Consider the following 60,948-nt stretch of genomic DNA (forward strand, 5'->3'; position numbering starts at 1 on the left):
GACAACAAAGTCAAATGATAAAATAATATTATCAAACTTTTCATGCCATTGTTTAGGGGCTTGTTTTAGTCCATATAATGACTTAACAAGTCTACAAACCTTATTTTCATTTCCAGGAGCCACATAACCCTCAGGTTGATCCATATAGATCTCTTCTTCAAGATCGCCATGTAAGAAAGCGGTCTTCACATCCATTTGATGAACCGAGAGATCATAAATGGAAGCCAGTGCAATAAGCACTCTAATAGTGGTCATCCGGGTAACCGGAGAATAGGTATTAAAATAGTTTATTCCCTCCTTTTGTTTGAACCCCTTGGCAACCAGTCTCGCCTTGTACTTGTCAATGAATCCATCTGGTTTCAACTTCTTCTTAAAGATCCATTTGCACCCAATTGTTGAACTACCACGAGGGAGGTCAACCAGTTCTCAAGTACCAGTAGAGATAATGGAGTCCATTTCACTCTTGATGGCATCTTTCCAATGCTTTGCTTCAGGTGAAGCCATTGCATCTCGGAAAGTGGGAGGATCATCTTCGATAAGGTAAGTGATAAAGTCACTTCTCAAATCCTTGGTAATCCTAGGTCTCTTGCTCCTTCTAGGTTCAACCACTTCCTCAGACTCAACAGGTCTAGGATGGGAACAAGATGGTTCTACCCCCATATCTGTCATCCTTTCCACATGTTCGGGAATGGAACCAGAAGTTGAAGGTATATCTAAAGAAGAAAGATTCTGAGGTACACCAACTTTCATGGGAAATACATCCTCAAAGAATGTAGCTTCTCGAAGCTCTACAATAGAGTTAACATCTATGCCAGATATCTCAGACTTAATTACTAAGAATTTGTAGGCATAGCTGTTCTCTACATAACCCAAAAAGACAACATCTACTGTTTTAGGTCTCAGCTTCTTCCTATTGTGCTATAAGACAAGTACCTTAGCAAGGCACCCCCACACTTTAAGGTATTTTAAGCTAGCTTTCCTATTTCTCCAGAGTTCAAAAGGGCTACTATCCTTATGCTTCTGAGGTACTCTATTCAGAATATGGCAAGCCGTATTCAGAGCATCCCCCCACATATAGGTAGGTAATCTAGAACTCCCAAGTAGAGTATTTATCATGTCAGTTAGGGTTCTATTCTTCCTTTCTGCAATCCCATTAGATTGAGGAGAATATGGAGCAGTAAACTCATGAATTATTCCAACAGACTTGCAATATTCATCGAGTTTATTAGAGGTATATTCTCCCCCTCTATCAGACCTCAATCTTTTAAGTTTTCTATCAGTTTGTGTTTCTGCTTCATTCTTAAAAATAAGAAACTTATCAAAGGCTTCATCTTTTGATTTTAGCAGATACACATAACAGTATTTAGTGCCATCATCTATAAAAGTGATAAAATACTTTTTATGATTTCTAGTTAACACTCCATTAAACTCACAGATATCTGTATGCACCAGATCCAATATTTCAGAATCTCTAACAATCGTATGGAATGGTTTCCTACATTGTTTTGCTTGCACACAAATTTCACATTTTTTTGGTTTTATCAATGGAATGCTCAGGAATCATTTTCAAGTTCATCATGTGTTTCACAGAGTTGAAATTCACAGGACCTAATCTATTATGCCATAAGTCAGATGATTCTATGTTATATGCAACATTAGACAATGAATCAAGAGAAACATCATTTTCTAATTTATCACTGCAAACATGTTCAACACGAAGTTTAAATAACCTATCATATAAATACCCCTTGCCAATAAAAGTTTCAGAATGTAAAATAACAACTTTATTACATTTAAAGTTAAATTCATAACCCTCTCTAACAAGACATGAACCACTTAGAATGTTCATTCTAACTATAGGCACATGGTGCACTCTGTGTAAAGATAGAACTCGTCCTGAAGGAAACTTCAGATCCACGCGTCCAATCCCTAACACCTTTGCAGCCGTTGAATTGCCCATAGTCACGGATCTGCCTGCAGTAGCCTGATATGAGACAAAGACAGACTTATCAGCACAAACGTGCACATTAGCCCCAGTGTCAACCAGCCACTCTGTTGGCTCATAGACGTGATAGATTTGCGGGTTAACAGAAACATACCCAGTACTGGTCCCAACGACCTCAGTCACCATGTTGACTTGAGGCGTTCCGTTTGTGGTCCCATGAGCTTTGGCCTTCTTTGAAGGACATTCCTTAGCCCAGTGCCCAACCTGCCCACAGTTCCAGCAAGGTTTGTTCTTTGCCTTTTTCTGGATTTTGGCCTTAGGTTTAAACTGGTTTTTCATTGCAGATTTTGATTTTTGTCCTTTGCCCTTAAAAGCTCTGGTCATCATGTTCACCTTAGGCGGTTCAGTTGGCATCACGATCTGTTTCTGGCTCCTATGCTCCTCTTCAATGACAATGGCTACCATAAGATCATCTAGGGAAATCTTCCCTCTACGGTGCTTGAGAGACATGCCGAAGTCTACCCAAGACGTAGGAAATTTCTCTACGATGGTCATAACTTGAAACTTCTCAGGAAGTTTCATTTCTGCCTCAGCCAAACTATGAAGCAGTAGCAGAAACTCGTGTGCCTGCTCAGTGACCGACTTGCCTTCTACCATCTGATATTTCAGAAACTTGGCAACAGAGTACTTTTCAAGACTTTGATCTTCGGTATTGTACTTCTTGTCAAGTTGATCCCATAGACCCTTAGCAGTGGTAGACGAAGAACAGTACACATCGAACAATGTGTTGGACAAAGCCAACAATATGCAGCCACGACATATACTGTCCTTTTCTTTCCACTCTACAACTGCAGTTACTGCAGCAGGGTCAGGGGTAGTATCAGACACCGAAGGGCAGTCGATTTCCAGAATATTCAACAGCCCTATCGTAGTGAACCAAATCTTCATGCGTTGCTGTCAACGCTTGAAGTTCTGACCGGCAAACTTTTCCGGCATACCGGACATGTCCACTTTTGGTACAAATGCGGAAGAGGTCGACATGCTTAGAATCTTCTCTAAGACTGTTGGATCATATTTCGGATCACACAGTTTCACAATTGTCATCATGATATAAAACATGAAATAAATCATGAAATACAATAGTGTAAATAGCATGATTAACAGACGACCGAAACAATAACAGGGAGCAGGCATATCGGTTTCCGCAAACAACCAAAATCCAGACGACAGCATACGAACAAACGAATGCAAAGAACATAAAGAAAACAAGAGGAACATGTTTAGTTTATGTAATAGGCTAAGGCGTACGAAAGTACTCTCCTTAGAAAAGATTCGCCCCCACATACAGTGCAAATCAGGGTCCGGCGTCCTACCCCCAGGATACAATAGCCACGACGAACCGAACGGTGCACTCCGGCGGATCGTCCTTCGAAAACAGCCTCTTCAAACCAAAGTTGCAGAACAACCCCTTTCGGGATAACTCACAGGAAAGAGAGAGAGAGAGTAACAGGGGAGATGGGAAATCGCAGAGCTTCAGAAATCGTCTGTCTCAGCATACTCGTAATCCCAGCCCTCACCACGCTTTTATAACCCACGAACGGTTATGAAACGTGGAAGGACCCGTTACGGATTCTGAGGAGACGTGATCCGTTAACGATCTTCGAAAGATCGAGACCCGTTACGGAATCCGAAGGGCCATAACGGGCACAGAATACGAGGAGTCGTGACCCGTTATCCATTCCCATAACCCGTTACCGAATCCAAAGAAACTTTGGGTAAAAAAGTACTTTGTCCTGATTGGATATGGCCCTACGAACCCGAGCCCGAGCCCGAGCCCGGCTCGGCACGACACAGCACGGCGGGCGGGCGCGCGCGCGTGTGTGTGGTATCCATCCCATCCTCTTGTTCTCAGGAACAAGTGTATGAGTTTACATGTGGCTTATAAAGCCCACAACAAACTCATGCACAATCAATATGGGACTATTCAAACTCATCAAGACCACTACCTCTAAACAACCCATTTTCTTCTTTGAATTTTCTCTCCCTTCCTTCTTACACCTAACATTATATGCATGGTTTTATAAAAATCTGCTCTTGAATCATCTGACTTTGATGCAAAGACGAGACTTGTTTAAGGATTTAAAATCAATGGCTCATAATCTTTATAATATTCAAGCATTAAAAATGCCATTTTTTCATCGAAAATACACGGTCCAATAGTTGATTCCTAGCAAATTCACCATGACAAGAACTTACACATGGTTGAATTTGCAAAAAAAATGTTGAAAATGTCCATATTTCTAGTTCTCATATTTTAGTGACCCTCTCTCTCTCTCTCTCTCTATATATATATATATATATATATATATATATATATATATATATATATAGATAGATAGAGAGAGAGAGAGAGAGAGAGAGAGAGATACATAAGATTTTATATTTAATTTTTGTTATTAAAGTCGGTCTCTTGGATGAACTATATTTTAAAAATAAGGTATAATGTGGTTTAAAGTTTAAACACATATAATTGTGTTTTTTTTATCTATTTATTTGGCATAGAATTATTAATTTAAACATAATTTGTCTAAGCCCGGCCATATGGACAAGCCCTAAATATCTAGTCATTAATAAAGGCAAGACTCTTCTTGTCACGGGCCTATTTCCTTCAATGGGCCAGCGCGGCGCGACGGTCCTTCCTTACCGCCGCAAGCCTACTCTTCAGCTCGCTTGCCGGTCGCGGAAGCTTGTATTCAGAGTGCAAGAGAGCAAGAGAGAATAGAGGGAGAGAAATTGCAATCACAAGAAGCAATCACAACGAGGGTGAACAAAAGAAAGCTCAACGCATTTACTTCATTCACAATTTTGCCCGCTGGCTATTACAGTTCAAGTATACGGGCTGCCCCTTCGGGGTATTGATTCACCTGAACCGGGCAGCTTACATCAGACTCAACAAAAGCAAAACAAACTCTAGCGCAACTGTACACTGTAAGTCGCAAGGGAACATGCTCCCCCCTTCAAATCATGCGCCGTCCTCGGTGCCATCTGTTTCGTGGTAAGCACTGACTTCAGCCGGGTAGCGGCTGTTCATTCGAAATGCAGGCTCCCACGTTGGTTCCGCTGTTTCCTCCCACTGCACCAAGTATTTCTTCGCTTGCCCCAAGTAGTTGACCTTGTGGCGAAGGATCTGACTGAGGTGCTTCTCGGCCCGTTGTGCTGTCGGGGCCCTCTGCATGATGGGAGCGCGTTGCGGCACATTGTGTTCCGGGTCTCCATCATCTGGATGGAACTGCTTGAGGTTGCACACGTGGAACACCGGGTGCACCTTGAAGTCTGGGGACAACTCCAGCTTATATGCCAGCTTTCCCACCTTCTTTGTGATGGTGAAGGGTCCCTCATACTTTCTGAGTAGTCCGCGGTGCCGCCCGCGGAAGATGCCTGTGCGACCAGGATATAACTTCACCAACACTTGGTCCCCAACTTGGAACCCTGCGGGCCGACGGTGTTTGTCCGCCCACTTCTTCATTCTCTTCGCCGCTTTGTGTAAGAATGCCTTCGCCAACTCATTCTGCTCGTGCCAGTCGCGAACAAACTGATAGGCGAAGGATGGCCTTCCCTTTTCTTGTGCAGCAAGAGTGTGCGGGGTCAGTGGCTGCTGCCCCGTGGCTATCTCAAACGGGCTGTGGCCTGAAGATTCGCTCTTCTGCAGATTATAACAAAATTGTGCCACATCAAGGAGCTTCACCCAATTTTTCTGATTGGCACTAACAAAGTGCCTAAGGTACTGCTCCAGTATCCCGTTGATGCGCTCTGTCTGCCCATCTGTCTGCGGATGGAAGCTTGTTGAAAACAGCAAATCAGAGCCAAGTAACCGAAATACTTCACACCAGAACTTGCCCGTGAAGCGAGCATCGCGATCGCTCACAATGCTCTTTGGTATGCCCCAGTGCTTCACCACATGCTTTACGAACAACTCTGCAGTCTTCTCTGCAAGGCACTCCTTGGAAGCTGAGATGAAGGTGACATACTTTGAGAAACGATCCACCACGACTAAAATAGAACTGAGGCCCTCTACCTTTGGCAGACTAACAATAAAGTCCATAGAGATGCTTTCCCAAGGACGTTCTGGAATTGGTAGAGGCTCAAGGAGACCGGCAACCTTCTGATTTGTCCCCTTATCTTGCTGGCAGATGAGGCATGTTCGCACATACCCCTCAACATCGTCTCTCATCTGCGGCCAATAGTAGCCGCGCTCAAGGAATGCTAAGGTCCGCTCCTGACCAGGATGGCCAGCCCATAGTGTATCATGGCACTCCTTGAGTAGCTCTCGGCGAAGGCTTCCCCACCGTGGTACAAAGATGCATCCCCCTTTTGTTACAAGGAGGCCATCCTGTAGCCAAAATCGCCGAGTCTTCCCTGCCTGCGCCAGAGAAACAAGGTGTTGTGCGGTCGGATCCTGCTGTGTACCCTCGCGCCAGAGAAACAAGGCAAGACTCTTCTTTGTATAAAGATTTTTGGTATATTTGTTTTTTTGGGCAATAAATAGAAACACATCCAAGCAGGGCGTAAATTTTCTTTTGTTTATTTTTAATAAACTAACTCAATCAAAGACCAAATTTTTGGGCTCAATGATTTTTCTTTCTTTTAAAATTAGGACAGATATGTCCTTCTTAAAGGGTGCTTTTTGGTTTGCAACTCAATTCTCAACACTAGAAAAATAGATGGATGTGTATTTGCTCTTTGTTGGTATTTGACTCAAAATTATGCTTATTTGAAACCAAAGTTTTTGACAAAATAACCTTTTCTTTTGCTAGCATTTTGAGAAAGCATTTTAGAGGAAAAAGCTCACTTTGTGAAATTGTTTAGTCTCATATCTATCGTATTTAGAAAACTCTTTGAGTTTATAACGAGGAGGTGCAAGGCTCTCAAGGGACATTTGATCTTAGGCTTGTCAAAATAACTTTAAATATTAATTATTAATGTAAATTGATTTTGGTTTTGGTCTAGTCCATTCTCAATCTCAGTTTTGCCAAACTCCTTTCAGACTTGAGAAATTCCTTGTATCTTGCAAAATTCTTTTGTGATTTGCAAATCTCCTTTATGACTTGAGAGATTTCTTTGAGAGTTGCTAATTTCCTTTTTGAGTTGTGAAACTCTTTTGTGCCTTGTGAATTTTCTTTATGACTTGCGAAATTCCGCTTAACTTGTGACTTGTGAATTTTCTTCTTTTGTGATTTGCAAAATTTCTCTTGACTTGCGAATTTTCCTTATGACTTATGAAATTTATTTTTGCTTTGCCACCTTTGGGTTAGCCTCAACGTGTCTCCAGGTTGAGAAGGTTGTGTACCTAGCGCCCAATTTTGTTGCAAATCTCCTTTGTGACTCACAGATTTTTTTTGTGCTTTGCAAAATTCTTTTGAGACTTGCGAATTTTTTTGCTTAGTGATTTGTGAAATTCCTTTAGACTTGTGATTTTTTTTTATGCCCTACAAAATTTCTCTTTGCCATACGGCCATCGGGTTAGCCTTAACGTGTCTACACGTTGGGAAGGTCTGTGCATGTGGCACCCTGTTTTGAGTGGTGTGATTTGCAAATCTCCTTTGTGACTTGCGGTTTTTCTTTGTGCCTTGCGAAATTCTTGTGACTTGCAAATTCTTTTTGTGACTTGCGAAACTTTTTTGTGCCTGGAGAATTTTTTTATGGCTTGCGGTAAGTTGCGAATTTTCTTCCTTTGTGATTTGCGAAATTCTTCCTGACTTGCACATTTTCTTCATGGCTTGCAAAAATTTTCTTTGCCTTGCCACCTTTGGGTTAGTCTTAACTAGTCTACACGTTCAAAATGTATGTCCACGTGGCACTCAGTTTTGGGCAGCAGCCACCTTTGGTGAGCCAGTTACGTTGCACTTGCTCTATAACCATCAGATGCTTTATAAGGTAAAAAAAAATCAGTTTTAATGAGATCAAAAAGAGAGTGAAAAAAAGGCTCTCTCCATTTTCCTGCGGTGGTTTCTTTTCTTCTTCTTCACTATGAAGTTATTCAGGGTGGTTGTGTTATTGAGGCTAACCTACCCAGTGTCAAGGGTGGCTAGTATAGCACGAGAATGTGCATACTTAATTGTATCCCAAAAGCAAAGTTGTACACAACTTTGCTGCACTCGGGTTCATTCTCAATGAAAAAATTGTCGCTTTTAAGAGAGTGCATTGCTGCACGCCTCCAAGCATCATTCTCATCGATCAGAGCAGAAAGCGTTCCAAATCTCCTACAACGATTGCTGTGCAGAAGAAACTTCAGAAATTTGCAACTCTTTTCCTGATGTAATTTTTGGCTTTACTATGCAATCATGCAATTTTGGACCTTGGATTGTAGATGGATTCATTAGAGGACTGCATATGAAGCTAAAATCCTTTTTTTTATTCCTCATCTATTGCCATAAGTATGCAAAGGTGCTGGTAGCATATGTACAAACCACAACGGGTTTTCCCTCGGCAAGGGTTCTTAGTCATAAAAAGAAAGTATCTGTAAGAATGTGATGTTAATTTCTGTTCTTTATTTCTTTCTTCATGATTGGTTTTAGGGTGACACCTCGTCCCCTATGTATGCGTTGTATCTGCTGATTTTATGCCAATTGAATGAATTTTTAAAAAAAAATCTGTACCAATATGAAGAAGTGGTTGAAGGCCTTCTGCAATGAAATTGCCAACAAAGTAAAAACAGGTGCAGAAGCTTTGGTTTGCTAATTGAGACAATTGAACTTCATGCAACAGGGTTCATTCTATTAAGGGCACATGATAACTTGTACATCGTGGATTTTAGACATTGGTTATGATTTGGAGTCTTCAACTTCTAGTCTCTCATTCCTTTATCGGTTGCTCTAGTTCAAATGTTGTGTTCTATCATAAAGAGGAATTGTTTTTTTTATGTTTTAAGCACTATCAAATACTTGCCCCAAAGGGGTTTGGCATGGTAGGATGGGTTCTAAGCCGCTACTCCGGCGGTCTAGGTTCAAATTCCATAGGCATCACCCCTGCAAGCTGAAACGTGGTCACTCCCCCCTGGGCAGAGAGGTAAACCCTCTGCATTTTAGGCTGTTAGGACAGTGATCGTAAGTACAGCAGGCAAAGCCAACACGGCTAGGTCTCTGATCCTGAGGACAGTTTCGGCGTGTAAATATAAAAAAAAAAAAACACTATCACATACTTAAAGGATAACTAAGGATCAGTTAACCTTTTTAGGTTTATTATTCATGCTAGATTAAGTGGTCCTCTAAGTATCTAATAGTTTTTACGCCAAATCATAATCTCTCCCATCTTTGTCTTTTCTCTACTTGTTTTTTGTTCATTTATCTTATCCTTTTCACATTAAGTTACTTTTATTCACTTTCATTAGTTGATTTCTTGGCCATGTTTTATTTCTTCCTGTGGTTTCCTCCAAGCACTATTAATGTTATATACATTCAAGGCTTTGTAACTTGATAATCATGACCCGATATTCCATTTGATTCGTATATTTCTGATGTATCATTTTGTCAGATTGGGGTTAAACCCTTTTTCTATAAATAAGAAACATTTCGTGAACTACATATTTATTTCTTAAATAGAGATCCGAATTCCAAATCTTAACTTGAATTGAAAATACAAACCTGGATCTTAGTCTGAGTCTGGGTCTAAATCATATCCAAGAATCCGGTTTTGAAACATACGTGGTAATTCTTGATCTAGAAAGCAAGATTAAAAACAAGCTCTTTACATATAAAAATGCAATTAGATTGGATTTAGATCCAAACTCGAACACTGACCTAAATTACTGTTCCGAATCTGAATTCAATTTGAATCCGCATCCTCATCTATTTTAAGAATCCAATTCTACAATAACATGTCGGATTCGGTTTGGATATTGGTTCTCCCACTTCAGTTTGGCTGTTGAATAAACTAATAAAAGATCAAATGGATCCCATGTCAGCCATTCCGTGTGACACGAGTCGGACATGCTATGTTGTCGTGACTCTGACACGCATCGAGATCATTTTAATGATTTTGAATATAATTTCAATAAAAAAAAATTATGCAATAATATGTCAAAATAATTTTATTTACCAAAAAAGTAAAAAAAAAAACACTTGCTCGTATCCTACTTTTTAATAAAAGTTTTCAAACTTGCATGTGAAACTTGAGTCCGGGTCCTTGTCGCGCCATACCCGTGTCTTTGTGACGTACCATAAATCATAAAACCTTATCAAAACCAGTCATGCTCTTCTCCTCGCTCTCATCTTCTCCTCCTCCACAGCATTCTCTTTCTAGAGAGAGAGAGAGAGAGAGAGAGAGAGAGAGAGAGAGAGAGAGGTGTATTTTCTCTGATGTCTTCCTCGAACGCTCTTTCTTCTACGCTCAATCTGCGTTCCCTTCGACAGGTAAGCTGAGGCGATGCAAGCAGATGCCAAAAATGGGGAGCACCCATCACTCCTATTCTCTGGGTTTCTCCTCATTCTTTTCCTTTAGCATTCGGTTCCTATTTCTTCTTCTTCTTCTGTTTTTTATTGTGTTTGCATGTGTGTATAGGAAGGGTTGAGGAGCAGGGTGAACCAGAAGCAGGGGTTGAATTTCAGAAGGACCAATGTGGGAAGAACGAAGGTGCGGGCGGCCACGAAGGAAGTCTCCTTCGATCAAAGATCGCGGTCTGCGCTGCAGGCCGGCATCGACAAACTTGCGGATGCTGTTGGCGTCACTCTCGGCCCCAGAGGCAACCTTCTTATTCTTTGTCATATTTTGTTATGCATTTTCGTGGGTTATTTATCATCGAGTTGGTGTTTGTTGCGGATGGTTCTCTAATATTTCTTCCATTTGTTTTTTCTTTTTTGTTGGCATTGAAGAAATCTCTGGCAATCTCCATTTTCTTGTTGGTTTTGGGTGGTTTTAGGTTTTTTTTTTTTTCTGTTTTCCTTTCCATTGTTCGTTCCGATACTTTGGTGTGGTATCGTTTCAGCGATTATTGAATTACTAAAATTCTTGAGCACTGAATCTTTTTACTTTGATATTTTTATGTTGGTTTTATTTTCTGGTAGAAAATGGTTTTCCTTTTTTCTCCTTTGTTGGCGTTGAAGAAGTATCCGGCAATCTTCATTTTCTTGTTGGTTTTCGGTTGTTTTAGAGGTTTTATTTTATTTTATTTTTTCTTTTGGTCTCTCCTGTTTTCCTTTCCAATGCTTTGGTGTGGTATCATTTCAGAGATTATTGAATGACAAATTCTTGAGCACCGATTCTTTTTACTTTAGTATTCAATGTTTATTTTATTTCCTGATGTAGAAAATGGTTTTCCTTCTTTTATCTATTTCATATATCATTGCTATCAGTCTGTTTCCCAATAATCGCGATCGTGCACTTGTTTTCAAATGAATAAAGCAGAGAAGACTGAGTTGTTTTGTGTATTGGAATGCTGGGAGAAATGTGGTCCTAGATGAGTATGGCAGCCCCAAAGTTGTAAATGATGGTGTTACAATTGCTCGCGCTATCGAACTTGTCGATAACATGGAGAATGCGGGCGCTGCACTGATTAGAGAGGCACGCATTTCTCTCCTTTCTCTCATTTTTCATCTGATGCTTGTTCTGTTACAGAGTTCTCCTGACTTGAATGTTTGTTTTGTTTGGTAGAAAGTGAATAGTTCTAATTTAACTTTTGAATTATTCTGGTGAAGTTTGCATTTTTAATCTTTTCATTATGCATTTTTGAAGGTTGCAAGCGAGACCGATGATTCTGCTGGTGATGGCACTACGACAGCTTCGGTATTAGCAAGGGAAATTATAAAGTTAGGCCTTTTGAGTGTTACATCTGGAGCAAATCCAGTTTCTCTGAAGAGAGGTATTGATAAAACTGTGCAAGGTTTGGTAGAGGAGCCAGAAAAGAAAGCTAGGCGTGATGATATCAAAGGTAGTCCTCATCATCTGAATTTCGGAATGTCTTATTTACGAGCTGTTTATGGTTTGCTGACGTGAATTTGTATCTGGGTATGAAGCGGTCTCCATCTCTGCTGGAAATGATGAGTTTTTAGGGACCATGATTGCTGATGCCATTGATAAAGTTGGGCCTGATGGTGTTCTATCTATAGAATCTTCATCATCTTTTGAGACAACTGTTGATGTGGAAGAGGGGATGGAGGTGCTGTTGGCTGCTCTAGCATTTTTATTATTCATAATTTTCGCCATTGCATTCTATATTTATTTGGTGCGAGTGATTACTGATATCCTGTATATTCTAAACTATGGTTGCAGATTGATAGAGGTTATGTCTCTCCTCAATTTGTTACAAATCCTGAGAAGTTGATTGTAGAATTTGAAAATGCTAGAGTACTGTTAACTGATCAGAAAATCTCAACCATAAAGGAAATCATTCCTTTATTAGAGAAAACCACTCAGTTGAGGGCTCCATTGCTTATCATTGCTGAAGATGTTACGGGCGAGGCTTTGGCAACACTGGTTGTGAACAAATTGTGTGGCATACTCAATGTTGCAGCAATTAAGGCGCCTGGTTTTGGTGAGAGGCGAAAGGCTTTTCTTCAAGATATTGCCATTGTTACAGGTTTGCATTTACATCTTTTCTGTTCAACATGCAGTTTTGAGTTTTTGATCTGGTAATGCTTGTTCTTTTGATGCAAATATCACATCTAATCTAAGGCCTATGGTGTTTGATTCACATTAAGTTTCTGGGTGGTGTGCTTCTAATCTTTGACTTAATGTGAGTTGCTAGAGAGTTGGTGGATATGAAAATGTAGTGTTCCTGGCTTCCTGCCTTGTTATGAACAGCTGTTGTTGCATTTACACTTTCATGATGTCTTCTGATCGATGCATATATCTTTGTCCAATTTTTGGCCTTATCACGATTGCATAGTGATGCTTGGTTCATACTTCTCAATGTTCTCCTGTATGCTATTACTAATAATCCTATATATATATATATATATATATATATATATATATATATATATATATATATATATATATATTTGACAGCTTTCCTATTCTCCATCTGCTACTATATAAAGCATAGATATCAACATGGGTTTGGGGCATGATGTGGAGATATATTGTATGACATAGAAGTCCTGTAAAACTAGGACATCAGGGCATGCCGTTCATCATGTGTGTGCATGAACGTATGAAAATTCTTATGACTTCATGAAACAGAGAAAAAACATGGACTGAACCTGAGATTCTTATCTGTCCTTGGTTTATCCTACTAAATTTATATCGGGTTGCTCCAATCTTTTATGAATGCTTGATCGAATTGACAACTATTGGGCAAAGCAGCTAGGTCATCCCCGACATATCTATGGGAGTTTTGCTTGAAAAGCCAAGGGATTGGCTTAGTCAATACCATACTTTAAGTTTACTCACCCTTGAAAGTTTAGACGAGTTGATCAGGTCTAACCGAGTCAGTTTTCTAGCCAAGCCAATCTCAATCCATAATTTGGGCTTGACCTAGCTTAGTGCAGAATTGAGAAGGTGGATTTTTTTTCCTTAAGAGTTCTCATATTTTCAAGAATATCATGTTCTATACTTCTAATCTACTTTTCTCTGTTAAAATGTAAATTATATATATATATATATATACACTTTTGTAATACCTGATAAGGGTAAAACTGCCATTTCCCTTTTATGCATATTCACTTTTGAATATGATTGTATTTATTTTTTTTCTCTTTTTATTTTTTCTATTTCCTTTTTTTCATTTACTTTATTTCCAGCCTTTGAGGGGCTCACATAATAGACGTTGGGCCCCTCCAACGGTCACAATTGTGACCATTGGAGGGGCTCCAACGGTCACAATTGTGATCGTTGGAGGGGCTCCAACGTCTATATGTGGAGCCCCTCCAAGGTCTCCCATTGTGTATATATAGGGGTTCAACCCCTTTGTATTTCAAAAGCTTTTTAGCAAACGCTCTCTTCCTATTCAATGATTATTCTCTTTTATTTTTTATGCCTTTGTACATTTGTAATCTCTTGTATGTGTTGTGCCTTTGAGCACACTTGTTTCAAGTGTTCTTCTTGTGCCTTTGTGCACACATCACATGTTGATGACTTAGTATTTTTGTGCACATAGTCTCTTTGAAGACATTTTCACATGGTATCAGAGCTTGGTCTCTAGAACAATAGCTCGGGTATTACATCATCAAGGTGGTCGCCTCGAAGAACGTGCCCATTCATTATTCTCATTCTTTTGGTGTGAAAAACTCTTGCAAACAATTTCAATGAAGTGCAATACATCAGGAAAGCTCAAAGAAAATCCATTGTGGTAAGTTTTCAAATTTAGAAGACTCTTTCCTTCTCACAAAATGCTCTCCACGGGGGAAAAAGATTCTCATTTTTCCCTTGGATTCAAACTCAATGGGTCCAATTATTACATTTGGGCCGACAATATGGAAGCTCATATTAAGGAAAAAAGACCTTTGGGGCTATGTCAAAGGTACGAATCCCGAACCCGAACAAAAAATTACTATAATAGAAAGAGGTGAAATTAAGGTTCTTGATGGAGAAGAAAGAGAGAAAGCCTTTGAAGAGTATAACAAAAAACATGAGGAATGGGAGATGAAGAATTATAAAATCCTTTCATGGACTTTTTCTATGGTAAAAATAAGAATAAATGACAATATTTTGAAATTCAAAAAGGCATTTCAAGTATGAAATTATCTTGAGAGGATGTATACCTCAAGAGATCTATCTCATAAATATTACTTTCAAAAAAAGGCATTGACTCTTCAACAAGGGGAAATGACCATTAGAGAATATTTTGCCAAACTTTCATCCATTTGGGATGAACTTGCACTCCTTGAACCAAAATGGAATGGAGAAGCTATTGAACTACGGCAGAAGCATTTAGAAGATCACTTCTTTAACTTTTTGAATGGGCTTAGACTCGAATTCGAGCAAGCTAGATCTTCTCTTTTATCTTCCTTTACCTCTCCACCTTTAGAAGACGTTCTTATTAAATTAAATGGAGAAGAAACTAGATTGGGAATGAATAACACCAATTAAAGTGTGTTGGCCGTTCCTTCAACAAAAGATGAAAATGAATGAGCCTATGTCGTATCTCGACCGGGGAATAACTTGAAATCATATAAACCCCCGCATTTTAATAAGTTTCAAAATCAAGGAGAAAGAGAAGAAGGGGGTCAAAATGGTGGCCAAAATGAAAGGTACCAAGAAAGAGATTATGGTAAAATTATTTGCTATTTTTGTAAAGAACCGAGTCACATTAAACCGATTTGTCCAAAATGAAAGAAAAAGGTGGTCATGTCCACAACATTTCAACTACATAAAGAGGAGGGTCCATCCACTTCCAACAATGGAGCACTATCACTAAGTCAAATCATAGAAGCTCTCCAACCTCTTCTCAAGGGATTCATTTCCGGGGCCGCCATGTCAACATTCTCTCCTCTCGATAAGACTTCTTGGCTTTTAGATTCGGGTGCCTCTTTTCATATGACTCCAGATTTTTTTGCTCTTTCCGAATACACAAACTATATTTTCTTCTTTTGTCTCAATCGCGGATGGTGCTTCTCTTGAAATTAAAGAAATTGAAAATTTTGAAAATCAAGGTTTTTTTTTTATAAAATTAGATTTATATATAAGTTAAATTTAAATTTGCTTTCAGTCTCTCAACTATCAGACTATGGGTGTGATATCAAATTCTCATCAAATAAATGTTAGATACATGATCACCGGTCCGGGAAGTTGATTGGGGAAGGCTCTAGGAAATGAGATCTATATTACATGGAATTTCTTCAAATTCCAAAATACTCTTTTTGTGACGTTGCCTAATATAAAGATATAAATGTTTGGCATAAGCATCTTGGGCATCCCAATATTGTCAAGCTTTTTTATTTGCATTTTGTTAAAGATCTATATAAAAATGACTTCACTTGTAATGATTGCATTCTTGGAAAAATAGGAAGCTTACCTTTTGGACAAATAACTATGTTTACGACAAAACCTTTTGAAATTGTGCATTCGGATGTATGGGGACTGACACCCGTTGTATCTAAAAGAAGATTTTCTTATTATATCATTTTTGTTGATGATTATTCCAGATTTTGTTGGATATACTTTCTCAAGCATAATCATGAGTTTTTTTTTACTTTTAAGACACATCACATGATAATAAAAAATCAATTTAATGGTAAATTAAAAATTCTTAGGATCGGTTCCGGAGGAGTATATCCCTCAAATGATTTTAAAAATTATCTTGAAACTAATAAAATTATTCATAAAAAATCATGTCCCAAAACACCTCAACAAAATGGTTTAGCCGAAAGAAAACATAAACGTATAGTTGAAACCACTAGGACTTTGCTTATTTCTCAAAAAATCCTTAAAAGATTTTGGGTTGAGGCAGCTCTTGTATCCGTCTATCTTATAAATTGTCTTTTTTCAAAGAACTTGAATAAAATATCACCTTTTAAAATTATGTATCAAAAGGAACTCAATTACAATAGACTAAGAATTTTTGGATGCAAATGTTTTGTTCTTATCAACAAAAATGATAAACTTTCACCCAAAGCCATTTCTTGTGCATTTCTTGGATATTCCAAAACTCAAAAAGGATTTATGTGTTATGATGTCAAAAATGATAAACTATATGTTTCTAAAAATATAACTTTTTTAGAAAATTTAAGTGGTTTTGAAGAATATAAATCTCATGAGGATAATGTCGATTATTCCTTCTTGTTTGAATTATTATCTAGAAATGAGGATATTTCTAGTAATGATGAAATGATATTTGATGCTTCTCATAATGATACACAAGAGATTGAGCATTCTCCACTTCTTGAGCAAATTATCGAAGAAGAAATATCTAGTGAACCAATTACATGTACACGTAGAGATAAAAACATTTTTAGAAGTGCAATTGAAAAATATAGTGAATCTAGTGAACCTTCCTCAATAAACAATCCTCGTAGAACCGAGAGAACTAGAAGAAACCTTTCTAGATTTATATCCTATAAATCTTTCTCACTTAAACATAGAGCATGTCTTAGTGTCATTCATTCATATGTGGAACCTAAGAATTTTGAAGAAGCGAAGAAAATGATAGAATGGAGGGATTCAATGGATAATGAACTTAAAGCCCTTAGGAAAGCCAAAACTTGTGAATTTCAAACTTTGCCTAAAGAAAAGAAAACAATAGGATGTAGATGGGTTTTCAAAGTCAAAACTAAGAGTGATGGGTTTCTTGAAAGATATAAAGCCCGTCTAGTCACAAAGGGTTATAGTAAAAAATATGGTATAGATTACGATGAAATATTTGCCCTCGTTACACGAATGGTTACTGTTAGGTGCCGAATTATAATTGCATTTGTTAAAAAATAGAACATATATTAAATGAATGTTAAAAATACATTCTTAAATTGAGATTTAAATGAAGTTTATATGGATGCTTCTCGGGGTATGAATGTGCCTAAGGATAAAGTTCTTCGCCTACAAAAAGCTTATGGTTTGAAACAAGCTCCTATGGCGTGGTATGATCGATTTAACAATGTAATGGTAGAAAATGGTTTTATTTCATGTTATACTGACCGGGAATTGTGATTTTGTTATTATATGTTGACAATATGTTGATCATAGGTGATGATGCCAAAGGAATCAAGAGTATCAAGTCTACGTTAACAGAAAAAATTGAAATGTCAGACTTAGGTTTTCTGACATATTTTTTAGGCATTGAAGTTGCCTATTCTCACAGGAGTTATTTTTTGTCTCAAACTAAACTTGCTTGTGAGGTCATTGACCAGTCAGACATTACAGATGATAAAATCTGTGAAACTCCTGAAATAGTAGGAACAATAATGAAGATTAATGATGAGATTCTTTTACAAGATCTTACTCCTTACAAGCAACTTGTCGGGTCATTGATTTATCTTACCATTACCAGGCCAGATATCTCTCGTGCAATATATGTTGCAAGTCAATTTCAGTATGGCTCTACATCGGTTCATATGAGTGTCATTCTTCGAATTATCAAATATGTAAATGGGTCTATAAATAAGGGAGTATTTCTATCTTCATAATCTGAATTAAATTTAATTACTTATATTGACTCAGATTGGGGTGGTGACCCAAATAACTCTCCACCACTGATTTTTATGTCTTTTTAGGTGAATCATATCAGATTTCGTATGGGTATATGTGTGGTTCAGCTTGCACAGGAAAGTAGAGAAAGAGAGGAGGAGATGCACAATTGGCTGGGGCGGCACAAGAGCTTGACCTCCAAACCCTAAGCTTTATAAAAAATAAACAGATATACAATGAGCCTTTTAATATCAGAGATATTACAAGAATGCCATTAATGAAACTGATATTGTGCATGTGTTTCATTTAACATGCGTATTTTAACATGCGTATGGATCTGTATCCAGATCCATACGCAAGCTATATTTTAACACCCTCCCTCAAGTTGTACGTGATTTTGGAGCATGTACAACTTGCTCTTCAATAACCAAAATTGACGTCCTGTTAACCCCTTGGTAAACAGGTCTGCCACTTGATCTTTTGTTCGAACATGACGTAGTTCTATCTCCTTCATCTCGACTTTCTGCCGTATAAAATGTTGATCAATCTCAATGTACTTCGTTCTGTTATGCTGGATAGGATTACATGCAATGTTTATTGCGCATTGATTGTCACATAGAAGAAATGATCGAATAATTGTCTCCCCAAGATCACTCAATAAGTGTCTAATCCATGTAGCTTCTGCCGTGCCTGCAGCCATCGATCTGTATTCAGCCTCTGTACTCGATCGTGCCACTGCCTTTTGTTTTCTGCTGCTCCAGGACACTAAATTGTGTCCAATATATACACAATATCAAGAGACAGACCGTCTCTCATCTGGATCCCCTGCTCAATCTGCGTCTGTATAAGTGATGAGTTCATGTCCTCTATGCAAATTATCGTTCTTGCGATAAACAAGTTCGTCTCCTATAATTCCTTTTAAATAGCGTAGAATGCGCTTCACAGTTTCCATATGACCCTCCGTTGGAGCATACATAAACCGGGATACCTGATTGACAACATAAACTATATCAGGTCTGGTAAAGGTCAAGTACTGTAACATCCCCACGAGACTTCTATACGTTGTAGGGTTGACACAAAGATGACCATCTTCAGAGCTCAGCCTTTGATGTAATACACTAAGAGTGCTGACTGGTTTGCAATTTGTCATCTCGGCTTTTTCCAGAAGGTCAAGAGTGTATTTTTGTTGCATGAGTGTCAATGTGTCTTGTTGTCTATCAACTTCCACACCAAGAAAGTACCTCAACTCCCCTAAATCTTTCATCTTGAAAATTTTAATCAAAAACGGCTTCACGTCTTGCACATGATTATCTGAGCTCCTAGTGATCACAATGTCATCAACATATATAAGAAGTATAACAATGTTTGCCTTTTGGTAAATAAAGAGTGAGTGATCCAAAGAGCATCTTCTAAAACCATAACTCTGAATTTGCATAGAGAAACTTTCAAACCAGGAATGGGACGCCTGTTTCAACCCATACAAAGATTTCCTTAGTTTGCACACCCAGGTAGTAGGATCCTTCTCGGCATAACCAGGAGGTTGCTCCATATACACTTCTTCCTTTAAAGTTCCATGCAAAAATGCATTTTTAACATCCATCTGGCTAAGGCTCCATCCTCGATCGACTGCTAGGGATATGATGACACGAATAGTACCCATTTTGACTACCAGACTAAAAGTTTCATCGTAATCTTCACCATATTGTTGTGTGAATCCTCGAGCAACAAGTCGCGCCTTATATCTGTCAATACTTCCTTCAGGCTTATACTTTGTTTTATAAACCCATTTTGAGCCAACTACATTCTTTCCATCTGGCCGATGAACTATTTCTCAAGTCTAGCATTCATGAAGAGCTTTTATTTCTTCATTCATAGCTTCAGTCCAATGACGAGATTGAAGAGCTTGATTAAAACAAGTGGGTTCATCCTGTTTTGTGAGTTGAGACATAAACAACTGGAAATCAAGGGAAAAGGTCTCATAACTCACCCATCGTTGAATAGGATGCTTAATGCGTGACAACCTTTGAGTCAGATCATTGGTGATGCTTTCCACATTCCTCGGCTCTGTATTTTTGTTCCGTCTAGTGTATATCTGTCCAGAGAAGCGTTCTACTGGGGGGTGGCTCAACTGGAGATAATTCAACATGCATCTGTGAGTCATTCAACTCCCTACTCAAGCCGAAGGAAGGACAATTTGTCTGACATGTTTTTCTTGTATTAGCAAAAAGATCTGCGCTCATCCATGGATCATATACCTCCTATGTCACATGGGTGCGGGGGTGCGACAGGGGCAAAAATGTAATATATATATATATAAGGGGTCGGGGGAACAGGCGTTTTTTTTTTCAAATTTTGCAGCTGTCAGCAGCTGACAGACAGCTGCTGCAGCTGACGGACAACTGCTGTCAGCATAGTTTTTTTTTTTTTTTAAATCGCAGCCCATTTGGGCAAATTTTAAAAAAAAAAAATCCAAAAAAAATGGACCTTAATGACCTGTCAACGCACCCAGGATCGGGTTGACCGCACCCGCGTCGCGTCGACGCGGGTGCGACACCCTGCTAGCCGAATCCCTGTGACATAGTATACCTCTAATTCTCGAGATGACAACACTGCAGAGTCATTGACTTGAAAATTTCGTTCGTCAAAAACAACATTTTTGGAGGTCCTAATACGTTTTGTAGTAGGGTCATAGCATCAATAACCTTTGTATTCATCCGCATACCCAACAAATCTGCACTTGACAGCTTTGTCCTGAAACTTATTTCGCAGAAATGAATCAATATGTACATAACATACACAACCAAAAACACGCAGCTCATCGTAAGAGGGATGTTGCCCAAATAAAATATAATAGGGAGATTTCCGATCCAAAAGTGCCATAGGAAGACGATTTATGATATGAACAGATGTGTGAAGAACTTCTGTCCAGAGACTAACGGGCACATTGCTATCATGTAACATGCTCATCGCGCTCTCGACAATATGCCTGCGTTTCCTCTCCGCAACCCCATTTTGTTAAGGAGTACTTGTGTTTTAAGAAATATATCCAAGTATAACGGGCATAAGAATCAATAAAGACAACATAGTAACGACTGCCAGAAAGAGAAGGAATAAGTGCAGGTCCCCAAACATCGGAACAAATAATCTCAAATGGCTTTGAAGCTCTTTTATTTATAATATGAAAAGGAAGAACATGGCTTTTGTAGAGTTCGCATGAAGAACATTTATTATTATTATCAAAAAATGAACATAGACTAGACTCTAGAAGGAGACCATCATATACAAGATTTTTAATGAAACCCCGACTACAATGTCGCAAACGACTATGCCAAATATCTGGCTTATTGCAATGAGATGAATTAAAAACTTCCAATGAAGGGAAAAACAAAGACTCTGAAGGCGAAGACACTGAAGAATGCTTGGACGACTTCAACTGGAGGACTGAAACTGAAGGCGAAGACATTGAAGGAATCTCCTTGAAGACGTACATGTTTCCTTGTCGCTACCCCTTAGCGAACGTCTCCTTCGTTCGTAGATCCTTAACATAAACATAAGAGGGAGTAAATTCGACGAAAGAATTCATATTGTCAACAAGTTTAGCTACAGAAACAATGTTCTTTTTAATATTAGGAGCAAGAAGGACATTTGACAAGTGAAGTGAGGACTTTGACATAGGGATATGTGCACTGCCAGTATGACTAATGGAGTGATAAGTTTCATCTCCCGTAACTATACTACATTTTTCAAAATAAGGCAATAAGTGAGATAACTTACCCACATTACCCGTAACATGTGTGGCGGCACCTGAATTAACATACCATTCACCTTGTTCATTTTGCATGATCGTCATCTATGACAATGCTGATAACAAAAGTTGTTGCACATCTGTGGATGGCACTTTCATGTCCACAGTAGTAGCTGATTTATTCTCAATTTTGTTTATTTTCCCTCTATTCTATAGATTGAACCAACAATCAGCTTTCACATGTCCTCTTTTGTTACATAAGAAACAAGTGGGTACTCTCCTCTGATTCCCTGTATTAAAAGCCTCTGAAATATTAAGTGTAAGCAAGATACCACGTCCTCCCTGCCCAAAACGTTCGCGGTGTTGAAAAACTATGTTTTGATGATACATAATATGATATACTGTCATACATGATAAATATATGATATGCTTTAATATGATATGATTAATATGATATGCCTTCATGAATATGTTATATTATGACTGGATATGATTTGTCATGCATTTAACGAGTATTTGATGCAAGGTTATTTCACCTAAGATGAATGGAGACAACCTGATCAAGTACAACTATTTGGTGCAATCATACTCTATGAAGAAAAAGCTTGATGAGCCACACATTCATAAAGTTTATCCCAGAAGATCGGCTACTTCAAGATGAAGACTTTTTTCTTCTTTAGAGTCATATGCTTTAAATATCATACAAGCCATCTATTTACAAAAAGCTAAGCTTTTCATAAAAGGATACGATATTTCAAAAACACCTTTTTTGAAAACAAATCATTGTACTTTCTTACAAGCATTTATGAAAAGACATTTTGACAAGATATAATAGCTAATGATTTCAAAAGTATTAATTGTACCTTCTAACATGCATTTATGAAAAAGACAACTTGAAAAGATATAAAAACTAATGATTTCAAATATGAAAGAAAAAGACAAAATGAATTTACTCATAATACACAATCGTCTATCTTGAATTGACAATTTGAGAACATAAATTTTATATACAAAATTACTTATTGTTTAAACAAGACAATTGAGTTTGGAAAAGACTTTATTTATTTTTTAATACACACTCAAGAATATCGACTTATGCTTAAAGTCATCATTCTTTCTATAAACATTAAATGCCACTTCAAAAAGCATTTGAGAAATGACCATTTAATGTCGACTTATACTTAAAGCCATCATTTTTTCTGTAAACATTAAATGCTATCTCAAAAAGCATTTGAGAAATGACTATTTATAAATAAAGTACTTAACAAAGCATTTATTGTACTTACATGCATTTAACTAAAGAAGGGACGATTTGTAAGAAAAATATTAATATACTACAAATCATTAAATTGAGTAAAGACAAAATTATATGATAGATTACACTCCAACGTTTAATGTACTACAAATCATTTATTAGGAGAAAAGACCCATTACAAATTATATCTCATTTAAAATACAACAACGAATAGTGTACCCCAAATGCTATACTTATGGAAAGACGACTTTTTGAAAAAGCATTATAGTACACACAAAGTTATTTTTTAAATGACCTGACACCTCATATCTCGAAAGGACAATCATTTCAAAAAGTCAACGGCTATTTTCTTAAGACTATATATATACAAACAAAATAGTATTTCTCAAGACATGTGAGCTTTCAAAGAGAAAAACTCCTATTCTATATTCTGAAAAAGTGCTTAGAAAAAGAAAGAGAAAAGAAAGAGAAAAAGTCAAGAAAAACTCTTTGACAAAAGAATCAACTGTGTGAAAAGAAAAGAACATTCTGAGAATCTTCATTCGTGCATTCATATCATTCTGAAGGTTATATAGGAAAGTGTTGTAACTTTCTGTTTTCTGCTGTATCCCTTCTCTGTTGAGAGAAATAGACCTTCGTGAAAGAGGATGTTTCCCTTCTCTGTTGAGAGAAGTAGACCTATGTGAAAGAGGGTGTTTCCCTTCTCTGTTGAGAGAAGTAGACCTCTGGGAAAGAGGGTGTTTCCCTTCTCTATTGAGAGAAGTAGACCTCTAAGGAAGAGGGTGTTGTACTATTTATTCGGTAATACGAATTTTATAGTGAAAGGCTCAAGTGTTTTACTTGGGACTGGATGTAGGTCAGTAACTCGACCGAACCAATATAAATATTGTGTTGTGCCTTATTGCCTTTAATTTTTATTTTATCGATCTATATCGCATTTCACTATTCACCCCCTTTCTAGTGGAATTTCATTTGGTATCAGAACAGGTTTTGCTGGTTTCGACATAATAAGTCTTCCAACACAAATGACATCAACCTCTTATGCTCGTGACATCGAATGACAACACGCATCTCGCCCTCCTTTCTTTAACGGCTTCAACTACGGATATTGGAAATGCAGGATGGCCATATTCCTAAAATCTATAGACTTTGCTGTATGGAAAATTGTTGAATGTCCATACACATCTCCATTTTCAGACTATAGCTTATGGTCTGATGAAGAAAAGAAGATGGTCAATCTAAATGCAAAGGCCATGAATGCTTTGTATTGTGCCATTGATCAAAATGAATTTAACAGAATATCAGTTTGTGAATCTGCATATGATATTTGACACTCTCTCGAGGTTATTCATGAAGGAACCAACAAAGTGAAAGAAGCTAAGATCCCATCTCTGGTTCGAAAATATGAGCTATTCAAAATGAATAAAGATGAACCCATCACAGAGGTGTTTACAAGATTCACCAACATCACCAACGATCTTAAATCTCTGAGAGAAACCTATTATCAAACTGATAAGGTGAAGAAGATCTTGAGATCTCTCACAACTGATTGGGAGAAAAAGACCACAGCTATTGAAGAAGCTCAAGATTTATCCAAGCTCACTCTGGATGACTTAATAGGCAATCTTATGGCCTATGAAGTTCATATGAAGGAAAGAAGGGAAGATGAACAACCTACAAAGAAAAATCTAGCATTCCCAGCCATTTCTGAGAATGAGGACTCAGATAAGGAATCTGAAATTGCGATACTTACTCGAAAATTTCAGCGCTTCATGAGAAAAAACAAGTTATCAAATAAGTACAAGGAAAAGAAAGATTCTAAGGAAGATACCATGTGCTATCAATGCAATAAGCCAGGTCACATGAGACTTGACTGTCCTCTTCTAAAAAGAAAATCCAAAATCGAGGAACCAAAGAAAAGGTTCTTCAAGAAAAAGGCTCTGCATGCTCAGTGGGATGATTCAGAACCATCCATCAGTGAAGAGTCAAGTGACGATGAAGCTGAAACGGCTAACATGTGCTTCATGGAATAAGAAAGCTCTGTAAGTGAACCTTCAGACTTTACTTTTGAAGAACTTCAAAATGCTTTTCAAGAACTTTTTGAAGAGTCTAGGAAAATGATTCTTAAAAATAAAATTTTAAAATCTGAGAATTTAGAGCTTTCTCAAAAAAATGAAAAACTCAGTATTGAAAATTCTGAGTTGAAAAAGAAAATTTTTATTCTTACTTCTGAAATCAGTTCTACTAGTTCTAGGACTAAAAATTTTCAAGTAGAAATTTCAGAATTAAAAGGTAAAACTGAAAACCTTATGAAAACAATTTTCAAGTTTACCAAAGGGAAAGAGAACCTGGACAAACTTCTATCCTTTCAAAAATTCTCTTTTTACAAGAATGATATTGGTTACTCTCATCTAAATAGACCTTCTTGTATGAATCAAAAGACTGTTTTTGTCAAAGGTTCTGCTGAACCTATACAGGAGTATTACAATTTCAATTTTAATAACATGTACTCCTCTAAATCTGTAGACAAACCCAAATGAAAATGGATATGGGTTCCAAAGTTTAACAAAAAGGGACCCGATCGGGTACCACAAAGAATTTTTACTCGATTTATTGCAGGCACTGAAAAAGAAGAACAGATGGATATTAGACAGTGGATATTCAAAACATATGACAGGACATCCAGATCTTTTTGTTATTCTTTATCATAAAGAAGGAGGAGCTGTCACCTTTGGAGATAACAACAAAGGTTTGATAATTGGTATTGGCAATATTGGTAATATCGATAAACCTCTTATCAAAGATGTTCTTCTTGTTAAAGGTTTAAAACATAACCTTTTAAGTTTAAGTCAAATGTGTGACACATGTTATAACCTATGTCACACGGACTCGGTCAACGCCGAGTCGGACTCGGTCAACGAGTCCAGGCCGAGTCCGTCCACATTTTGGACTCGGTCAACTTTGACCGAGTCCAAAAATGTCCCTAAAAAACCAATTTTTTATTTTTTTTTGCTTAAAAATATATATAAAAAAAGGCACAGTGCAGACTGTGACTGTGCTGCGTGACTGTGAATGTGCACAGTCTGTGCAGTGTGCACAGTCACAGCCTGTGCACAGTGCACAGTGCTGTGTCTGTGCCTGTGCACAGACACACAGACTGTGCTGTCAGCTGTGGCATTTTAAAAATAAAATAAAATTATATATATATATATATTTTGCCGAGTCCCCGTGTCCAAAAATTTTAAAATTGTGCCGCACCCGCACCCGCACCCGCACCCATGTGACATAGGTTATAACGTTAGCTTTAAACATGATGCATGCCTCATAGCAGACACCAACGAAAATATTATTTTAAAAGGTATAAGAAAAAATAATATATATGAATTATACCTAGAGAATATTACTGAACACTGTCTTATAGCTAATAATGACTCTCAAAATTTATGGCATATTAGAATGAGACATGTTAACTCTAAATATATGTCTAAATTAGCTAAAAACAATTTGGTACGTGGATTACCTAAAATAGCATTTAAAAAGGACTATTTTTGTGATGCTTGTCAATTAAGAAAATTGTCAAAATCATCTTTCAAATCAAAAAATATTGTGTCAAGTAAAAGACCTCTAGAGCTTCTCCACCTGGATCTTTTTGGTCCTTCTTGGGTAGCTAGTCTTAATCATAATAAATATGCTTTTGTCATTGTTGATGATTACTCAAGATTCACTTGGGTAATATTTCTGAAAAATAAAAGTGACACGTTTTGTGAATTTGAAATTTTATGTAAAAAGTTACAATATGAAAAATCTTCTTCAATTATCAAAATTCGTAGTGACCATGGAGGAGAATTTGATAATGATCTTTTTGTAAATTTTTGTAACTTGCATGGTATCTCTCATAACTTTGTCTTTCCTAGAGCTGCACCTGAAAATAGTGTAGTAGAAAGAAAGAATAGAACCCTTCAAGAATCTGCTAGAACTATGCTCCAACATAATAATCTTGCTAAATATTTTTTGGCTGAAGCTGTTAACACTGCATGCTATATCTCAAATAGAATTCTTATCAGACCTTTATTGAATAAAACTCCCTATGAATTATTCTATGACAGAACTCCAAGAATAGACTACTTCAAGGTCTTTGGGTGTAAATGTTTTATCCTTAACACAAAAGATAGCCTTGATAAATTTGATGCTAAATCTGTTGAAGGCATATTCTTAGGATATTCAAGTCATAGTAAAGCATACCGAGTTTTTAATAAGAGTACAAATTCTATTGAAGAATCTATGCATGTCAGTTTTTGTGAATCTATTGATCAATTTGTTCATAAGCAGACTAACGATGATGATCTTGAAAGTACAGATTTTTTCTTAGATAACACAGCTAAACCTAATGAAGATGATCTTCAAAGAACATTTGCTGAAATCAGAGATCATCCTCAAAAGCTGATTTTGGGAGACCTGACAAAGGGGGTTCAAACTAGAGCTCAGCTGGAACGTATTGCAAATATGACATTCATTTCTCAACTTGAACCAAAGAAGATTGATAAAGCCATCATTGACGAGTTCTGGATGCTAGCCATGACTGAAGAACTAAATCAGTTTCAAAGAAATGATGTGTGGGATCTTGTACCAAGACCAAAAGATCATCAAATCATTGGGACAAGATGGATCTTCAGAAACAAGCTGGATGAAACAGGTAATGTTATAAGAAACAAGGCAAGACTAGTGGCTCAAGGATACAATCAGGAGGAAGGTATTGATTTTGATGAAACATTTGCTCTTGTTGCTAGACTTGAATCTATAAGAATGTTTTTGGCATATACAAGCTATATGGATTTCAAACTATACCAAATGGATGTTAAAAGTGTTTTTCTAAATGGTTTTATAAATGAAGAAGTTTATGTAAAACAACCTTCAGGTTTTGAAAATGAACAATTTCCGGATCATGTCTTTAAACTAAAACGTGCTTTATATGGGTTAAAACAAGCACCTCGTGCTTGGTATGATAGGCTTAAAACTTTTTTATTAAAAACCAGATTTTTAGTAGGTAAAGCAGATTCAACTTTATTTGTAAAAATAGTGAATGATCATACCTTAATCGTTCAAATATATGTGGACGATATCATCTTTGGATCTACTAACAACAGTCTTTGTGAAGATTTTTCTAAGTCCATGCAGAAAGAATTCGAAATGAGTATGATGGGAGAACTCATTTACTTTCTTGGACAACATATTAAGCAAACCAAAGATGGAGTCTTCATCAATCAGTCTAAATATGCTCATGAACTTCTGAGGTTCAACATGAACTCAACTGCTTCAAAGAATACCCCTATGAGCACAACTACTGTGTTTCGACAAAGATGAAGATGGTAAGACTGTGGATACAAAGTTATTCAGAGGTATGATAGGATCACTACTTTATTTAACTGCTAGCCGTCTAGATATCATGTTCAGTGTTTGCTTATGTGCTAGATATCAATCAAATCCAAAGGAATCACATCTTAAAGCTGTAAAAAGAATAATGAGATATCTAAAAGGAACAATTGATTTTGGGTTATTTTATTTAAAATCATCTACATTTGATTTAATCTCGTACAGTGATGCTGACTTCGCTGGAAGTAAATCTGACAGAAAAAGCACAAGTGGAACATGTCATATGCTAGGGCACTCACTAGTTTCATGGTTCAGTAAGAAACAAAATTGCGTATCATTGTCAACTACTAAAGCTGAATACATAGCTGCAAGCCTAGCATGTACACAAGTCATCTGGATGAAACAGACATTAAAAGATTTTGGTTTAAAATTTGAAAATACAACTATTTTGTGTGATAATACAAGTGCTATAAACTTATCTAAAAATCCTATTTTACACTCACGAACTAAGCACATTCAAATTCGACACCACTTTTTAAGAGAACAAGTCTTAAACAACATAATCAAACTGGAATTTATACCCACTAATAAACAATTAACAAATATTTTCACTAAACCTTTAAAAAATGAAGATTTTATAAGAATTAGAAGAGAATTAGGAATCTGTAAATTAAGTGATTTATAAATTTAATTCATATGACTAATTGGGATATAGTAAAATCATTCTACACGAGTTCACCTTTTCAAATATTAAACTATAATTTTACTACAAACTTTCCTTTACGAAATTTATTTTAAATAAATTTTAACATATAAAGATGTCAAAAACACTTTATGTCAAATCATCTTTTGTCTTCCCCCAGTCATTTACGAATTGCATTTTAAACTATCATCATAATTTATACTCGAGTGTTTACACTTTTATTATATTCTTTTCATCTTTCTTTTTTATTCATTCCTTTTACCACCTTTTTCAAAGTCAAAAAGAGTAATTCTCATATTCACATTCTTTCATAAAAATCACAAGCCTTTTACTACAAGACAAATACTCCATGTCACTCTTTTCTTTCAAGATGTCATATCTTTCAAAATACACATCACATGATGACCTATCTCCTTTCATGCCTATCCATAAAAATCACTTTTACATAAGCAATCATAACTCTTCTCTCATAAGTCTCTTTTGTCTCTTTCTCAATGCATCCCTTACGAATATTGAATCTATCATCTTTAAGTAAAAACCTTTTTTTTATCAACTTGTTGTTTGTCTTATTAGGCCATTATTCATCTTCTATCTCACATGGCATTACTTTGTAACATTCTTACACACATCCCTTTTCACGATATCTTTTTACTTTCATCGTTCCAAGACATTTCACTCAACTTTATGTCCAATCACCTCTTTTACACATCTCTATAAGAATCTATACAAAACTCATTTTCGACAATCATGTCTTTCTCTCTCTCTCTCTTTCACAAAATTTGAATTCACCTTTTGCCATCTCAAAACCGTGGATTTGGCCCTATGACAAGATTTTAAACTTCATTTTTTTTATTCTCCAAAACAATGGACTCTCCCATGTCGAGTTTCTTTTGTCTTTAAAACTATGTCTTTCATCTCATGTCACTCATTAATTATTTTTGTCCTCTTCTCTATCCATATCTTATTTGAAAATCCATGTCTATCATCACTCTTTTCTTTGACTACTCTCTCAACTTGTTGTTTGCTTCTTTATGACATTATTGAACTTCTCTTCGTACACCCAACTTAAAATTTCTCTTTATGTCTTTTCATTATTATGACGTGATGTTATAGCTTGACTTTATTTCTATTCATGTCTCCTCTTTTCTCCATCTGTTTTCAATCACACATAACAATTCAAAAGAGCACTCCATACTCAAACCATGACTACTCTCACAATACGATGGACTCTCCTATATCAAGGTTTCCTTATACAGAAAAATAATTTTCGAAACTATATTTTTTTTGTCATCTATCATAATATAATATAATCTCGTCCTCTTTCAAAGAGTGATTTGATCTATCATTCACAAGTGCCTTAAGATACAAATAGATATTCACGAGTACTCAACTCAACTAAAATCCAAACTTCATTCACTTCAATTGTCATTCACTTGTTATTATAATAAATTTCATCATTCTATTTAATAAAATGATTCACTCTTCACGAATTCATTCAAAAACTTCTATCAACCTTATTCTCTCCAAGTTCTTATTCTCTCAAGTTATTTGCAATGGCCTCCTCTTCAAAATCTTTCTCGGATGATGTCAACATGATTGAGTCTGTAGAATTGAGATATCCCGATCTCATTCACCACTTCCACTACATTAGCTCTCTCTTCCAATCCAAACAGGTAAGCTAGTCTACTTTGAAGCATTCACCTCCTTTGACCTTAAAACCTCCCTTCAAGACTTTATTCAAATCTTAGGATCGTCCAACTCTGTCTTATTATCCTCATCTCATCAAAATTTTCTATACCAATCTCTCTGTCAACCATGACCAAACGACTATCACCACCATGGTCCATGGTAAAATAATTTCCTTTGACATTCATTCGTTAGGCTGCATTCTTAACATTTCTTCCTATGGAATCAAACTACCAAACATAGTACCTATTGATCGTACTGTGTTTAAAAAGGTACTTCACTCCACTCGATCCACCCACTTTCCGTGGCATCTGAGCAATCTGAAACCTCATGCTTTGCTTTTGTCACAGATTTTTTCCCGCTTTGCTTTTGTCACAGATTTTTTCCCACAATGTCTTCCCCAAACAACCGTCCAAGGGATTCGTGCCAAACGAAATCTCTCTTCTCATCTATGTGATCTTCTGTTCCTTCCCACTAAACTGGTCGAGCATCATCTTTAATAACATGATTAATTTTCGTACCTTTCGTTCTCTCCCATTCGGCTATTTTATCACTCATATTCTTAACTATTTCAATGTGCCACTTCACAATGATGTTGTCTCTTATTCAATATATGCATTTGATGACACCTACTTCCCCGAAGAAGGGTCACCTCCACAACATTCTGACGACGAAGGCCTTGGTGAGGCAGATCCGGCTCCGCAATCTGAACTAGACATATTCTCAGCTCTTGTTGATGTCCAGAACACTCAGGATCTCCTACTGAAGAATCAAGCTTCTCTGCACCAAGCCTTTCAATCACTGAAGATTGGCCAAGATGCTCTACTTCGGAAATTTGATCACTCATCCGATTTTGAATGAACTATTTTTTGGTCTGTAATAATACTTTCCTACTCTGATCCCTCCTTTTTGTCTATGAGAAAGGGGGAGAAAAACCTTTCTCTCTTATGTTGGAGAAATTAGTTTTCTTAAACTTAAACTTTTACTTTTTTATGCATTTTTTATGATATCATTATTATTATGCATATGGCTTTTTGACAGAGGGAGCATATATTGTCATCATCAAAAAGGGGGAGAATGGTGAAAAACTATGTTTTGATGATACATAATATGATATACTGTCATACATGATAAATATATGATATGCTTTAATATGATATGATAAATATGATATGCCTTCATGAATATGTTATATTATGACTGAATATGATTTGTCATGCATTTAACGAGTATTTGATGCAAGGTTATTTCACCTAAGATGAATGGAGACAACCTGATCAAGTACAACTATTTGGTGCAATCATACTCTATGAAGAAAAAGCTTGATGAGCCACACATTCATAAAGTTTATCCAAGAAGATCGGCTACTTCAAGATGAAGACTTTTTTCTTCTTTAGAGTCATATGCTTTAAATATCATACAAGCCATTTATTTACAAAAAGCTAAGCTTTTAATAAAAGGATACGATATTTCAAAAACACCTTTTTTGAAAACAAATCATTGTACTTTCTTACAAGCATTTATGAAAAGACATTTTGACAAGATATAATAGCTAATGATTTCAAAAGTATTAATTGTACCTTCTAACATGCATTTATAAAAAAGACAACTTGAAAAGATATAAAAACTAATGATTTCAAATATAAAAGAAAAAGACAAAATGAATTTACTCATAATACACAATCGTCTATCTTGAATTGACAATTTGAGAACATAAATTTTATATACAAAATTACTTATTGTTTAAACAAGACAATTGAGTTTGGAAAAGACTTTATTTATTTTTTAATACACACTCAAGAATGTCGACTTATGCTTAAAGTCATCATTCTTTCTGTAAACATTAAATGCCACCTCAAAAAGCATTTGAGAAATGACCGTTTACTTATTTAATAATAAAATCCATACTCAAGAATGTCGACTTATACTTAAAGCCATCATTCTTTCTGTAAACATTAAATGCTATCTCAAAAAGCATTTGAGAAATGACCATTTATAAATAAAGTACTTAACAAAGCATTTATTGTACTTACATGCATTTAACTAAAGAAGTGACGATTTGTAAGAAAAATATTAATATACTACAAATCATTAAATTGAGTAAAGACAAAATTACATGATAGATTACACTCCAACGTTCAATGTACTACAAATCATTTATTAGGAGAAAAGACCCATTACAAATTATATCTCATTTAAAATACAACAACGAATAGTGTACCCCAAATGCTATACTTATGGAAAGACGACTTTTTGAAAAAGCAATATAGTACACACAAAGTTATTTTTGAAATAACCTGACACCTCATATCTCAAAAGGACAATCATTTCAAAAAGTCAACGACTATTTTCTTATAACTATATATATACAAACAAAATAGTATTTCTCAAGACATGTGAGCTTTCAAAGAGAAAAACTCTTATTCTATATTCTGAAAAAGAGCTTAGAAAAAGAAAGAGAAAAAGTCAAGAAAAGCTCTTTGACAAAAGAATCAACTGTGTGTGAAAAGAAAAGAACATTCTGAGAATCTTCATTCGTGCATTCATATCATTCTGAAGGTTCTATAGTGTTGTAACTTTCTGTTTTCTGTTGTATCCCTTCTGTGTTGAGAGAAGTAGACCTCTGTGAAAGAGGGTGTTTCCCTTCTCTGTTGAGACAAGTTGACCTCTATGAAAGGGGGTGTTTCCCTTCTCTGTTGAGAGAAGTAGACCTCTGAGGAAGAGGGTGTTGTACTATTTATCCGGTAACACGGATTTTATAGTGAAAGGCTTAAGTGTTTTACTTGGGGACTAGATGTAGGTCAATAACTTGACCGAACCAGTATAAATACTGTGTGTGCCTTATTGCCTTTAATTTTTATTTTATCGATCTATATCTTATTTCACTATTCACCCCCCCTCTAGTGGAATTTCACGCGGCCTCTGCCTCCTTGATGCCCTCCATTCCCTCGTTCAATACCTACAGAAATGTCCATGGACAAAACTAAATGAGGATGAGCTGATTCATTTCCTTCTGCTCTTTGTTTCATAATCATCTCATGCTGGAGAAGTTTCGCTTGAAGGTCGTCAAAGGTGGGCAAGTGAGGAAGGCATGATAAAGTTGTGGTAAACATGTCAAAATCAGGACCCAATCCATTGAGAAATTGTTGAACCTTATCTTTATCTGCAATAGCACTTCCAATAACCGCCAATTGGTCAGTAATACTCTTCAAACGGCCTATGTATTCCATGACTGTCATGGAGCCTTTCTTAAAACTTTGAAATTCATTTTTTAAGTACATAACTCGGGCTTCTGATATCTGAGAGTATGTCTGAGAGAGCTTACTCCACAGTATCTGAGAGTATGTCTGAGAGAGCTTACTCCACAGATCTGCCGCAGTGCAATCATCTGAAAGAGTAACCAACACTTCTTAAGAGAGTGTTGACGTAATATAAGCAACCAAAGACTGATCCCGCTTCCTCCAAGCTGTATACTTTGGATTCTTAATAGAAATCGTAATTGTGTCACCCTTCTCATCCTTGGTTTCCTGTAAAATAAGTCGTGGTGGTATAGGAACTAAAACATCCAGATGTCCATCGAGATCCTGACTCCGTATAAAAGGAAGGATTTGCCTCTTCCAAGTCAAAAAATTAGAATGAGTAAGTTTTTCTGTAACGAGCTGACTCAAGAAATTTGCAGAGGGACCGGATGACGAGGAGTAATCCATATCAATGGGACAATGAATAAGCAAACAAAACGAATGGAAACAAACAAACAGGTTTGAGACCACTTAATCAATTAGGAGGACTTCAATAAGGCATGTACCTGTGCTACCAATATCTTGAAATAATTCCCTTTTGTAAATTGTTATAATCTGCCTATAGGCGTTGTACAGGGAACACTAAAATAACAATAAAGGAAAAGAAAAAATTCTGAAATCAAAGAGATTGTTTGCAATCAAAGATGACTACAATAAAAAATGATGACTACCGTAAAAAATGAATCAAACAGGCTGCAATCAGAGAGGAGAACACTTAGAAATGATGACTGCAATCGTTGATGTTGAGGAAAGAGTAGCAGACGTTAAGAGTGGATGAACGAGAATCAAGAAACGATGACTGACAGTCATTGATGGCTGCAGTCGTTGATGGCTGACAGTCGTTGATGAACGAGAATAAAAAAAAATGAGTAGCAGACGAACCTGTTTAGTTCTGGGATCGAGACGACGATGGGATTGGTATCACGTTAAGAAGATAGACAAATAATGAACGAGAACTAGCATAAAAGAAGGGTTCGGAGAGGAGAATAAAAAGGGGAAAAGACGAGTTGCATAGAGGGGTTTGGAGAGGAGAATAAAAAGGGAGAAAGATGAACCAAAACCTGTTTATTTAGATCTCGCTGAACACACCTCAGATAGGATTCCGCAACCCCAAGCTCTGATACCATATCGGATTTTGTATGGGTATATGTGTGGTTCAGCTTGCACAGGAAAGTAGAGAGAGAGAGGAGGAGATGCACAATTGGCTGGGGTGGCACAAGAGCTCGACCTCCAAACCCTAAGCTTTATAAAAAATAAACGGATATACAATGAGCCTTTTAATATCAGAGATATTACAAGAATGCCATTAATGAAACTGATATTGTGCATGTGTTTCATTTAACATGCATATTTTAACATGCGTATGGATCTGGATCCAGATCCATACGCAAGCTATATTTTAACAAATCATTGGTTTCTTGGAGATACAAAAAACAACAGGTGTATCGACTGCGGCTGAGTACCGAGCCATGGTAACTACAACTATGGTAATTGTTTGAATTTGGCAGTTGCTGGAAGATATGAGGGTTTGTGTTCAAGGGCCTACAAAGTTGTGTTATGACAACAAAAGTGCAATATGGATTGCCAAGAATCAAACATTTCATGAGCGCACAAAGCATATCGAGATGGACTGTCACTATGTTAGAGAAGAATGCCTGAAGAAAGTCATTGATCTCCCTTATATAACATCAAAATATCAACTAGTTGACTTCTTTACTAAGGCACTCTGTTCCTCTTGTTAAAAAGTAGTCGTCACACATGGGTAGTTTAGTAACTACTCATATGTGACAGGGGCATTATTGTAAATAAGGTGTGTCTAATCTCTCTATTTAAGTGAGATTAGACCTAACTATCAAAATATGATATACGATTCTTTTCTTCCTCTCTCTCTCCTCTCTGTTTTTTTTTTCAGGTCGTCTCCCTAGCCGACTTCAACATGCTATCAGAGCCATCCACCCTGGGTGCCTAACGTCGTCGGCGACACTGCTTAGCCACCGTCGTGAGACGTCGCTGCCTGAAGACTTCTCTGCAATATCGTTGGGATCGCATCTATGCGCAGGTGACGCGAACGACTGCAGGTTCATGCCGTGAGACATCGTTGCCTGAAGACGTCTCTGCAGTATCGCTGGGGTCACCTCTGTGCGTAGGTGATGCGAACGATTGCAGTATCGCTGGGGTTGTCGATGCTTCTGCCGTGACTGGACCGCCGTGTGGAAGACAAGTCTGGGCTTCACAGCAGCCTCATGACTACAATCGAGGTCTAAAATAAAAGAGGTCGATTGATGGTGATACATCCTGTATTCATTACAGCTGAAGTTGTAGTCGATGAAGCAGGTATGTGCACGCAACAACAGGGAAACCCTGACTGTGTCAATGGTGCGTAGCATCAGGTATGGCTGTTGATGGTTGCGTTGATAACTTGATGTCGAAATTGCTCGAAGATGCAGTTGTGGTATGCAGGTCGTCGAAAAACTTTTTTTTGGTATACATCTGGTTGCAGCTTTTAAGGTGAATAGTTCAGATTTTATCAGGGTGATTCAAATATGGTAGCATCAATTTTTTTTTGGTAGTTGGTGTGCATAGTAGTTTCTGATCTGGACAATGTATTACGTTTACGTTTTTTTTATATATATCAGATTTTATCAGTATGATTAAAATTTGACAGTGTAAGACTGGTCGTTGGTGCGCACATCAGACCTGAGTTCTCAGCAGTTGGTAGTTGTGTGTGGTTGTAGTTTCATGGTTGATATGCAGCGGTCAGACATGAAGATTGAAAGTGTGTCCGATTATAAGGCCTTTGCAAATCCTTTTTCATACGGATCATCTGCAAAGTTGGATGAGACTAACTATGCTAGATGGTCACGTACGTTCAAGAATGGGCGACCTTCTGCATCTTCAGCTAAAGTTGTTCCTACAGCACAAGTAGTCAAACCCGAGTCCCCCACCGTTCCTCCTAGTGATTCAGTTACACTCACGCGTGTTGAGTATAATGATTTGTTGACACATATTCCATCTAGTTCTACCGTCGCTGATACTGCATGCTTTGTAGGTGATGAATTATCTTGCCAAAGTAATAGGTGGATTATTGATTCAGGGGCATCTAGCCATCTGTGTGGAAATGAATGTGATTTTTAAAAGTTGAATAGTGTTGCTAATTATAAAAAGGTTCTTGCCGATGGGAGTTCCTCTGACATTGTTGGCCAGGGAAATATCTCTCTCTCCCCTACTCTTCAGTTATCAAATGTTCTACATGCCCCTTCATTCCCTCAAAATTTGTTATCTGTTAGTCGTGTTGCAAAGGAATTGAATTGTCGAGTAATATTTGATCCTGCCTGTTACACTTTTCAGGACTTGCTGACGGGGAAGACGATTGGTGGAGACTATAAGGAAGGTGGAGTCTATTATCTACACCAACCAGTTGGCTTTGTTCATTCCACAGTTGAGTCCTCTTCTAGTCCGTTGCTTTGGCATCATCGTCTTGGTCATCTTTCGTTGCTTAAATTGCGTAGAGTTATTCTTCACATCTCGTCGTCCACTACTCTGCTGTATGAAGCATGTCAGCTTGGGAAGCATCATAGGAGTTCATTTCCGTCCAGTCAGAGTCCTTTGAGTCAAAATCTGATTGATCTTCTTCATGTTGATGTTTGGGGTCCAAGTAGAATTCTTAGACGTTCTAAGTGTCGTTATTATTTAGTCACTGTAGATAATTTTTTAAGATTATCTTGGATATTCTTGTTAAAAGATAGGGTTGAAGCCCCTATTATTCTTAAATCTTTGATTATTGAAATAAAAACTCAGTTTAATTCTTGCATCAAAGTTGTTCGCACTGACAATGCTCTTGAATTCAAATCCTCTGACTTATTACAATTTTACAAAAATCTTGGGATCCAACCTCAAACTTCTTGTCCTCATACCTCGCAACAAAATAGAGTAGCGGAGCGCAAGCATAGACACATCCTAAATATTGCCCGTTGCCTTATGATTTAGTCTAATATGCCTGCATCTTACTGGGGAGATGCGGTTCTAACTGCGGGATACCTAATAAACCGTATGCCTTCAACCTCGGTGGGGGATCGTATTCCCATTCAAATTCTCAGACCTGAAGCTCCTCTTTTCCCTATCTCTCCAAAGGTGTTTGGTTGTGTGTGCTTTGTTCATATACTTGGTCCTAACCGAGATAAATTTGTTAAAATACATGCAATACATATATATATATATATATATATATATATATGTAATACCCGATAGGGGTATTTTAGTCATTTCACAAGTACCCGATAGGGGTACTTGTTTTTCTTATTTTATTTTTCTCTTTATTTTTGTAAACTATATTTTTTTCTTTTTTGTTTTTTTGCTCACACAAAAGGGGCCCCACCATGTAGTCGATGGGGCCCCCAACGGTCACATTTGTGACCGTTGGGGGCTCCCAACGACTACATGGGGAGCCCCTAGGTGGCTCTCCTTTTAAGGCCTCTTGGCCATTCCCCCTCTCCTTCTTTTGTGTATAAATAGGGGTGAACCCCTCTTGTATTCTTAACTCTTGAGAGCTCTCTCTCTTTCAATAAGAGACATTTATATTTTTTATGTTGTGTTGTCTCTTGTGGGTTTGGGTATTAGCCCTCTTTTGTTTGTTCATTAGTGGATGTTGTAAGTGCTTAGTGTACTCTTTTCTTTTCCGCATATTTCATTACATGGTATCAGAGCCTTGTGTATGCTCTTCTTCTTAATATAGTTAGTTGTATAGCTATATTTGTTTCTTGTTGTTTCTCTATCCTCTTATGGAAGGAGAACAAAAGATTGATCTCTCCTTCAAGCTCAATGGTTCCAACTACATGATGTGGGCCGCCGCCATAGAAAACAACCTCAAAGGGAAAAAGCTTTGGGGATACGTTATGGGCACCATTCCGGAACCACAACTCCAACTAACTAAGATGGAAGGTGATCAAGAAAAAGCTCTTGAAGGAGATGCCCGCATGAAGGTCATTCAAGATCACCAATCTAAAATAGAAGATTGGGAAAGTAAGCATGCCAAGATTCTTGCTTGGTTCATGAACAATGTGGAGCTCAAGATTTGCGCCAACATTGCCAAATTCCGGATGGCAAATGAAGCATGGTTCTTCATGAAAGGTATGTTTACCCAAAAAGACCTTGCTCGTCAATTCTATCCTCAAGAAAAAATCTGGACTATCAAGCAAGGAGAAATGAGTGTTAGAGACTACTTTAGCACTCTTGGCCCTCTTGTTAAAACATATGTAATAATACCATAATACCCGATAGGGGTATTATGGTCATTTCACAAAGTACCCCATAGGGGTACTTATTTTGTTTCTCTTATTTTACTGTTTTTTATTTTTCTTTTTATTTTTTAAAATGTATTTTTTGGATACCGAAAAGGGGCCCCACAATGGAGTCGTTGGGGCCCCCAACGGTCACATATGTGACCGTTGGGGGCTCCCAACGACTCTATTGGGAGCCCCTTTGGTCTCCTTTTCTTATAAATAGGGGGAACTCCCCATGTATGTTGTATTGCTCTTGAGAGCTCCTCTTCAATAATAGTGATATTATTTTTCATGTGTGTAGCCTTTTTATAAGGCCCTTTGTATATCCCTTAGTGGATTTCCTCTCTTGTGCTTGTTGCACTTGTCCGTGTGGGACATTGTGAATGCTTTAGCATTCTTGGTTTCTTCCGCTTACTTCATTACATGGTATCAGAGCCATACGATCTTCTAAAGGTAAAATCTTGTCTCTCTCTACTTTCTTTCTTTCTCACATCTTCATTGTGTAGCAATGGAAGTCAAGATCGATCTATCATTCAAACTCAATGGAAAAATTTACATGATGTGGGCATCCGCAATGGAGAATAATCTCAAAGGCAAGAAGCTTTGGGGTTATGTAATGGGAACCGTTCCGGAACCCCAACTTAAGCTCACAAAGATGGAAGGAGATCAAGAGAAAGCACTTGAAGGCGATGCTCGTCTCAAGGCCATTGAAGACTATAATCATCAAATGGAAGATTGGGAGAGCAACCATGCAAAAATCCTAGCATGGTTTATGAATAATGTCGAACTCAAGGTATGTGCAAATATTGCAAAATTCTGCCGGGCAAATGAAGCTTGGTTTTTTATGAAGGGTATGTTTACCCAAAAGGATCTTGCAAGAGCCTATTTCTTGCAAGAAAAAGTAAGAACCACAAAACAAGGTGACATGAGCATACAAGATTACTATAGTGCTCTAAATCCTTTGTGGGATGAATTGGCTCTTTTAGAGCCTAAATGGGTATCTATGGAGGATGTGGTTCTAAGACAAAAACAAATGGAACAAGATAGATTGTTTCAATTTTTATTTGGGCTTCGTCCCGAATTTGAACAAGTGAGATCCTCACTTCTCCATAGATCCACGTTTCCTCCCTTAGAAGAGGCTATTGCCGAGATTACTCAAGAAGAGACTAGGCATAGCATGGGTAAAAGCATAGAGGAAGTTCTTGTCGTATCTAAACCCGGCAATCATGTTAAAACATACAAACCACCTCATTTTGGTAAGCAAGGGAGTGGTGGAAGAAAAATGATTATATGCCACCATTGTTATGAGCCGGGACATATTAAACCCGTTTGCCCAAAGCTAAATGGGGCATTCAAGCCAAAGGTGGCTTCCGTTGAAGAATCCACCACCAAAGAAGATGACGGCAAGAACGGGGATCTCAAAGATACTCTTGGACAAATCTCCTTGGCTCTTCAACAAATTCTAAAGGTCACTTCTTCCACCTCCGGTGCCGCCATTGCCTCATCATCACCTCCCGGTACGTACTCTTGGATTTTAGATTCCGGAGCCTCTTTTCACATGACTCCTCATGAAAATGCATTAACCAATGTGCACGCCAATTCAAAATTATCTTGTGTCTCTACGGCCGATGGAACTTTTCTCAAAATAAATGGTATTGGAACTCTTGATTCTAAAAATATTCAAAATTTTCTTGTTCCAAAAGTTAGAATAGTTCCTAAATTAAATCTTAACCTCTTTTCCGTTTCTCAAATAGCCGACCATGGATGTGAAATATCTTTCTCATCCCAAGGGTGCTTTGTGCAGGATCTCCGGTCCGGGAAGCGGATTGGGCAAGGCCATAGGAAGGGAGACCTTTATTTTATGGATAACTTAACACTTCCAAATACCTCATTTTGTACTTATGTCCAAGACAAAAATATTGAAACTTGGCATAAAAGACTTGGACATCCAAGTTACTCTAAAATGTATCTTTTTCCTTTTGGAAACAAGTTTTGTAAAGAAAAGGATATCAATTGCAAAGATTGCATTTTTAGAAAAATGAAGTCTACTCCTTTTCCTATTAGAACCTTTGTGACATCAAGACCTTTTGAATTGGTGCATTCCGATGTATGGGGACCATCTCCGGTTTTATCCAAAGGTGGTTATTCGTATTATGTTACGTTTATTGATGATTATACTAGATATGTATGGATTTATTTTCTTAATGCTAAATCGGAAGTTTTTAACTTCTTCAAAGAATTTCATGCAAAAGTTCAAAATCAATTTCAAAGTCAAATATCCATTCTTAGATCCGATTCGGGTGGAGAGTACTTATCAAATGATTTTCAATCATATCTAAAACAACATGGCATTTGTCATCAAAAATCTTGCCCAAGGACTCCTCAACAAAACGGTCTAGCGGAGAGAAAACATAGACATATTTTAGAAACCACTAGATCCTTACTCATTTCTAAAAATATTCCTAAAAATTTTTGGGCCGAAGCCGTGTTGACCTCCACCTATTTAATCAATAGGATGCCATCTTCAAAATTGCATAATATCTCTCCTTATGAAAAACTTTTCAATATGATACCCGACTACAATCGTCTTCGTATTTTCGGGTGTAAATGCTTTGTTCTTTTGCATAAAAGAGATAAATTGTCACCTAAAGCAATAGAATGCGTATTTTTAGGATATAGTGAAAATCAAAAGGGCTATAGATGCTTTGACTATAAGAACAATAAATTATTTGTTTCCAAAGATGTGACGTTTTTAGAAGAGGAAAATGGATTTGAAATTTTGGAAAAACCAAATGAAATTGATTATATGTTTATCAATGATCTTTTAGAAGACTCAAATGATGATCTTTTGAGTCATCCGAAATCTTTAGAAAATACTCATGATAATGATGTATCACCAACTAATGGTGACAATCTCCAAGTATACACTCGGCGTGAGGAAGCACAACCTATTAGTTCTTTAGAAAAATTCTTGCGGCTTAATGAACCCCTAGAAGAAACCTCTCTTAGGCGTTCTTCTAGAGAATCCATTCCACCAAATAGGTTTGTCTCATATGAAACTCTCTCACCTAAATATAGAGCTTGTCTAATTGCCTTGCACTCTTACTATGAACCTTCCCACTATAATCAAGCAAAAAATATTCCTCATTGGGTTGAAGCAATGAAAATTGAACTAGATGCTTTAAATAAAGCTAAAACTTGGGAAATAGTTCATCTTCCTCCAAATAAAAAAGCTATAGGATGTCGATGGGTCTACAAAGTCAAAACAAAAAGTGATGGTTCCCTAGAACGTTATAAAGCTAGATTAGTTGCTAAGGGATATTCACAAGAATATGACATCGATTATGAGGAAACTTTTGCCCCCGTGGCTCGCATGACAAGTGTTAGAACTCTAATAGCAGTAGCATCATCTAAGAAATGGCCTATATTTCAATTAGATGTTAAAAATGCCTTTCTTAATGGTCAGTTGAATGAAGAAGTATATATGGACCCTCCGCCGGAAATTAATGTTAACCAAGGTCAAACTCTTCGGTTATTAAAAGCTTTATATGGTCTTAAACAAGCCCCTAAGGCTTGGTATGATAGATTTAGTGCTATCATGTTAAAATTGGGATTTCGTTCATGTTATACTGACACTGCTCTCTTTGTTAAACGTGCAGGTAATAGTATCATCATCCTTCTGCTTTATGTTGATGATATGATCACCACTGGCAATGATGAAAGTGGTATTCTTAATGTTAAAAATATGTTAAAACATAATTTTGATATGTCTGATCTGGGTTTTCTCAGGTACTTTCTTGGTATAGAAGTAGCATACTCTCCTCGAGGGTATATACTGTCACAGATGAAGCTTGCTGCAGACATATGTTCCAAATCTGGGATTTCAGATAACAAAAAGGTGGAGACTCTCGAGGTTATCAATGCTAAATTACGACTGGAGGATGGAGTTCTGCTGGATGATCCTACGCCCTACAGGCAACTCATAGGCTCCCTCACCTATCTGACTATCACCAGGCCGGATATTGCTCATGCTGTGCACTCTGCAAGTCAATTTCAGCATGCTCCTACATCTGTGCATGAGTGCTGTGCTCCGGATCATTCGATACATCAAAAATACTTTGATTAAAGGGCTATTCCTATCCTCAATCTCTTCCTTAGACTTACTGGCTTATACTGATGCTGACTGGGGAGGAAACCCAAATGATTGAATCTCAACTACTGGCTTTTGTGTTTTTCTAGGAGATTCGCTAATTGCTTGGAGGTGCAAGAAACAGCAGAAAGTCTCGTTGTCTTCTACTGAAGCAGAATACAGGGCTATGGCAACCACTACAATGGAGCTTGTGTGGCTTCGAAGTCTTCTTCAAGATATGGGAGTCGAAATTACCGGTGCTTCGAAGCTTTGTTGCGACAACAAAAGTGCCATCTATATTGCCAGCAACCACACCTTTCATGAAAGGACTAAACATATTGAGATGGACTGTCATTATGTACGTGATGAATATCTTCGTGGGACAGTTACACTGCCATATGTCACTTCAGAATATCAACTTGCAGATTTCTTTACCAAAGCCCTGCCTGCTCCTCGCTTCTTGTTTCTTCTTGGCAAACTTTCGGTCATTCCCCCGTAAAGTTTGAGGGGGGGTGTTAAAACATATGTAATAATACCATAATACCCGATAGGGGTATTATGGTCATTTCACAAAGTACCCCATAGGGGTACTTATTTTGTTTCTCTTATTTTACTGTTTTTTATTTTTCTTTTTATTTTTTAAAATGTATTTTTTGGATACCGAAAAGGGGCCCCACAATGGAGTCGTTGGGGCCCCCAACGGTCACATATGTGACCGTTGGGGGCTCCCAACGACTCTATTGGGAGCCCCTTTGGTCTCCTTTTCTTATAAATAGGGGGAACCCCCCATGTATGTTGTATTGCTCTTGAGAGCTCCTCTTCAATAATAGTGATATTATTTTTCATGTGTGTAGCCTTTTTATAAGGCCCTTTGTATATCCCTTAGTGGATTTCCTCTCTTGTGCTTGTTGCACTTGTCCGTGTGGGACATTGTGAATGCTTTAGCATTCTTGGTTTCTTCCGCTTACTTCATTACACCTCTATGGGATGAGCTATCCTTACTAGAACCAAAATGGGTTTCTAGTATAGATGTGGAATTAAGGAGAGAACAAATGGAAAAAGAACACTTTTTCCAATTTTTACATGGGCTTAGGCCCGAATATGAACAAGTTAGATCCTCCCTCCTACATAGATCAAAGCCTCTTCCCTTGGAAGATGTCATAGCCGAAATATGCCAAGAAGAAACCCGTCTTGGCATGATTAAAGAAGGAGATGATGTCTTGGCCGTATCAAAACCCGGCAACCATATGAAAACCTACAAACCTCTACATTTTGGAAAGCAAAATAACTATAATGGCAACTATAGAAAAGCCATTTGCCATCATTGTCAAGAACCGGGTCATATAAGACCTAATTGCCCTAAGTTGAATGAAGCACCAAGAAATAAGGTTGCTTCCGTTGAAGAAGCTACTCAAAAGAAAGAGGAAGCAAACAAAGGAAAGGACTCTTTTTCTCTTGCTCAACTATCGGAAGCACTACAAACTCTACTCAAGATTCCATCAACTTCGGGTGCCGCCGTAGCCTCCTCCTCTCCTCCAGGTATGTCGTCTTGGATCCTTGACTCTGGAGGTTCCTTTCATATGACCCCCCTTGAAAATGAGCTTTCCGATTTATGTAATAATTATAAAAACTCCTATGTTTCAACTGCCGATGGTACATCTTTACAAGTTAAAAGTTTTGGAACCTTAAACTTTTCAAAAGATTTCTTTGTGCCAAACGTGAGAGTTGTACCTCAACTTAATTTAAATCTCCTCTCTGTTGCTCAAATATGTGATCATGGATGTAAAATCTCCTTCTCAACTAAGGATTGCTCTATACAGGATCTCCGGTCCGGGAAGCTGATTGGGCAAGGTCATAAAAGAGGAGATCTCTATTACATGAGCAACTTGAAACTCCCCACTAACTCTTTTTGTAACCATGTCCAAGATAAAAATATTGATATTTGGCATCAAAGACTTGGACATCCAAGTTTCTCAAAAATGTACTCCTTTCCATTTGGAAAGAAATTTTGTAATGAGAAACATTTTGTTTGCAAGAATTGTATTTTTGGCAAAATGAAATCTACCCCTTTTCCAAACCGAACTTTTGTGTCCAAAAGACCTTTTGAGTTAGTCCATTCGGATGTTTGGGGTCCTTCTCCCGTCATGTCTAAAGGAGGGTACTCCTATTACGTCACTTTTATCGATGACTACACTAGGTATGTATGGATCTACTTTCTCAATTTAAAATCCGAAGTCTTTGATTTTTTCAAAAAATTTCATATGATAGTTAAAAATCAATTTTCAAGTAATATCTCTACTCTTAGATCTGATTCGGGTGGAGAATATTTATCAAATGAATTTCAAAACTATTTAGAAGTAAATGGAATTTGTCATCAAAGATCGTGTCCTATGACTCCCCAACAAAACGGCTTGGCCGAAAGAAAGCATAGACACATCATGGAAACCACTAGGGCACTCCTTATTTCCAAAGAAATTCCAAAGAATTTTTGGGCCGAAGCTGCCTTAACCTCAAACTTACTTAATAAATAGAATGATATCTTCATCCTTACAAAATACATCTCCATACGAAAAACTATTTGAAAGAACACCCGACTTCAATAGATTAAGCGTTTTTGGATGTAAATGTTTTGTCCTTACTCATAAACGAGACAAATTATCTCCTAAAGCTATTGAATGTGTTTTCTTGGGTTATGGAGAAAATCAAAAGGGTTTTAGATGTTTTGACGTGAAAAATAACAAACTCTATGTATCCAAAGATGTTACTTTTTTGGAAAATGAAAATGGTTTTGTGAAAACTAAAGATATTGACGAAAGTGAATATACTTTTTTATTTGATCTTCTATCTCAAGAAGATAGACTCATCAAGAAGAGGAAATCTCTAATGAGTCTTTGAATGACCTAGAGGAAATTCCTCTTGATAATGTTATAGATGAGAATAATAGACCAATCCAAACATATGTTAGGCGTGGTCAACAAACTCAGTTGAGCGCCTTAGAAAAATACTCTCAAGGATCCAACATAGAAGAAACCTCTTTAAGGAGATCCAGTCGGATCTCCAATCCTCCTAATAGGTTTGTTTCCTATGAGTCCCTAACACCTAGATATAGAGCATGTCTAATTGCGTTGCATTCATTTCATGAACCTTCACACTATAATGAGGCCAAAGATATTCCCCAATGGGTTGAAGCCATGAACTTAGAGCTTAGTGCCCTTGAAAAAGCAAAAACTTGGGAAATAACTTCGTTACCCACAGGAAAGAAATCAATAGGATGTAGATGGGTCTTCAAAATTAAAACCAAGAGTGATGGTTCATTAGAACGTTATAAAGCACGGTTAGTAGCTAAAGGATATGCTCAGGAATATGGTATAGATTATGAAGAAACCTTCGCACCTATTGCTAGAATGACTAGTGTTAGGACTCTTATTGCTATTGCGTCAGTGAAAAAATGGCCTATCTATCAACTCGATGTTAAGAATGCATTTCTAAATGGCGAATTAAATGAAGAAGTTTACATGGATCCCCCACCAGGAGTATGTATTGGTAAAAATAAGATTCTTAAACTTAAAAAGGCATTATATGGTTTAAAACAAGCCCCAAAGGCTTGGCATGATAGATTTAGTAATGTAATGACAAGTTTGAATTTTCGTTCATGTTATACTGACACTGCTTTGTTTGTGAAAAGTGCAGGGTTTTCTTTGTGTTGATGATATGATTATCACAGGAAGTGATGAGTAAGGCATTAATGATATTAAAAAGGTTTTGAAAGAAAATTTTGATATGTCTGACCTTGGTTTCAGAAACCCCAGAAGTCATCAATGCAAAATTAAGGTTGGAAGATGGAACACCTCTCGAGGATCCTACTCCCTACCGGCAACTTATTGGGTCTCTAACCTACTTATCCATCACACGGCCAGACATTGCTCATGCCGTCCACTCTGTCAGTCAGTTTCAACATGCACCTACAACCGTGCACATGAGTGCAGTCTTAAGGATCGTCAGATATATCAAAAATACCATAACTAAGGGAGTTTTTCTTTCTTCTGCCTCGTCACTTGATTTGATTGCTTATACTGATGCAGATTGGGGAGGAAATCCCAATGACCGAGTCTGAACTACCGGATTTTGTGTTTTCTTAGGTGATTCTATGATTTCTTGGAGATGCAAGAAGCAACACAAAGTATCATTGTCCTCGACGGAAGCAAAATATCGTGCTATGGCCTCTACAACCATGGAACTTGTGTGGCTAAGAAGCCTCCTCAGTGATACGAGCATTGTCATCTCTACTCCTTCAAAGATGTGTTGCGACAACAAAAGCGCAATCTATATTGCAAGCAATCACACCTTCCATGAACGTACTAAGCATATTGAGATGGACTGCCATTACGTTCGTGATGAATACCTAAGAGGAATCATAGCACTACCTTACGTCACATCAGAATACCAGTTGGCGGACTTCTTCACTAAGGCTCTTGCGGCTCCTCGTTTTTTGTTTCTCCTTAACAAGCTTTCGGTTATATCCCCGTAAAGCTTGAGGGAGGGTGTTAAAATACATGCAATACATATATATATATATATATATATATATATATATATATATATATATATATATATATATATATGTGTGTGTGTGTGTGTGTGTGTGTAATACCCGATAGGGGTATTTTAGTCATTTCACAAGTACCCGATAGGGGTACTTGTTTTTCTTATTTTATTTTTCTCTTTATTTTTGTAAACTATATTTTTTTCTTTTTTGTTTTTTTGCTCACACAAAAGGGGCCCCACCATGTAGTCGATGGGGCCCCCAACGGTCACATTTGTGACCGTTGGGGGCTCCCAACGACTACATGGGGAGCCCCTAGGTGGCTCTCCTTTTAAGGCCTCTTGGCCATTCCCCCTCTCCTTCTTTTGTGTATAAATAGGGGTGAACCCCTCTTGTATTCTTAACTCTTGAGAGCTCTCTCTCTTTCAATAAGAGACATTTATATTTTTTATGTTGTGTTGTCTCTTGTGGGTTTGGGTATTAGCCCTCTTTTGTTTGTTCATTAGTGGATGTTGTAAGTGCTTAGTGCACTCTTTTCCGCATATTTCATTACAAAATTGTCACCCCAATCTATAAAATGTGTTTTTGTTGGGTATCCTAAGCACCAAAAAGGATATCGTTGTTATGATCCCATATCCCAGAGAGAATATGTCAGTGCGGATGTTTCATTTTTTGAGTCTATCCCATATTTTTCGAGTACTTCTCCAAGAATACATGCTAGTCAATGCGATTCATTCCCTCTTCCTGTTCCTCTTTTTCCATTAGAGTTTGTTCGTCTTGAGCCTCTTGTTCCCGGCTCGACTCTGTCTCGTTACAAAAATCCTTCTGTGGTGTACACACATCGAGCTCCACCCAACTCTATGCCTGTGCCATCAGCTTCTCCAGAGGTGAGTGTTCCTGACCCTACTGACGATTCTCTTGTTAATGGTGATTTACCTATTGCTCTTCGGAAAGGAAAAAGGCAATGTACACTTCATCCTATTTCTCAGTTTGTTTCCGAGGCCAGACTTGGGGAAAATATGAAGAATTTTGTATTAGCATTATCTGCTACCTCAGTTCCTCTCAATCACCATCACGCTCTTCTAGACCCCAAATGGGCGAAGGCCATGCAAGATGAAATGGATGCACTACTTTCTCGAAGAACATGGGACTTAGTTGATCCTTCACCTGAGGCTGATATTGTTGGTTGTAAATGGGTCTATACTATTAAGTATAACTCAGATGGATCGATTGAAAGGTTTAAAGCTCGCCTGGTTGCGAAAGGCTACACTCAAACTTATGGGGTGGATTTCTTTGAAACATTCTCTCCTGTCGCTCGCTTTGGGACTATTTGTCTTGTTTTGTCCGTCACAGTACACCATGGTTGGTCTCTATGTCAGCTTGATGTGAAAAATGCCTTTCTCTATGGAGACCTGAAGGAGACAGTTTACATGCAGCAAACTCTAGGGTTTGAAGTTCTGAGGGAGTGTTTGAAGGTGTGCAAGTTGAACAAGGCAATCTATGGTCTCAAGCAGAGTCCCCGTGCATGGTTATCCAAGCTGACTGAGGTCATGTCAGCATTTGGGCTTGTTTGCTCTGCCTCAGATCACTCTATTTTTATTAAAAAGACCGGCACAGGGATTGTGGTCATGATAGTATATGTTGATGACATTATAGTCACAAGAAGCAGCGAAAAAGATATTTCTGACACAAAGCTCCATCTTCATAAACACTTTGTGACTAAGGATCTGGGACCACTCAGATATTTATTAGGAATAGAGGTTGCAAGGAGTAAAGATGGACTAGTTCTGTCACAGCGGAAATATGTCTTGGACCTGCTAAAGGAAACATGGATGTTAGGTGCTAAACCTGCAAAGATTCCTATGGATCCCAAGTCTCATCTGTTTGATGAAAAATTCGAGTACGTGGACTGTAGCCATTATCGCTCCTTGGTTGGCAAGCTATTATACGTGACTGTGACCAGACCTAGCATATCTTTCGCAGTGAGCAAGATAAGTCAATTTATGGACAAACCTACAAAGACTCACTGAAATCCTGCTATAATGATTCGCAAGTATCTAAAGTTCTCCCCTGGTAAAGGACTATGGTTTAAACAAAACCTGTCTTTAGATGTTACTGCCTATTCAGATGCAGATTATGCAGGGTCGATTGTTGACAGAAAGTCCACAACTGGATTCTGTGTGTTTGTTGGAGGGAATCTGGTTACTTGGAGAAGCAAGAAACAAATTGTTATTGTCAGGTCAAGCGCTGAGTCAGAATATCGGGCTATGGCTCAAACTGCTGCTGAGATGATGTGGGTTAAATCTGTGTTGACTGATCTTCAAGTGAAAGTCTCATTACCTATGGAGATGATATTTGATAATAGAGATGCCACCTATATTGCTAATAACCCAGTATTTCATGAACGGACAAAGCATATTGAGGTGGATTGTCACTATACACGTGATCTGGTTCAGACTGGGTACATTTGCACCAAGCACATATCTTCAGAAAATCAAATTGTTGATGTCTTCACAAAACCTTTAGTGAGTTCAAATTTTTTGAAATGTTGTGACAAGCTGAGCATTATTGATATATATGCTCCAGCTTGAGGTGGAGTGTTAAGAAGTAGTCGTCACATATGGGTAGTTTAGTAACTACTCATATGTGACAGGGGCATTATTGTAAATAAGGTGTGTTTAATCCAGAGTTAGCGGAAGCTTCTTAGGTAGGTGGGAAGCTCGCTTCCCGGAAACTCGCTTCGAAAGCGCGATACTCCCCGCTTCCTAAACTTCATGGGAAGCTTGATTCCCCCACGCTTCTTCTATGCTTCTCATACACATGGCCTATGCATACTATATACTTTTCTCACGTTTCTTTTCATCTTTTTCATATATTTTTTCTCATGCTTTCACTCACTTTCCATGTACTTTCTTTAAATTGGTAACCATCATTGTTAGATTTTAACAAAAAATTTAACTCTTTTACAGAAAAATCATGAAATATAAAAATGATCAATTTTATTTTAGTTTTTATTTGTTTCTTGTTTGATTCCATATTGCTTCATTTTTTATTCATATTTTGCTTTTAAATTGAAACTTCGCTTCCCGCTTCGTATAAATTTTAAAATACCTCGCTTCTCGCTTTCGCTTCCCGTATCGTTTCCCGCTTTCACTTCCTAGTTTGGCAACCTTGGTGTAATCTCTCTATTTAAGTGAGATTAGACCTAACTATCAAAATATGATATACGATTCAATTTTCTTCTTGACAAACTTTCGGTCATCACACCATAAGTTTGAAGGGATGTTAAAATTTAAATTATATATATATATATATATATATACCCGATAAGGGTAAAACTGCCATTTTTCTTTTATACATATTCACTTTGAATATGATTATGATTGTATTTGTTTTTTTTTTCTTTTTGTTTTTTTTTACTTTATTTCTAGCCTTTGGGGGGGCCACATAATAGACGTTGGGCCCCTCCAACTGTCACAATTGTGTCCAACGTCTATATGTGGAGCCCCTCCAAGGTCTCCACAGGTTCAACCCCTTTGTATTTCAAAAGTTTTTTAGCAAAAGCTTTCTTCCTATTCAATAAAGATTTCCTTTTATTTTTTATGCCTTTGTGCATTTGTAATCTCTTGTATGTGTTGTGCCTTTGAGCACACTTGTTTTAAATGTTCTTCTTGTGACTTAGTGCTTTTGTGCACATGGTCTCTTTGAAGACATTTCAGTCTCCGTAATTTAATATGGCTTGTGATAATCACTAGCTTACTTTTGTCCAATGTGATGATCATCATCACTGTTGATCCTTATCCCATCAAATTGGCCATATTAAGATGAGATCCATTGATTCACTTCTGGAATTATTGATGCTTAAAAGAATTGAATTGTTTTCACCAAGTTACATTTGCTTGCCTTGCAAAATCCGATATGCTCATCTCACGACTCCATAATTTGTTTTGTTGGTTAAATTGTATTAGATGATTTTCTGATCATCATCATCATTACCAAACAATGTCATCATTATTGAACTGTGACGAGTTAAAAGCACAATGAGCTTTTATTTTATCAATGTACCTATTGATTAAATAAATGCAAAATGAATGTGGGCAATACTAATTTTGTTGGTGGTTAGCAACTTTGAGGTTTTATAAAGCATCGTTACAGGCATCCTACTAATTTGCATATATGGTATATCAATATGTTTGTAGTCAAGCTTTCGGTATACTAGCAAAACTTAGATGCCTGCATTCCTCCAGTTTGGTTAATTCATTATTATACTTTATCATAACGTTCCATGTCTGGAAAGATGAAGATAAGAACTGCACCCTTTATTATTTCCTTTCCGTGTTTTAGGTACTGCGTGACACCTTCCTATTGTTTTTCTTCTTTCTTCTCTTTTAGGTGCTGAGTACCTAGCTAGCGATCTGGGTCTACTTGTGGAGAATGCCACAGTTGAGCAGCTGGGTATAACAAGAAAGGTGACTGTCACCAAGGACTCTACAACCATAATTGCTGATGCTGCTAGCAAAGATGAGAAAGCAAGGATTGCTCAAATCAAGAAAGAGTTGGCAGAAACTGACTCGATCTATGACACTGAGAAGCTGGCTGAAAGAATTGCCAAGCTTTCTGGTGGTGTTGCTATCATCAAGGTAGGTGCTGCAACTCAAGCAGTGCTGGAGGACCGAAAGCTCAGGATTGAGGATGCCAAGAATGCAACCTTTGCTGCAATCGAGGAGGGAATCGTCCCTGGTGGAGGCACTGCTTTTGTTCACCTTTCATCTTGTGCTCCAGCCATCAAGTAGAAAATGGAGGATGCAGATGAGTGGCTTGGTGCCGACATTGTGCAGAAGGTACAACACCATCCTCCTGATACCAGTAGGCAATATTTCATTGGTCTGTTATTCTAAGCCATGAATGGCAACTTTTTCAGGCACTGGTGGCACCGGCGGCACTGATAGCGCACAATGCCGGAGTGGAAGGGGAAGTTGTGGTTGAGAAGATAAGGGGAGGAGAGTGGGAGGTTGGCTACAATGCCATGACTGATAGGTATGAGAACCTCGTCGAAGCAGGAGTCATCGATCCAGCAAAAGTCACATGCTGTGCATTGCAAAATGCAGCGTCTGTGGCCGGCATGGTTCTTACCACACAAGCCATTGTTGTCGAGAAGCCAAAGGTCAAGACACCAGCACCCGCTGCACCGCAAGGTCTAGCCGTGTAAATTAAAGGTACATGTTGCTTAGTTAACTAGGCAGGTAGAGAGACTAATAGGAGATTGAGAGGGCTATAGATGAAGCGAATCAGTGACACCCATCTTTGTTGTAGTTGCTGGGCAAGCTGGAGTTTGTAGTTCCCCTATTGGGATTTTATAGTTATTGCAGTTTTGCTGCAAAATGAAAATTTCAGCCAAAAGGCAACGCTCCTACAATTTGGACAATTCTTGTGTGCAGTTAAATGATTCGGTTCTCCATAATTTGTTCCTATGATTGAACATTGAATAAGCGTCACCTGTCACCAACACTACCCATATTATGACTAGGGCGTAACCTTGTGTCACAACATCACCATATCTGTTTGGTTTGTCGTTATAAATTTAGACAGTGGAAGACTGCAATAGATTCATTCAATTCATCATCACCTTTTGTGGTATTTTATGGCTCAAAGTGCAATTTTAAGATGGCCTTCAGTTAATGCTTCTTTACTTTTGTTTTTATATTTTGTTTCTATTTTTAATCTTTTGTAATTTTTAAAGAAATGATTCAATCTGTCGCGAGATTTTTCTCGTGTCACCATTTCTGATATGTGGTGACTAACATAATATTAATATGGCTTTTGACACTTGTAATGGTTCTTTACTTTTATTCTTTGGTTTCCTTTTTTCTGTTTTTCTAAATGTATTGAGATCTTGACACCTCTTTTGGAATAAAAAAACAAGGTATTAATTTATAGCTAAAATTTTCTTGCTGAAAAGACCTTGACACTTGACAGTGACGTTTCTTCTCTGGTTTAACTTATGTCGATGAATCAGATTTTGAAACATGACCGCACTGGTCATGTAAATAGTATGTTTCCGGAAATGCCTCACAATTCTCCCAAATCCTCGTGTCTAAAATTTTGATTCTCGTTTTTTTAAGATATTTTTGCTCTCGCAACTATAGCATTATGTTTGCAAATCATTTTTATGAATGTTTTCAAAATGTGTAAACTCTTTTTTATTAAAAAAAATCACATCGTAAAATGTTGTTTTCATATTTTTTGGACATTCATGATTTACGAATGTCAGTATTATATTTGCGGACCTCCTTTTATTAAACACTCTTATATTTGCAGATATTATAGCCTTCGTATACGAATGTCTTCGCACCTCTTAGTAAAAGGAGGTTCATACATTTTAGAGGCATTCACAAACATGATTTTCTAATGTCATGCCATGTTTGTGGACCTTTTACTAAAGGAGGTGCAATGTTTTCTAGTAAAAGGAGCTTCCCATATTTTGCAGACATTCACAAAAATTATTTGCAAACATAGTGCAATATTTGCAAAAGAAAAAAATGTCTTAAAAAGTCAAGAATCAAAACTTTAGACATGAGTATTTCAGCCAATTGTGAGGTATTTATGAAAGCAAGTCATTTTCAGATTTTATCTGATGTTCGACCGAATTTCATTCCATATAGTTGCATTTGGTAAGCATAAACACGAATAGTCGAATATGGTATTATTACATCCAGTCCCAATCCAAACCGTTTGCATCCCTATTCGACCAGTAGCTTTTGTGGCAGTTTGATCTGGTGCTATATCGATATTTGCTTTAGGGTGAGAGGTTAGTGTCCTTGTTGAGAACCCTACGAATCACTTGAAATCTAGATTCCTACTGAAACCATGATGATTCAGGAGAAACATTTTCTTTTCTTTTTTTCATGGGACTTCGTATATAATGACTGAAATTTCATAGAAATATTTGGCCTCTCAAACTAAGCATGAGTTGGAATGTAAAAGGATCTCCAATGGGTTTCATTCATGGCTCACAAGACTTGCTACGTTTTGACAGAAAATATTCGGCCTGAGTTGAAATAAAACATAAGTATGTAAAAAGGTTTCCAGTGGGTTTCGTTTGTGACTTGCAAGACTTGGTAACTTTAACTTATTTGCCCAGGTCCTTTGAGTATTAACGTGAAGAGACCATGTTTTTTCTTTTTTGGATAATGGGAGAGAAAACCATTGATTTTTTGGTCATTGGTAGGAATTATCGTTTTTTTTTTTCTTTGGCTGGCCTGGGTTAGTAAAACCCTTGAGGGACCCTGCCCATCGGAGAGTGCACCCAGCTTCGACCTTTTGGCAAGGGATGCTACATCATTTACCAGGTCTTACTCTAAAAGAACCTCTGTGTAAGACCCCCAAGAGGACACCCTGCCCACCAAATATAACCCCCAGCTTAGGCCTCAAGGCAAGGAACACACCTAGCTAGAGTGCATAGGGTTGTCAACGGGTCAGATCTGGTTCTGCACAGGAAAGTCCAAACCCTGATATGTTTTTGTGGTGCCAGACCCAGGTCCAGACGTGGGTCCATTATAAAAAAAAACAATGGGATCCTATAAGGAGTGGCAAGGTGAATCGTAAGCCCTCCATATCGAAAGATAGATAGGGGATGTCCTGGTGATGGTTCCTCCGTGTAAATATAAAAAGATATCGTTAAAGCCAAGTTGTCAGAAGATAAGTAAGGCCGCAATGACAACCTAGCAATCTGAAGTGCACTGTGTATTTTTGGTTTAATGAACCAGATCCAGTCCATACTCAGTAAAATAATTTTTTTTATACTAAAAATTATGGGTCTTAATCAGAACTCGGGTCAGACTCAGATTTGGTATGAAATTTCACAAACCATACCCGGCTCCATTTACTAAGCGGATCCTTGAGTCTGACCCCAGTTTCTAATTGAACCTTCTTTTTTTATCACCAAACCCTAGTAACATGAGCGCGGGTTATGCCGGGTTTAGAAAATGGAATCTCAAACTTGGCCCACATAACAAGCGCGAGGGATCCACTTGTTACTCGTTCCGTTCAGGTTGGACCGCATAACATTCGGGTCAATATTTTTATACCTAAATATCTAGGTCGTGTTTGCATCGCGGTACGAACCTGCGCTGGGGACAAAGTGGCCCCCCGCAAAAAGGATCCTGAATGCAATGCCTACCACGTTTGATAACACAGCAGGACAACACGTGCTGCACAGGACTCATTGCGTCCCATGCAGTGTTATTTGGCGGGACATGCCAGTCGAACCCCCACATGTCCAAGAAAAATGCCACGCGTCCTGTCCGTACGACATTTGTCCTGTGATGCAAATGCACCCATGTGTTCCAGTTGGGTCAGATACTGAGACAATGCGGACCCGTTGACAGTGGCAACTCCTATGTGGCAAATTACCAGAAAAGACCGATAGCCTATTTATTGCAAAAGTTTTTTCTTTTCCTTTTTTTGGATAACCGGAGAAAACTCACTCAGCTGACCCAGTTCATTAGCGTAAAACCCTACTTGCTGACATTATTGAAAAAACGAGAGCGAGATTTGTGACTTTTTTTTTTTTTCAAAGACTCTGGGTATTCCCCGGATTTCTATTAAATAATATAATCAAAAGTACATGACCACACAAACAATGTTGCCAAAAGTGATATCCCCAGCAAGAGTTACTAAACTGAACCAACATCCACCATTTAATTTCAGCAATAAGATTTAAGAACGGGGATCGCTTGACACCAAATTTGGAACAAATACCTTTCCATATATTTTGAGAACCTTGTAGCCAATTAAAATATGGTAGCTACACTCTTCTTGAGTAAAACACAAGGGGGCGCCCATTAGGTAACGCCACACCAAAACCTTTCAATCGGTCTTGAGTTTGAAGTCTGTCCCCAACACGCAAGGTACACCACCCATGGTGGCACTCTTCTCGCCCAAACCAAGCTGAACCAGTCATTGGGGGACCCCTCAGTACGAATCCAATTCCTTATCTCACTTTAGCCACAAACTTAAAGCCCTTCTCCCCAACAGAAACCTGAAACGAGATGACGTTAGGGCATATCCCTTGCAGCGTTGGAAAGGGCTGTTTGCAAAGATGGGCACCCCATCAGAACATTGGAGAGGCTCGATTTTTCCTGAACAGAAATTAAGAAGAGCAGCCCACGGGTCAGACCAAAACACAGTGGAAGAGCCATCTCGAACCTCACATGACAAAAAAACAAAAAACTTCAAAGCCTTTTCAATTTGTGACGTTGTTTGAGACTACCAAACAAGAATTTTAATCGGAAGCAAATGGAGAAAAAGGTCATCCTATATCCCAAATGTCAAACGCGCCTCCAACGATAAAGAAAACTCTCTTTTTTTCTTTTTCTTTTTTAACTCTTTGAAGGTGCCATGAGGGTAGAAGAAAGAAAGCAGAAGCACGCCTTCATGCTTCCCTTCCCTCAGCTTTTCGGCTCCCATATTCAACAAAATCAATCTACAAATCAACTCTTTGGAATCTCGAACCCAATCAATCTATGGCATTCTACCACCAATATGGAGCCATACCCACTTTTCAATTTGTTCATTCGAGCATCACCCAACCTCAAATTATCAAGAAGTTGCAAGAAACTTGTGTTGAATGTAAGAAGAGAAGAGTATATAATTCAAAGAAGAAAGCAATTTGAGGACCATTGTCTTTATGGAGTATGGACTTTGATGATGTAGAATAGTTTCATATTGAAGAATCACAACATGGTGGTGGGTTTATATCTCACTTGTGATTCAATCACTTGTTCCAAAGAACAAGGGAATAGAATGGTTACCACATACATGCATGTTCCCGCCCGTCGAATCGGGTTCAGGTTCGGGTAGTAGTGGTAGAGGAGAAACTGTATATGTCAAACAAAGTGTTGGACAAAGCCAACAAAATGTAACAACGACATATACCATCCTTCTCTTTTCACTCTATTGCTGCAGTAACAGTGGCGGGATCAGGATCAGTATCAGAAACCGAAGGGCATTCGAACTCTAGAACATAAATCAAGCATATAGTCCTAAACCAGATTTTCATACATTGTTGCCAACGCTTGAAATTCTGACCGACAAATTTTTCAGGCATGCCAGACATGTCTACTTTCGGTATAAAACTGTATGAGATCGACATGCATAAATCTTCTCTAAGACTGTTAGAATCAAATACAGTATCATAATGCAAATCAGATTACAATACAACATGATATGCATGTAAAACAATTGATTAAAACTGGAACAGGGTTCAAGCATGTCATGTTCTGTTTTAAACCAAAATCCAGACGAAGGCAACAAATCAAACAGATGCATACATCATAATAAGAACAACAATAAAGACATGTTAATATTTTGCAATAGGTCAGGTCGGGTTCGGGTTCGGGTTCGGGTAAGAGAATTGGTGTCTCAGTTTTGATGTGGACTACATTGGATCCAAGGAGAACACAACTGATCCATTAACGAAAGGACTATATAAGTCATTAGTCTTGAAATTCAGAGAGAAAATGAGACTGAAACCCGTCAATAGTTCATCTATAGTGGCAACCCAACCTATCTGAGTGAAGATCCCACAAAATAGGTTCAATCGGATAATAATAAGTTGTAGGGTGAACTGGATAGCACATTTTTAATGTGATACTATGCATCTGTGTCTTTTTCCATGATTACTCTGGAAAGGTGTTGTAGCTGCAAATAAAGGAAGAGTGAAAACTCTGAATGAGTTTAAAGCCTTCTAGGCGAGATGTTAGCAGTGCATCTCTAGAGAAGCTCACCTATGTGAGTGTGACTGTGTGGCCGCAGTTTAAGAAATTGAGTTATTCTTGAAGTCACTAATAAAACAGGATTCGAGCACATGGTCGTTAACGCACTGCCCATAAAGATTACAACCAGAACCTTTATCATGTTGTTGCTAATGGATACTCGTACACCAAAAGTTTAAGTTCAAGACTTTAGTTCACTTCGTTCTTGTTGGGGTAAAGTTAGCCAACTAAGGTAGTGGTTCAAACCGGAAGGTATCATTACTCAAAGCTTGATATGTCTTACTTTAGATTACTCCATCTTGCAATTTTGTTTACTCTTGTTTTCATTCTTTGAATTTGTGAAGGAATGTTGTATGTAAGAAGAGAAGATTATATAATTCAAAGAAAAAAGCAATTTGCAGACCACTCTCTTTATGGAGTACATTTTTGAACTTTATTGATGTGAAATAGTCTCATATTGAAGAATCATAAAATGGTGGTGGAGTTTAAATCTCACTTGGTGATTCAATCACTTGTTCCAAAGAACAAGGGGATGGAATGGTTACTACACACACATGTGCGTGCCTGCCCACCGCACCGTGTCGAACTGGGTTTGGGTTCGGGTTCGAGTAATTGGCCCTTTAGAGCCATATCCATTATCTAAGTCCAATGTTCTTTTGTTTCGTATGAATTGTTTTATTTTGATTAAATAAAGGAAAAAGATGAATGAATAACAGATTGTTCTGTTGACGAGTCACGTTACATCATAACAGGTAACAAATCTCTTTTACGTTTTTAGTATCCATTCAAGGATTATAAAACATAGTTAGAGGGTTGCAGTTACGCAGACGCTAATGGCTCTCAAAACTTTATTTTTCTCTCTCCCTGCTCTCTCTTGCTTTTCTGTGGGTGTTTCTCGAAAAAAAGAGAGTTATGCAGTTGTCGTTCACAGAGGTTGTTTTTAAAGGGTGATCTATCATCGAAGTGCACTGATCCAGATCGTCGGGGCTATTGTATCTTGAGGGAAGGACGTCAGACCCTTTTTGCACCGTATATAAGGGTGAATTTTCTCTAAGAAAAGTATTTTTATATGCCTTAGCCTATTGCATAATATTAACATTTTTTTATTATTGTTCTTATTTTATTTTATGCATCTGTTTGATTTGTTGCCTTCGTTTGGATTTTGGTTTAAAACGGAACATGATATGCTTGAACCCTGTTACGGTTTGAATCAATTGTTTTACATGCATATCATGTTGTATTATAATCTGATTTGCATTATGATACTGTATTTGATTTTAATAGTCTTAGAGAAGATTCTAAGCATGTCAATTTTATCTTGTTTTATACCGAAAGTAGACATGTTTGGTATACTTAAAAAATTTGTTGATCAGAAGTTCAAGTGTTGGAAACAACGCATGAAAATCTGGTTCACGATTATAGGCTTGATTTCTGTTATAGAGTTCAAAATTTCACAAACCATACTCGGGTTCATGTATTAATCGGACCTTTGGGTCAAAACTCGGGTCTTATTATTTATCACCATACCCATACCCTATAGGATTTAGTTCAAGTCAGGTCCCGGTAAACCAGGCCAGTTGACACCCCTAATATCCACACAACAGGTTCAAAGTACTTAATTTTAGAAAACCCGACATTATAGATGTGATCATAAAAGAGTTTTTTGGGTGGATTTTTTTTTTTTCAACAAAGAAAGTTGGGGTTAGGCATACCCCTACCTGTTTGTTAAATAGAAAGCATAAAGCAACTTACCTTGGTCTCATAATTTTTTTTTCAGAACCAAGGTAACTTACCTTGGGCTAAGAGCGTAAAAAAAAAAACATGTGTTTGGATGCCGTTCATCACATTGATGAATGACATCCAAGAGGTCCCCAATGGTAACCCTGACCTGATCCTCTCTCATGCTTAATTGAGATGTTTTGACATGAACGACTCTTTTTTTAATGAACCTATAAATCATTAGTACTCAACTCATCAAAATTTTACAACCCAGCTTTTTGAAGGAATGACTTGTGAATTTCACCAAGTTGACGGGACGCCACAAGTTCGAACCCACATGCCAGAGCCAATCAATGTGCTGACCCGGGGAGGGTTCCCTTAGATTATCCAAAAAAAAAATGACAACCCAACAAAATTTAATTTTTACATTAAAACAACTAGATTCAA

The 60,948-nt window shown here is 37.6% G+C and overlaps 1 pseudogene across 1 annotated transcript; it reads left to right on the forward strand.

Moving 5' to 3' along the window:
* Positions 1 to 10,240: 10,240 nt before the first annotated feature.
* On the forward strand, positions 10,241 to 53,464 carry LOC149813399 (ruBisCO large subunit-binding protein subunit alpha-like; annotated as a pseudogene). The gene is made up of 8 exons (XR_016428241.1): positions 10,241 to 10,353; positions 10,502 to 10,681; positions 11,378 to 11,500; positions 11,672 to 11,867; positions 11,953 to 12,095; positions 12,209 to 12,515; positions 52,400 to 52,848; positions 52,929 to 53,464. The product of XR_016428241.1 is annotated as a ruBisCO large subunit-binding protein subunit alpha-like (transcript).
* The last annotated feature ends 7,484 nt before the right edge of the window (positions 53,465 to 60,948 follow it).

This window comes from Nuphar pumila, chromosome 16 (assembly GCF_984573655.1).
Source record: "Nuphar pumila chromosome 16, dmNupPumi1.hap1.1, whole genome shotgun sequence".
In the NCBI taxonomy this organism is placed as follows: domain Eukaryota; kingdom Viridiplantae; phylum Streptophyta; class Magnoliopsida; order Nymphaeales; family Nymphaeaceae; genus Nuphar; species Nuphar pumila.